This window comes from Eptesicus fuscus, chromosome 9 (assembly GCF_027574615.1).
Source record: "Eptesicus fuscus isolate TK198812 chromosome 9, DD_ASM_mEF_20220401, whole genome shotgun sequence".
In the NCBI taxonomy this organism is placed as follows: domain Eukaryota; kingdom Metazoa; phylum Chordata; class Mammalia; order Chiroptera; family Vespertilionidae; genus Eptesicus; species Eptesicus fuscus.
In genome coordinates, this window is record NC_072481.1 from 77,296,212 (window position 1) to 77,368,300 (window position 72,089).

Consider the following 72,089-nt stretch of genomic DNA (forward strand, 5'->3'; position numbering starts at 1 on the left):
ATATATTTAGCAGAGTGAGTTTTATATGGTAGGTGCTCAATATATTAAATGAGGTCTTTTCCTTCTGCACAATTATTTCCACTTTCTATTTGCCAGTCTAGACTCAGCCTAACTTAGATAAATTAGAATGTTCCAAATAGAACCATCATATAAAATCTTTCTATGCTCATGTCATTGTGTCTTCAATATTTTATATCTGAAAAGAAGAAAAAGAGCTGTTAATAACCCTGTTATTAAAATGTTTTCTTCATCAAAAATGATGTCATGATGATTGGTGTGGTTTAATTTACAACCTGAAATTTGTTAATGCTTTTTGCCACCACCATTAAATCATGTTTGCAAAAGCTATTCATGACTTTTATTTAATCATGGGAGAAGGGAAATACATTTTTTAAATTATGAGAGAAATATAAAATATAAAGCAATCCCAAATAAGTTACTTCAATTCCATGTCACATAACTTGTATGTCATTTTCTTTCATATTTCATTGGCCAAAACAAGTAATACATGCACACATATTCAAAGTAGGCAAAGGAGCTTAATTCTACCATATATGCAAAAGAAGAGAACTAAAATATTTGCAAACAATCCTATTAAATATAACACAGTGGGCCTTGTATTTTAATGTGCTTAAAGTTATCAGAGAAACTTATTAAAAGGCAGGTACTCCAGTTCCACTGCTAAATATTCTGACTCATTAAGTCTGGAGTGGGCCCAATGAATAGGGAGAGATATTTCAGAAGCACAAGGACTTTATAGTGAGGACCACTTATATTCAAACTTGAGTTCCCAAAGGACAGAATTCAAATTATATCTTAAGGATTAAGGGTCACCCTAGTTAATTCATCAAATAATTATTTCCTGTTTATTAGCTAGTATTATAACTGGGATATGAGGCATCATGAATACTGGGCAACCTAGGGAAGCAGATAAGGATTCCATTTCACTAGGTTTTGTAAACTACTGCAAAGGCAGATCCTGAAGAAGTAATCTGTAAAGTGTTCTCAGTCTTCCTTGATCTTTATTATCATACTATCATGGAGGGAAAACTAGCATTATTCTTATATTACCATGTCCATATTTTGCAGATGAAAAGACTGAGGCTCAGGAAGGTGATGCGCTCAGCCAACCTGCCTCAGTGGTTGATCATCCACCTATGAACCAAGAGGTCATGGTTTGATTTCTGGACACGGCACATGCCCAGATTGCAGGCTCAATCCCCAGTGTGGGGCATGCAGGAAGCAGCAGATCAATCAATGATTCTCTCTCATTATTGATGTTTCTATCTCTCTCCCATTCCCTTCCTCTCTGAAATCAATAAAAATATATTTAAAAAAATAAAATAAAATGCTTTCATCTCTTGCCTTTAAAGAAAAAGAAATGTTATGCAATTGCCTGAAGGGGATAGTCCATGGTGGTATGGGGATTTTCTAATTTCAGGACAGTATTGCTTAATGACAAATATGGAGAAGACCAGAAATAAATGTATTCTATATGTTAAAATGTCTGTGAGTTCATCAACAGGGCATGTCTAATTTATTTATTACACTTATTATCACAGGGTCTGGAACACATATGGTGTTTGATAAACATCTCTTGACTAAAGAACTATATCATTATAATAAAAATTAAAGATAATAGGCTTGGTTGACTTTACATAAAAATGGGCAGTGAATAGTAATAAGTTTCTTTATTTCAGTAGAACTGAAACCACAACAAAAAAATATACTATTTTAGTAAAATGTTGATCTCTTTCCATTCTCTTTCCTCCGGGAAGTTCTCTGAAATCTCTCTGTGAATGGAGTTTGTTTACTCCAAATCACATCTTTGTTGCCTTCAAGTATTGGCATGTTTAAATGTTTACCACTCAAATCCAGCATAAAAGTGTTTTCTTTTTTAGGTAAGATCAGGCAAAGAGGTACTGAATGAATAACACTTGATTGAGACTGGTAAATAACCATGTAATTAAACTGTAAACACTGTGTGTGGTGATTTTAATGTAATTTGAAGACTTGTAAATTACATGGTCATAAAATGGCACTTGGGCTTATGCTTTACAAAAATATCCATGTTTGTATGAGATTAATTAGTGCAGTTTGCATAAAGACATTGAGTAAAGCACTTTCGGAATAGTCTTCTTTACAAGTTTTTTTTTTTTTTTAATTTATACGGCTTTCTTGAGTTTTGTGTGTGTTTTTTTTTCTTTTTGTCCTCTCTTGTGTCCAAGAAATTAGTATAATTGTCCACAGATTTTCGTTGCTAAAAATTAATCTGGACACAGTAGTTGATGGCTTAAGTTATGCTTATAAATTCTTCCTTTTTTTTTTTTTTTTAGCTATTAAAGTGGGCTGGCCATTTTTGAAACTGATCATGTGGTTACTTCTTTGGTTCAGTTCATAGATAATGCCCAAATAATGCTTTTTTGCTGTTGGAAGAGTTTGTCAGTATTGTTCTGTGAATAGCAGACACCAAAGTTCCAGGAAAATAACAGTAACAGCATGGTCATTAAGTAAGTGCCCTTATTATGGCCCTCCGTCCACAGAAGGTTCTGCCCAGCAAGTGTCTTCTTTCAGTGTGTGTGATGGCAGCCATAGGAACCAAGATGACCCTGTCATCTGAGATAGCCCTTTATTTTTCCATCTCCAGGAAACTCTTTCACTTTGTGAACTCAGACTCAAGCTACCAGGATACTGTTGGAAATTCTCATTGTTTTGTGTCACTGTGAAACAATGATTATGGTGGTGGTGTTGATGATGACGTATAATTGTTATTGATGACTATTTGCCAGAAGATCTGCTAAAGGCTTTATAAGATTACCTCATTTAATCTTTACAACAATGCTATTAAGTTAATATCATTATTCTCACTTTATACATGAAGAAACCGAAATATAGAGAGGTTAACTAACTTGTCCAAGATCACACAATTATGAAGTAATAGAGTTGAGGATCAGCCCCACTTTGTCTGGTTTCAAAGTCTTTGTTCTTAACCTCTTTGTTATATTGCTTTGTTATATTGGGACTAAGTGCCCCTTGAAACCTTGTGTCCAGGCCATATTCAGGTCTTTTTTGTTGCATTACATTTGTCTCGCATTTTAGGTAAATTACTTTTTTAGCCAGAAATTGAGTTAGCTAAAAGACAAGAAGGCATGGCTACTAAAGTATATATCTCACACACAAAGAAGTTACCATTCCCAATCTGGAGGGCAGTTATACAACTGGTCTATTTGTATCTTGCATAGATGTTGGCTATATCAGAAAAATTCCAGGCTGTTGTAAAAAGTCTAGTTACTTACCTTTGGGAGAGTTGGGGGAGGGTGTACATGTTATCATGAAACAGCCTGGTATACCATCCCCAAGCACCTCCAGAGATCCAGGAGCTATGAAAGATTTTTAATCAGAGGAGGGAGGGGCATGCAAAGGAGCAAGGGGCATGCCATGGAATACCTGCTCAGATCACCTGGGATGTGGTCATGAAATACAAAGCTAGAAAAGATGAGGTAGTATAGGCTGTGGTTTCTGCTTTGGCATTCTGGATATCTGGTCATTTCACCCAAACATTCCATTTTTCATTGTGATGATTACCTATAGGTTTGATCTACAGCAGATATTAATTTCTAAATGCATTATTTTAATGCATTGCAAAAAATATGACATACAGTGCCATCCTATCTAATAAAGAGGGAATATGCTACTTGACCATCATGCTCTCACAAGATGGCAGCACCCACAGCCAATAAAGAGGGAATATGCTAATTGACTGTCATGCCCTTACAAGATGGCAGCATTCACAGCCACAAGATGGTGGCGCCCAGTCCCCTCAGACCTGCCTCATCCAGCCAGAGTCCCCCAGTCCCCTTACCATCCAACCTCATCCAGCCTCAGTCTCCCAGTCCCCTCATCCCTGCAGTTAGAGGTGATCGGGCTGGCAGGGGAGGGCAGTTGGGGATGATCATGCTGGCAAGGGAGCAGTTAGGCATCAATCAGGCTAGCAGGGGAGCGGTTAGGAGGCTATCAGGCTGGCAGGCAGAGTGGTTAGGGGCAATCAGGCAGCCAGGCAGGCGAGTGGTTAGGAGCTAGCAGTCCCGGATTGTGAGAGGCAGTCGAACATCCCCCGAGGGGGTCCCAGATTAGACAGGGTGCAGGCTGGGCTGAGGGACACCCCTCCCATGCACGAATTTTGTGCACCGGGCCTCTAGTATTTCGATAAACCAAAATAATCATTCAACTCATGAAAGCAAACAAATAATTAAACCTAGCTAGATGTGTTTTAAAAGAAAATCAGAGAACTTAAACAGCCACAGGTTTGTCATTTTATCCATTTATTCAGCAATTGGAACATCAACTAGATGTCAAGCATCATGTTAGTTACTAAGAGCAGAAACATGAATAAAATATAAACCCAAGTTTTTCAGTAGAGAGATGCATATTGATTTTGGTTCAATAGTGACCATTACTCACGTAACATATTGCATGGTTATAAATTTCACCCAATTGGGAACAGCATTTGAGCATAAATTTTTTAGCACAGGTGGAGCTGATTAAAGAGGGTTATTTTTATTTGGACAGCAACACTACCCGCCTTTTCTCCGATCATCAAACTTCTGTACAAGATTCAACATACTTTCACCTCCCACATATTGTTAGTTATTAAGTCCAGCTGCTTCCGTCTCTGTAACATACTTTAAAATGTCCTTCCCTTTTTAGGGTTTACTATCATCCTTTTTTCTAGGTCCCATTGATCTTGTTCTATCAAACCATAGCTGAGGAAATATTTATCACAATGTGCAAATTTTCAGAGTTATTTTCCCCAAAAAATTCTTAGTTGTGATTATGCCAAAGAACTCTGTTCTTCCCTTTGGCTTTTAGTCAGTGAACCTGTCACCCTGTTTTACTTTAAATTCTGAAGAAAAGTATCGCTTTTCAATATGGTGCAACACTTAGCTTTTGCTCACTGAAGCAAAATTTTCAAGTATTCGATTCTTTCTCAGATTACTGTACTCCCAGGTAAATTAAATGTCAGCGTGAAGGATAGATTCAGCCACTTTTGTAGCTGGCTTAACTCAATCCACAGAAGTCATCAGGGAACAGCCAGCACAGCAAAATGTGCACGATGAGGTAGGCTTTCCATCACAAGCCAAAGCCTTTCCTCCAGCATGAAGGCTGCAGCCTTGTTCCCTGGTGTGTGTGTGCCCTGTCCAAGCAGAAATTCCAAAGAGGAGCTAAACATTTCAATGGATTCCTGAAACAGGACTGAGCAAAATCCTACCTCCAGGTGTTACCTGAAAAGAACCACCCATTTTAGATGACACTAACTGAAGCAAGCAGCTCATTTTTTAAATTTCATTTACTACGCACTAAAGCTAAGACCCCATTTTCTTCAACTCTTAAAAAGTAGAGAGAAAAGCAAAAAGACCAGAAACCTGGGGACCAGATGGGATGTAAGAAAATATGTCAGAAAGGGAAAGAAAAATGCTCTTCTTCTGAAAATTCTCCCATTGGGATTCTTTTCAGGATTATCTTGCAGTTCCTACTGCTCTCCCTCCACCCTCATCAAAGATCAATGGCCAGCTAGGGGAGACCCGGAGCTGGTTCTCCCTGAGAATCCAGGTAGTACACCTGCACATTCCAGCCAGACTGAAGCCTGAGCGCAGTTTGGACTCGTTAGCACTGGAGCCCACACCACCAGGATCCCTTTGTGTGTGTGGGGGGTGGGGGTGGGGGGGAATCGCAGATCGCCTCCAGGTGTGTGTGAGATCAGCCGGTCCATAAACAGGAATAGAGGTCTCATCACTCCTCCTCCAACCCTCCTGCAGCCTCAGGCTCCTGGGGCTCGCCCATATTAGAGGGAAGGGTCCATCACCTGGGAAGTTTACAGGTTCGCTTTTAAGAAGGTCGGATTTGACGTGGAACCTGATCTGCCTGGAGCAGGGCTCCCGGATTTGTCACCGCCACAGGCAGCGCACAGAGGAGCACATGCCCGGAAGAAGGGCTCCTTGTTCAGAGAGGTGCCAGGGCCCCCCGAGGCTGCAAGTCCTTCTGGGGCCTTTCTCTCTCTTGCTCTGCTTCATGGCTCATTTCTCTGGGCCAGAAAGTTTGGAATAAGCAAAATAGAAACAGGTAATGAGCCTTCAGTTAGAAATACTCTCAAGGGAAAAAAATACTGTGAAATAACAGGCTCTTTTACATATTGCTACTTTCTGAAGAAAGGGGAGGGAATGTAAGAAAATATCAGAGGTTCCCTCACTGAAAACCAAAGCATAAAATCCAAATCTGGGATATTCTTTGACAGTAAAGGCCTAATACCTTTTTATCCACCAGTTTTTAGATCTATCACACACATAGCTTTTTATAAATTGCAGAATAGTAGAGCATCTAAAACACACCACAAAAAGTTTAGAATGTTAAATCCTGAAAGGTCCTTGGGGTTGGCCTACTCAGAGATGAAGAAGCCGACGACAAGAACTGAAGTGACTTATATTTGCAGGATAATTTCTTCATTACAAACAAGCTCTCGGAACTTTGGTATGAAGAGGAATTCCAAGGTTTGGGAGGAAAGCAGTATGTTTTGAAACTGACTTTGTTCAAAACACTTAGCGTAATTCAATGATCCATGAAGGAGAGCTGTATCTGGGAACAGAACCAAGTTCCCCCATCAAACAAACTGGAGATGCAATCTGCTCTGTTGACACTAAAGGAATATACAACTTTTTCCACTGTGAGCAAAATTAGACCATTTTTGAAGCAAAATTAGACTCTCAGGCAGCATGATCTAGTCAGAACAGACCCAGATTCTTACCAGCTGCTGCCTGTGTTATTGCCGTCCCTGGGCCAATAAGAGAGCAGACTGCTGAATGTGAAATGCTCCTTGTCTGTCTCTGGACTGCTATTTTGGCCACTCTGAGGATAGATAGCTGATTTTGAAAATGCTTTACATCAAAACGAATCTCGATTAGTATGCACTTCGCGTTTGGAACTGTTACCCTAAGTAGATTTTTAATATTTTATTATAATTAATATATGTAGCTTTGTGCCCCTCTCAAAACTAAACTTTTCTTTTATTAACCCCAGCTGTTCTCTGATTTGTAGCAAAACTAGCTCATCAGGGAAAGTAATAAACTAACCAACCAACCAATAGGTATTGAGCCCTTATGCTGGTCATGCCAGAGTTGTCCAAGATCAGGCACTCTGGTACCTCAAGGTGGCTTTCTTCCACCCTGCCCGAGAGTCAGGGTGGGTAAAGGAGCTCTGGGAGACCAGACACTGGTCTTCCCAGGAGCATGGCACATTGCAGCTCATCAATGAATGTTTGATCCATGAGTGAAAGACTTGGGATTTGGCTCCAAATTCTTCTCTGTACTACCTTAGCAATGGATCAGTTGGGAAAATGTCTGAGCCTCCAAGGGCATTTTTTTTTCCTTCTAGCTCAAAACTTAGATTGGAAACAAGTCTGAGTATCCAGCTGTGCAGCACATGCCCACCCCCATGCTAGTCCATTGCTTCTTCCATCTTACCATTTGGTGGGTGAAGGAAGATAAAGTGGATTTTCGTTATACCTCTGCAAGAGTATACCTCTCCCCTTAGTACAGAAATCCCATATTGGTCTCTGGCGCCTCATTTTGGAATGTGACCCATATCAACACTGACATATTGTAAGCATAATTATAAAGACCTTGAACTGTCAGCAATTATTAACCCAGAGTCCATAAGTGAGTTTCAGGGAGTGTAAGATCTGAAATTTCCAGTGTACTATTTTTTTCTGCAGTGAGAACCCATAGCTCCCACTAGATTCACAGGCACATAACATTAGCATCTATTGCCCGACAAGTTACAATGTGTGTGACGAAGACCAACTCTGTGCCTGGAAGGCAACTGGAACCTGAGCAAGAACACCCACCATACTGCATCCTAACTCCCTATGCTTACTCTCTAGTTGGAAACATAAGACTAATTTACAAAATTAGTTATACATGTCCCTTTAAAAAATGAGTTTTCCTTTATCAGGAAGAGTCAGCAAGCTTCTCTTACATTGTGATCTTTTATATCTGGCATCTGACACAGATTATAAAAACAGAATATTCCAGTACACTTTTTAGGGAGCTATCTGATAATGGCAAAGACAATGTCAGTCTTGATCTCTGTCTGGTACATAGGAGGCACTCAATACTTCTTTGTTGTCTTGAATGAATAACACAAAAAGGGCAAAAGGTGCACCTGCATGTCTATGATGGTTTCCAACTGGAATGTAAAGATGCCACAGCAAATAAAGTTGTGGGACTCATTTTCATAATTTCTGCAAAGATCTAATATTGAAATAAGAAGATAATCTATTCAATTTTACATTATAGGTGGGAGTTGTTTGCATTCTACATTGATTGTCTAAAAGCAGTGGTGCTGAGTTTCTTCCAGTAATTCATGAAATAAATATACATAAAAGCAACAGACAAAAAAAAATGGGAAGGATCAATAATTGAAAAAATCACTACTGCAGAGAGGAGCTTTGGAAGTCATTCGAATTATATCTATTCTAAACATTGTTGCTCTGGTGTTTAAAAATACATACAGTACATCGTAACTAGGTTATTGCCATTCCACTAAAGACATTTTTTAAAAGTCAACGTGTAGAAAGACATCGGAAACTTTGAGAGCCAATGCAAGGCAAGTCATAAAGATGACTGAATTTTTCAAACTCAATAATGGATAAAGGTCATTGGACCAGAAAAAGCAATGTGAGTAGGGGATTAATAACAAATTTTCACCTATATCATGATTCTCACTTACAGATTGGTACAAACCTACTCTTCACCTCCAATAGTCAGAGAAGAATAGAGGGACTAAGCAGCGGCATGAGGAACTTAGATGAGACTCACTAGTAAATAAGGGATATCAGACTGTTACGTAACTCCTGCAATATCCTGTCATAAGGGGAATTGGGCAAGTTCCCTTCCTCAAGTTCTTTTAAAACCAGACCAATTCTTAGCAGGACTCAATTGGTGATCTTTAGTGTCCTTCATTTCGACAGGTTTTTAATTTAATAAAACCAAGCAAGGAATAAAATTCTCCCCAGTAATGGAAAATTTCCTTTCTTGGGGGGTGGGGGGAGGGTTCTCTGCTGTATTCCTTTAGAATATAAGGTTTACAGTTCAAATAATTTAATACAAAAACCATCTGCTGGTCATTCAAAGAGATATCCCACATGCATCAGCAGTGAAAACCTGATTTCTTATTTCTAAAATGTGGCCTGAATAGCTTATCTGGTTTTCTGTGTGTGATCGTTGTGTCTCCAAGATTAGAGAGGTTCACTGCAGCAAAAGGCAATCAATTGAATTATGAGTCTGGGCTAATGCGCCTGCATGTGTGGACAGCAGTGATAACCTAATATGCATCTACTGTCATTATTAATTTATTTATCATCTCCTCCATTCAATTTTCAGAATACAGTAATTGCTGAGTCAATGGCCAAAGAGTGGAGAAAATATTTTCTAACCATTTTATGAAAGAACAAGTTAGTTGTACTTGAAACTATTGAACCAGTTAAAGCCTATTTATTCAATCTACCACAAGCTTTGTAATATACTTTGTTCACTTAAAGGCTGGATTTAGCATGGTCTATTTATATAAAGTAGTCGTCCATTTAGCATTGCAACAATGCCTTTCCTTTTTCCTTATCCCAAGGGAGAGCATCACAGAAGTTAGCACTTAGAACCCATGGTTAAACCAGCCTCACCATGTAAGTGAAACTCCCACCTTCAAATTCTCAGAAAAGGAAGAGGCACATACGGTATTTGACAAAATTGCAGTGCATGCTTTTCTTTAAGGGACCGTAGAGTTTGATAATCATGTGACCTCAGCAGGCTTTTTGTTTCTCAGACCTACGGGAAATTATTATGATCCATATCTTTATCTTAACGATCAGAAAAGAGAGGCTGTGGGAAAGTCCCATTGCTAAGGGAGGCCAAGCTTAGGATATTTTCTCCTCTTCTAGGCTTATTGCCTCCCTTGCTATTTCTGTCTCAGAATGTTAAAATTATATTGTTTTTCCAACTTGGGTACCAAGAAGTGTGTGTCTGTCCTAACCCAAAAATAAATTTTAAAATGTTTATTTACTTATCCATTTTCTACACTATGACACTAGTCATTTTTTGGTGTAGAGGAAGCAACTCTGGATTTAACACACTGCATTTAACTAATATTGATTGTCTAATAGAGGGCTAGCACTGCCTTACTTGTGCAGGAGATGAAGAAATTATTTTAAAAATTCTAAAAAGGGGGACATCTGTAATACTTTCAACAAGAAAGATACATTTAAAATAAAAGAATAAATAAAATTTTAAAATCCAGGCTATGGGGAATTATTTTTTAAATTGCCTTACTTAGAAGTTTTAGATTTACAGAAAAAATTAAGCACAATTCCAGAGAGTTTCTATATACCCCCTCATAGCCCATCCCATACCCCACCCATTTTCCCTGTTATTAACATCATGGATTCTTGTGGTTCATTTGTTATAATTGGTGAAACAATACTGATGCATTATCCTATCTAATAAAGAGGGTATATGCAAAATGACTGTCATACCATTACAAAGTGGCAGTGCCCATAGCCACAAGATGGCAGCGCCCAGTCCCCTCAGCCCCGCTGGATTCCCTCAGTCTTTTCAGCCCCGCCAGGGTGTGGGGGGGAGGTGGCAGGTGCGCGGTGTGGCTGGACCTGCCCTCAGCCCCCCAGCCACCCAGGGCCGGCCCGAGGCGCAGGCAAGCCTCAGATGTCGGCTGCTCAGCTGCCTAGGGCCAGCCCGAGGCACAGGCAAGCCTCAGATGTCAGCTGCCCAGCCGCCCAGGGCCACCCGAGGCTCAGGTAACCAGGGCCGGCCAAGGCTTGTGCTGCCAGCAGTGGCAGCAGCAGAGGTGTGATTGGGTGTCGCCTTCCCCTGATCGCCGGGTCGCCTCCCACCCCTGAGGGTTCCCAGACTGTGAGAGGGGGCAGGCCGGGCTGAGGAACGCCCCCTCCAGTGCATGAATTTTCATGCACTGGGCCTGTAGTTATTAAATAAAACCCATCACTATATCATCCTATATAATAAAACCCTAATATGCAAATTGACTGAATAACAGAATGACTGGTCACTATGATGCACACTGACCACCAGGGGGAAGATGCTCAACACAGGAGCTGCCCCCTGGTGGTCAGGGTGCTCCCACAGGGGGAGCGCTGCTCAGCCAGAAGCTGGGCTCACAGCTGGCGAGCACAGTGGCAGTGGCGGAAGCCTCACCCACCTTCACCTCAGGTGGGTGGTAAGGAGCGAGGGGTCCCAGACTGCAAGAGCCCTGGAATGCAATCTGGCAATCAGACATCCTCCAAGGGGTCCCAGACTGTGAGAGGGCACAGGCTGGGCTGAGGGGACCCACCCCCCAGTGCATCATTTTTGTGCACCAGGCCTCTAGTACAGAATACTTTCACTGTCCTAATCCCTTGATCTGCTCCTGTTCACCCCTTCTTTTCTGACTCAAATCCCTAGAACCACTGATCTTTTTAATGTCTTCATATTTTTGCTAGTCCTACCTTTTTATCACTTGATTTTTCCATCCCCTTTATCCACTTCTCTTTATGTCTTCATCTTCTTCCTTAGTCTACTTAAATTCCCTAGCCAAATAGTATTACCCCCTTGTATTTTCCCTCCCTGTCCTTAGTTACTCTATTATACTCACTTGGACAAATTACTTTTCTGCCTAGTCAATGCCTACATCCCTGGGCCTGACCATGTTAACTGGTCCCAATGTAAGTTGATGATCATGAACTTCAAGTAAATCTCCATGCAACCAGGCAAACACATTAGTCCATTTGCTTTGTCACTCTCTAATTAGATTAGTTCAGATTATTTATTCTTTCCTCAGTTTTCCAATGATTCCCTGGGGGTCTAGTCTAGAGTATGAATGATACCACAGAGTTGTCCCACCTTGGGCATATCGATACACCCATATCAACTCCTGATTGCTTCAAGCCAGAACCCCCCACATTCACCCTGCAGTAAAGGGATGAGAAACCTTCTGGGCATATCTGGGCAAGGCAGCCTCCCTGGCTGCAAACAATGTCCTTCAGAAGGTTGCAGACCGCACTCAAAGAAGCTGGGGGATGGATGTACTGGCCCAGAATAGAGAACTGGGCAGTGTACCTACCCCACTTTATCGTGCTTTACTTTTCTTCTTGTTACATAGCACTTATCACCCTTCTATTCTGTGCTTGTTAATTGTGCATCATGTTGTATTCCCTATTGCCTGTCTCTTCCCACTAGTGCATAACCTCCAGTGGTCAAAAAACTTTGTTTTGCTCACTGATGGATCCGAAGCTTCTAGAACAGAGCATGGGACATAGTAGGTATTGAACAAATATTTGTCTAATGAAATTTATCTTTTCTCATTGGGATCTTGCTGTATAGCAATTTCACATATTTCAGATAATTCTGATCTTAAAAGAATCAGCTGCAGCTGTGTCTCCTATTCCTGCACTTACAGAGCATTTGGGCTATATTACATGTATTTCAGCCCCGCCAGGGTCGGGGGGGAGGTGGCAGGTGCGCGGTGTGGCCGGACCTGCCCTCAGCCCCCCAGCCACCCAGGGCGCAGGCAAGCCTCAGATGTCATCTCTGCCAGGAGACCAGGGTGCTTCTGAGGCTGTCTACAGCATAATTGAGTAGATTTCAACTAGGCTCAGTTTCATGAGGAGACTACCAGGGCAGGCAGGCAGAGCCCAAACTAAAAGGGTCCACACAGACATTTAATTTAATTCTCTGCAGTCATTATCTTGAAATGCTTAATAATGTTATCTTTGAATTTGTGTTTTGCACATTAAGTTCTATGGAACAATGGTCTTGGAGCCTCAGCTCCGAGCAGACACATCTCATGCTGCCTTCAGAGAACAGATTTCCTGCTACCTTGTCTACTCTCCTGCTTCCTGGTATCCAGGTTCCCACCTGTTCTCCTCCTTACTGTTTCTGCCCAGTGACCAATGCCCTCCCTCATTTTCTGGCATCCAGAAGCCTGCTCAGCCTTTTCTTCCTGGCCCTTACCCAGCCACAGCTATTCCTCTGCAGGCAGCAGGGCCCTTTGCACAGTGACAGTTTCAGAGCAGAACATGGTAGCTGCCATGTGAATTAAGTGGTCAAGTGGCTGGTTGGACCAAGAAGCCTGGCAGCCTGTGGGCCATGTGCTCTCATGGAGTAAGGTCCTGGGTGTCTGCAGTCACCCAGCAGGTAACCCTGTGCCAAAGGAACATGCCATTATTTTAAAAAATAAGACATGTCAAGAGACATACCATGGAAGAAAGAAGCATGTTTCACATTTTAGTACCTTGGAGGGAATCTTTTCTTACTTTTTGAACAAGAAGTCCTGCATTTTCATTTTACACTGGGCCAAGCAACTTATGTACCTGGACCTGGTTTCAAATTCCTTTATCACCTCACATTCCAATCAGGGCTTATTCGGATGATTCCCAAATCACCATGATGGGCACATTGAGTTGTTACATAAACTCTTCCAAACATTTTTACAGCCTCTTGGGTTGTTTCTACAGTTGAGGAATGTAGGCCATTATATTTCTCTCATTTATATTCTCAATGTAACTTTTCTGTCACAGCCGTGTGCCTATCTGGTATTACAATCATTCAAGCATGTGCCTTTGAATCGCCTTGGCCCCTAAGCAGGGCCTTCACACAGAATAGGTCTGCAATTCAGGTGGTGAAATGTTTAATGTATGAATGAGTAATCAAAAGAGGCTGAAGATTGTTTTTGGCCTTATCCAGACAGGAATTAGCTTCACAAGTGTCATTCTTCGGTTCCCATGACAATGGCAGAAGTAGGAAGACACCTCCTGAGGAGTTTCAGTCTGTGGTCCCAGGGTTGCTGCTTTGTCATCAGCTGGGCACAGTGCCCTTGCATCTCTCATCAGCTTCAAATCAATGAGCATTGCATGGGAATATGCACCAAGCCCAAAGAGACTGGGCACTGGCTCTCCTTGATAAAGAGGACTGTTGTTTATTCACCCAAGCACTTTAGTTTTGCATTCAGAAGACAAAGCGGCAAGCAGAAGCTTGTCAGGAGAAGAATAAGAGCTGCCAGAAGTAAGGGGGGCAATCATTCTGTTGTCACTTTCAGCCCATCCCTTGTCTGAAGCATCTTTAGCCTCCTAATCGTCTCCTCCTCTCACTGTGTCTGCCTCTCACACACAACACTCCCAGACAGCTTTACAAATTGGCTCTGGAATTGTTAGGCAGTAAAAATTCCATTGATTCTGAAAAAAAAAAACCACACACACACACACTTCTCTTACCCATGTTTATTAATAAGTTACTATTTTATGCCTCTTCCTAGTCCACCTTATCAAACTCCACGCTGCCCAAGGTTATATTGAGAAGTAGGCAAAGTCAGCCTTTATCCTTTACCCTCTCCATGCCTGCGTCTGTAGTCTTCGCCTTATTTATTTTTATTCTCACCTGAAGAGATTTTTTTTTTATTGATTTGAGAGATAGGAACAGAAAGAGAGAGAAAGAAATATCAATGTGGGAGAGAAACATTGATCGGTTGCCTCCCACAAGCACTCTCACTGGGGATTGAACCTGAAAACCTAGGTGTGTGCCCTAACTAGGAATCAAACCTGCAATATTTTAGTCTATGGGAAGACACTCCAACCAATTGAGTCACCTGGCCAGGGCTCTTTGCCTTACAGTATTTTAATAGCCTCATCCCACTCGCCTTCTCAAGGGCCTTTGTTCTCCTGGGTTCTTAGAAGATGCATATCTTCATTGACACTAGGTTATGATTGACAGAGTGTATTCTTCTTCCTGGAAGTATTTACATTTTAAAATATTTTACTTAGAGAGGGCAATGTTCAACCTAAGGCAGTGGTCGGCAAACTCATTAGTCAACAGAGCCAAATATCAACAGTACAACGATTGAAATTTCTTTAGAGAGCCCAATTTTTTAAACTTAAACTTCTTCTAACTGCCACTTCTTCAAAATAGACTCACCCAGGCCATGGTATTTTGTGGAAGAGCCACACTCAAGGGGCCAAAGAGCCACATGTGGCTTGCGAGCCGCAGTTTGCCGACCAGTGACCTAAGGAATAAAATCACTAGTTGTATAATTTTAGATGCTGCAGAAGGTAGTATTTCAGGACAAAGGGATTCCTGGGAGTCCTCAAATCATACTGAGAAGGAGATGCTCACTACCAGTCTTGGAATGATTAGCCCTGATGATTCTCCTGCTCTTCTTATGGAGCTAAACAACACGGTGCAGTCACTGCCCACACAGTTGGCCCAGGAACTCAAATGGAAATTGAACAGAGAGAATATTCAGGCTATTTTACATGCCCTCCTGGTTTTATAGATCCTAGTTCTGTGAACTTTTGCTTATTTTTGATAGCTTTTCAAATAAAAAGTCAAAGCCTTCCAGGGCTGATGGAATTGCATCTCCCACTTGGCTCCCCACATGGTGAGTTAGCAGGTAAACCTGACCATAGCATTCTTGTGCTGTAAATTGTTCAGTGGCTCCTATGTCCTACAAAATAAAATCTTAATACTGTCATGGAGCACAAGACTTCCATAGCTGCCCAGTTTCCTTTTCTTCTAACCATTCTTTCCTCCCCTCCCTCCGCCTCCTCCCTGGAAGACCTGCACACACATTGGTGCGGCAGTAACACTCAGATACGCAGGAACAGTGTATTTCCTTGGGCCTCTCATACAATTTCTTGGATCGTTTACTTTACAAATGCCCTCTGCTGATAAAATTTTCTTAGTACTTTAAGTCTCAGCAATCTGACATCCTCTTAACATATGGTTTCTTGTGCCATACGTCCAGTATAGCACTAATTATATCATAATGTAGTTATTTGCCTGTCAGGCCAACTACTTGCAGATTGTAACTTGGGTTTTTATGCTTCCATATAACCCTGGCACACAGTAGGTATTAAAAACTTCTCAGGTGCCCTGGCCAGTGTGTCTCAGTGATTAGAGTGTTGGCCCATGCACCGAAGGGTCTCAGGTTTGACTCTTGGTCAAGGGCATGTATCTGGGTTATAGGTTCAATCCCTGGCCCCTGTCTGACCCTTTAAAGAATGTTTGCCAACCTCTGTCCTAGGGGAAAGAGAGAGAAAAAAAAAAAAGAGCGCAAGAGAATTGTACATGAAATGATGGCAGGAAAGAGGGATTCAGGAGAGAAGACAATAATCAAGTATAGTTATGTCCTTAAATTCACAGTGCTCCAAATGGAGGTCGATTTTCAAATGCTGTCTCAGACTGAAAGCACAAGACTCCCAAGCCAAGACAGGGAAAGTGAGAACAAATTCTCTACAGAACCCTGAGACACAAGGGTGTAGTTGTCAACTGTTTTCCAAGGCAAAGAGAAGGGCAAAGCTGATCCCAAGAAGTTAGTTAAAGCACAAATGCCTAATAATAATTGCAGCCAAGAGCTTGTCAGGTGCCCCATTAAAAAGAGTGCTTTGTCCTAGTAAATATCAGAGTAAAAATCTGTTCTCAGAGCCCCATCCTGCACTTTATTCTTAATGAGCCTTCTAATGAGTGTGCTGTATTTATTTCCTTGAGAGACTCATCATCCCCATCTCAGCCTGTTATTTATATAAATGGCATGATGCAGAAAATCTGGAAAGAAGTCCAAGGAATCTTCTTCACCTTTTCTAATGACCTATGTCAACCCTGCAAGACAGAGAGTAGAACTGGATTCATACAATAATGGGTCTGTCTTTTAATAAGGCAAAATCACAAAAGCTGAGAAGTACTGCCAAACTCAGGGTGGTTTTCTAGATATACTGGCTTTTAAAAATGCACTACTCTTAAAAAGACAAGTCCCCTTGGCCCCTCAAAACAGAAGGAATCTGGAGTTGGAAGGTTTACTTTAGAACTAAGGTTTTGCTTACTTCACTACATTTTTGTAACATTTTATCTTTCTGTTATATATAAAAAAAAATCACCACAGAAGGAAGGAAGTTACACAGAACTCTTGGGTTATGAGTCATTCTGGGTTATCAAGTTTTCCAGTTGAATAAAGATTTACTCTTATGCTTTTCTGTGTGTGTTTTTTTTAATTTTTAAATATCTTTATTGTGTGTTTTTTTGTTTGTTTTTTTAGAGAAAGAGGAAGGGAGAGGGAGAGAGAGGAGAAACATCAATGTGAGAGTAAAACTAATCGGTTGCCTCCTGCCTGCCCCATTCTGGGAATTGAACCAGCAACCTTTTGGTGCCAAGAACAATGCCTAACAAACTGAGCTACACTGGCCAGGGCTACTCAGTTTCTTTATGTCAAAGTATTAAAAAAAAATTTCTTCCCATACCATAAAATCATTAGTATTGTCTATAGTTGTTGGTTAGAATCAATGACTGTTTCTTAATTTTTAGGTTATCCCTAATCTTATTTTACCTTTTGCAATTTATTCACTAAAGAAACAATTTTTTATCCTGTACAGTTTCCAACATTCTAAATGTTGCTGTTTATATCCTTGTGGCATCCTTTAATATGCTTTCATATATTTTCTATAGTTAGAACTAGAAGCTTGTGATTTTTAAAAAATTGCCTTTATTCTTTAAATATACATACTGCTGAAATAATACAGTTTTTGGGTTTGCATCAAACTGATATTTAATACTAAATAGTGAGGGGTAGGAGTATAGAGGGAAGGGCTATAGATAAAACAAGATTGAACACATTGATAATTTGTTGAAGCTGGGTGATCGGTACGTAAAATATCTTATTTTTCTACTTTGGCATATATTCAAAAATTCCTATAATTAAAAAGTTAAATACCTATTTTAGTAGTTTTAGATGAAAATTTCTGAAACACATCACATAATTTCTATCTTTCCTAAACATTTAATCTTTCCTTGATAACACTGGGTCCTCAATCTAGACAGAATTGTATATTAAAGTAAATCCATACTAATAATAGAGGAATATGCAAATTGTCTGGGACACCATCACAGTAATGACCGAACAGCAGGCTGTGTGAGGCGACCAGGCCAGCAGGGGAGTTAGTGAGGAACAACCAAATGACTGAACAGCAGGCTGCGTGGGGCGACCAGGCCGGCAGGGGAGTTAGTGAGGGAGACGAAACGACTGAATAGCAGGCTGCGTGGGGTGACCAGGCCGGCAGGGGAGAGAAGTTGGGGGTGACCAGGCCTGCAGGGGAGGGCAGCTAGGAGTCATCAGGCCTGCAGGGGAGGGCAGTTGGGTGCAACCAGGTCAGCAGGGGAGGGCAGTTGGGGCAACCAGGCCTGCAGGGGAGGGCAGTTGGTGATGATTGGGCTGGCAGGGAAGGGCAGTTGGAGGTGACCAGACCAGCAGGGGAGGGCAGTTGGGGGCAATTGGGCCAGCAGGGGAGGGTAGTTGTGGGTGATCTGGCCAACAGGAGAGGGTAGTTGGGGGCAATCGGGCTAGCAGGGGAAAGCAGTTGGGGGCCATCAGGCCAGCAGGGGAGGGCATTTGGGGGCCATAGGGCCAGCAGGGGAGGGAAGTTGGAGGCAATCGGGCCGGCGGGAGAGGGCAGTTGGGGGTGATCAGGCCTACAGGGGAGTGGTTAGGGGCAATCAGGTTGGCAGGCAGAAGTGATTAGGGGCAGGCGAGTGGTTAGGAGCCAGCAGTCCCAGATTGTGAGAGGGATGTCCGACTGCAGGTTTAGGCCCCAGGGATCGGGCCTAAACCAGCAGTCAGACATCTCCCAAGGAGTCCCAGATTGGAGAGGGTGCAGGCCAGGCTGAGGGACACTCCTCCCATGCACTAATTTTGTGTGCCAGGCCTCTAGTATATCAATAAACTAGATGAACCTTACATGTGTTTCAGTATATGGAAGAAAGCAGGCTAAAATCTTGGGTTTTATTTGAAATTCAGATTTCTATATACTAGTATTGAAGAGAATTTCATGTCTACATTTTTGACTAGTTAAGAATAAAAACTAGTCTGGCCAGTGTTGTTCAGTGGTTGAGCATTCACCCAGGTCATAGTTAGATTCCTGGTCAGGGTATATGCCTGGGTTGCAGGTTCAATTCCCAATAGGGGGCATGCAGGAGGCAGCCAATTGATGATGTTTGTCTCTCATCATCATTGTTTCTATCTCTCTACCCCTCTCCCTTCCTCTCTTTAAAAATCAATTGAAAAAACACAGAGAATAAAATCTAAACCCACTAAACTATAAAAGCATTTCTCAAATAGGAATCATAACTCCTAGGAGGTGTGTGAGATTTGTATGAAAATATATTTCCTCTACCTCCAACTTTACTCTTGAGATTACCTAGATCTGCTTTTCTTTCTCTCCTCCTCCTCTTCCTCTCCTTCTTCTTCTTCTTCTTCTTCTTCTTCTTCTTCTTCTTCTTCTTCTTTTTCTTTAAATCAGAAATGTAAATGCTGGACTAACAGAAGGTGGTGGAAAAAGTCTGAGACGTACTGGTCAGCAGACTTGGAGTTACAGTTGAGCATTCTTTCCTCTCAGTCCTTAACTGGAATTATCGAGGTTCAGAATTGTCTGGGTGTAGAACCTTCTGGCTCTATTCTGGCTCAGAAAAGGGAAGGAAGGTATCAGCATCTGAGCTAGACATAGAGATTATGTTGATTTAGGGTATAAATCACAATTCTAGCCACAATTCCTACCTGTCCTTGTAGGAATCCATTAACAAAGGTTCCAATAGAGTGGAATTTTTATAAGCCTGAGTGAGGTTTAGTTAGAGGTAGAGTTAGTGTTTTTTTTTTTTTTTTTTTTCCTTTCCACCACTTCAGGTCTAAGAAAGCCACAGAATAACCCATTTGGTTTGAGGCATGTGAGTGTTGCCTGCTGCCAGGCTCAGGACAGTCCTATGCCTCAGAGACTGAGTCTTACACTCACTAGCTACTTCTCAGGATGATGCTCTTCCTGATTCTCTTCTTGACTACCAATGCCCAGGCACCCTCCATTCAGATCTCGCTGATTGCAGTTCAATGTACTTGCAGGTGCTTCCACAGAAGGGGCACTTAGCACTCAGTACATATATCCGATTTTGGCAGTTAACCAGTCCTCCCAGGGCAAATGAATCCCACATTTATTAACGGTGTTAGAGAATGTCTTAAAATCAATTTTAGTTCCTTTGATATAACCTTAGAACGTTGATTTTGTCTTAATTGATTTAAAATCATTATTGAATGCCCATGTCGCTCATACTTTTACTTTTAAATTCTGACTATACTGTTATTTCTCTGTTATCAGTAAGTATTCTTAAGTTCACATAAAATTATTCAAACCATTATAAAGGCGACTAAAGGTATTATGAAAAGTTATCCCTAATTCAATTTGCAACTGCACAATATCTTGCTTTCTCTCACAATTTCTTCTTCAGGTTAGGTCTGTCTTTCTGGGACTCTGGATTATCTTATGTATCTATATCAGCTTCCCACAGTCTGCTTTCCCTTCCAACTTTCTTAAGCTCGTGTCCTTCTCAGTCTCCTTTGTCACTAGCGGTGGACCTGCTGACCCCCCCTTCCCCATTGGCCCTGCCCAATAGCATCCCCAACATCAGTATTAAGCATCCATGTGGATTTAAAAAATAAACAGTTGGGGCTCTTTTGGAATAGAGGTATAAATATGCTAGTTATCAGCATATTTGTTATATCTAGAAGTCTGGGACTAAATTAGTTCCTCTCCTAAAAAGAAGCAATAGCTAACATGAAGAAATAAGATAATAATATTGGACACTCCTACATTTAGAAATTGAGTAGGGAAAGAAAAGACACCAAAGGAGACTGAAAAAGAAAAGCTAAGAGAATGTTGTGTGATGTGGAGTCAAGAGAATGTTTCAAAAAGGAGCGAATGACTTGTACGTATGCATATAAGCATAACCAATGGACACAGACACTAGGGGGGTAAGGGCACGAGCAGGGAGGGTGGGGGGCAATGGGGGTTAAGGACACATATGTAATACCTTAATCAATAAAGAAAAAAAGGAGCGTTTGGGCAGCCATGTGCAATGAAGCTGTGGTTTTCAGGAATATGGAGCCTAAGTAGAACCTACTGGATCTAAAACATAGAGACTATTCAAGGCCTCGACATGTTTCCAAGAAGTAAGTGAAACAGATTACCTGTTTTTAATGGGTTACAAGATAAATAGAAGATAATAGATCCAAAATAATAGAAAAATCAAACACTTTTCAACTGATATGAAAATGGTTTTTACACTGCATTAAGAAAATATTCACCCTAGCTGGTTTGCTAAGTGGTTAGAGCATTGGCTTGCAGACCAAAGTGTCTCAGGTTTGATTACCAATCAAGGGCACATACCTCAGTTGCAGGCTCTACCCCCTGCCTGAGACAGGGTGCGTGTGGGAGGCAACCAGTGGATGTGCCTCTCTCACATTGATATTTCTCTTTCTCTCCCCCTTCTTCCTCCCTTCCACTCTCTCTAAAAATCAATGGGAAAATATCCTCAGGTGAGAATTTTTAAAAAAAGCAAAAAGAAAATACTCCAACATCATTTTACAGTGAACCTCCATGTATCATCACCATTTCTGCCACCAGCATCTAAATATGCTTGATTTATCACATATCCATTCATATCCACTCCTGTGTCCACCTTTTTTGTTATCGTCAAACATTTTTCTGCATTGTTCTTCTTGGAAGACTAATGAACTAAAGTGGGACTTAGTCAATTGGTCTATAAATAAACTCATGAACTACCAAAGAAAAGTTAAGTGCAACATGTTGCTTTCACTGCTGACTACTAATATTTCTAAAAGAACAAGAACATATTCTTTTTGGAACACAGAAAAGCATTCCCAAGTATAATCTTGAAATTCTATTTTGTCAAGAATAGATTTTGCTACAAAATCAAGAAGCATGATTCTGTCCCAACTTTAAAATACACAACTAACAATAAATTATGGGAAACTGATATGAAAATGTACACTTAAAATTTGAGCATTTCTTTGAATGGACATTTTATATCAAAATATAAACCACGAAATATTTAAATTGTTATGCATATTGGGGTATTAAAGATAAAGTGAAATAAAATCTTCATTTTATCTTTAATGCATTTAAAAGTAGATGGGTTAGATGAGTAGAGTAGCAAATTATTGAGTTTTGACAAAGGCATGTACCAAAATACTTATCAAGTTTAGAACATTATCTTCATTCTAAAAAAAAAAAAATGCTCTTCGTGTCCTTTTACAGCATATTCCTCCACTGCTCCTAAGAAGCAACCACTTTTCTTTTTTTTCACACTGTAAATTAGTTTTGGCTGTTCTACAATCCTATCTAATAAAAGAGCAATATGCAAATTGACCGTACCTCGGCTACACCCACAAGCAATGCCCACCAGACAATCGGGAGCGAGTATGCAAATTAACCTAACCAAGATGGGTGTGGCCACAGAGCTGCAGCAAGCAGAAGGCTTGGGTTTCCCCGGCAATGGAGGAAGCCAAGCTTCCCTGCCGCCCTGCCAGCCCAGGCCTGCATTCAAGGCTACAAAGTCTCAATTATAGAAGATAAATAAATCCCAACAAAAATAGCTGCGGCCACGGAGTGAGCAGGAAGCTTGGCTCTGCTCAAGGCTAAAAAGTTTCAATTATAGAAGATAAATAAACCCCAGATACCAGGGCCTCCACTTGGGTTGCCAGGGGCATGGTCGGCCTGCAAACCACCACAGGCCCCTTGCCCAGGCTGCCCCATACCCCAAGGGAACCCCTACCCTGATCCGGGACCCTGATTCAGGGCAAACCAGCTGGCCCCCACCCATGCACCAGGCCTCTATCCTATCTAATAAAAGAGTAATATGCAAATTGACCATTACTCCAACACACAAGATGGCTGCCTCCATGTGGTCAAACATGGCTGCCCCAATGTGGACACAAGATGGCCATGACAAGATGGCCAGCAGGGGAGGGTAGTTGGTAGGGACCAGGTCTGCAAAGGAGGGCAGTTGTGGGTGATCAGGCCAGCAGGGGAAGGCAGTTGGGAGGGACCAGGCCTACAAGGGAGGGCAAATGGGGGTGATCAAGCCTGCAGGGGAAGGCAGTTAGGGGTGACCAGGCCTGCAGGGGAGGGCAGTTAGGGGTAATCAGGCTGGCAGGGGAGCAGTTAGGCATCAATCAGGCTGGCAGGGGAGTGGTTAGGGGGTGATCAGGCTGGCAGGCAGAAACAGTTAGTGGCAATCAGGAAGGCAAGCAGGCAAGCAGTTGGGAGTCAGCATTGTGAGAGGGATGTCCGACTGCCCGTTTAGACCCGAACCAGGTAGGATTGTGCCTAAACGGGCAGTCGGACATCCCTTGAGGGGTCTCAGATTGGAGAGGGTGCAGGCTGGGCTGAGGAACACACACTCCCATGCATGATTTTCGTGCACTGGGCCTCTAGTCTAATCTAATAATAGACAAATATGCAAATTGACCGCACCTTCGCTACACCTAAGCCATGCTCACCAGCCAAACCACGCCCACCAACCAATCAGGATGAGTATGCAAATTACCCCAACAAAGATGGTGGCTAATTTGCATATCAAGACAGCATTGAAAGAAGCCAAGAGCTGCAGAAGGGAGTAAAGCTTCGAAGAAGCAAGCAAGCCGGGTGGGCGGGGGGAGGAGAAGGGAGGAGCGAAGTCAGGGCCGGGGGCGAAGGGAAAAGCAGGCGGGCTGGTGGAGAAGGCGGGGCGGGCGACAAGGGCGGAGCAGAGGCGGGGTAGAGTGCAGCAGGAAATCCTATTGCAGGATTTTTCCTGCAACGGGAAAGCTAGTTTTATATAAATTCAATCAAATAGTTTAACTCATTTGTGTCAGACTTCCTTTCCTTAGCATAGTTGTTTTGAGATCATATTTGTTGTTGTATGTAATAATAATTTGTTCCCTTTTGGAGGTCAATAGCACTCCATTGTATAAATATACCACAGTTTGTTGATCCTACAAATGGGATGTTTACAGCTTCTTAGCTATTATGAATAAAGTTACTAAAAACATTCAGGTATGTCTCTCGTGAGTGAGCTTTTATTTCCCTTAGCTTGGAATCTAGAAGTGAAATTACTTGGTCAAGGAGTAGGTAAATTTATTTTTATAAAAAACTGACAAAATGCCTGTCTGGTGTGGCTCAGTGGTTGAGCATTAGACCTATGAAACAGGAGGTCACAGTTCTATTATGGTCAGGGTACATGCATGGGTTTTGGGCTTGACCCCTCCCCCCCTCTAGTGGGGGATGTGCAGGAGTCCACCTATCTATCAATGATTCTCTCTAATCATTGATGATTCTCTCTCTCTCTCTCCCTCTCTCTTCTTCTCTGAAGTCAATAAAAATATATTCTAAAAACAACAACAAAAATCCTGCAAGACGTATCTTCAGTGGTTCTACCATTTCCAGTGTTTCTACATCCTCAACAGCATTTGGTGTTGTCAATCTTTAAAATTTTAACAGGTGTATAAAGATACATTATTATAGTTCTAATTTTTATTTACCTGATAATTAACGTATCGAGCACTTTTATGTGCTTATTGACCATTCATATATCTTCTTTTGTGAAGTATATGAACAAATATTTTGTGCGTTTTAATTAATCATCATTTTTCAACTGAATTTTAGTTCTTTATATACCCAGATATCAGTTCCTTGACAGATGTATGTATTGTAAATATTTTCTCCCAGAATGTAGTTTGCCTATTCATTTTTAGTGGTTGTTTTTATTGGAACCTTAAAAATGTTATGAAGTCAATGTAACATATTTTACCTTATGTTGTTGAGTTCAGTGTCCTATCTAAGTTACTTAGCCTACCTTCAAGTCAGGAAAAAATGTTTGTATAATTTCTTCTTAAAGGTTTATATTTAACCTATGAACCACCTCAAGTTAAATTTTGTGTAAGATGTGAGGTAAAGGATGAGGTTTATTTTTCCATGTTGTTCCAGCACTATTTTTAAAAAAGACTTTCCTTTCCCACTTTCTATTACATCAACACTCATCTCATACTCACACATGCACAAACACAAACACACACACACACACACACACACACGAAGTCAAATGACTATTAAAATGTTAGTTTATCCTCAGGCTCCATTCTTTTTAATTGATTTGTCAATTCTTCTGCCAACACTACAATCTGTTTATTATATTAAGTCTTGAATTCAGGTGGTGTGAATCTTCTCTTTTACATAAAGATCCTTTATCAGATTGAGGAAGTTTTCTTTCCTTACCAGTTTTATGAGAGAATTTGTGATCAATGAGTATAAAATATTATCAAATGTTATTTCTATAGCTATTGAAATTTTTATATGTCTTTTCTTCTTTATTCTATTACTAAAATAAAAGTCTTTGATTGAGTCAAATGTTAAAACAATCTTGCATTTATTAGATAAACTAGAGGCCTGGTGCACAAAACTCATGCATGGGGGGGAGGAGGTGTCCCTCAGCACAGCCTGCACCCTCTCCAATCTGGGACAGCCCTCTCACAATCCAGGACTGCTGGCTCCCAACTGCTCTCCTGCCTGCCTTCCTTATTGCCCCTAATTGCTTCTGCCTGCCAGCCTAATCACCCCATAACCACTCCCCTGCCAGCCTGATTGATGTCTAACTGCTCCCATGCCAGCCTGTTTGCCCCCAACTTCCCTCCTCTGCCAGCCTGGTCACCCCTAACTGCCCTCCCCTGCAGGCTTGATCGCCCACAACTGCCCTCCCTTGCAGGCCTGGTCCCTCCAAACTTCCCTCCCCTGCTGGCCATCTTGTCATGGCCATCTTGTGTCCACATTGGGGCAGCCATGTTTGACCACATGGAGGCAGCCATCTTATGTGTTGGAGTGATGGTCAATTTGCATATTACTCTTTTATTAGATAGGATAGAGGCCTGGTGCATGGGTGGGGGCCAGCTTATTTGCCCTGAAGGGTGTCCTGGATCAGGGTGGTGGTTCCCTTGGGGTATGGGGCAGCCTGGGCGAAGGGCCTATGGGGGTTTGCAGGCTGGCCACGCCCCCCGGCAACCCAAGCAGAGGCCCTGGTATCTGGAGTTTATTTATCTTCTATAATTGAAACTTTTTAGCCTTGAGCAGAGCCAAGCTTCCTGCTCACTCTGTGGCCGCAGCCATTTTTGTTGGGATTTATTTATCTTCTATATTTGAAACTTTGTAGACTTAAGCAGAGGCCAAAGCAGGCCTGGGCTGCAGAAGCTTGGCTTTCTCCATCGCCGGGGGCAACCCTAGCCTCCTGCTCTCTCCAGCTCCATGGCTGCTGCCATTTTTGTTGGGATTTATTTATCTTCTATAATTGAAACTTTGTAGCCTTAATTGGAAGCCTGGGCCAGCCAGGGTATGCAGAAAGCTTGGCTTCCTCCATCGCTGGGGAAACCCAAGCCTCCCTCCTGCTCTCTCTGTGGCCATAGCCATCTTGTTTGGGTTAATTTGCATACTTGCTCCTGATTGGCTGGTGGGCATGGCTTGTGGTGTAGTGGAGTGATGGTCAATTTGCATATTACTCTTTTATTAGATAGGATTCTACTTGACCATAATGTAGTATTTTTATATATTGCCAGATTTTATTTGCTAATACATTGTAAAGAAAAAGTGTATTTATGTATATGAGAAATATTGGTTCATAATTTAGAATATTATGTTATTATATTTATTTCTGTAATATCTGTAAGGATCACCCCTCTTTTATTTTTGATATGGGTAACTTGTATTCTTTGTCTTTTATTTTCTTCGTCAATCTTATAAGGGTTTTTTTTAATCAATATTTTTGTCATGTTATTTAACCTATTGTTTCTCCATTTTCTCTTTCATTAATTTTTGCTCTATAAAATTACTTCCTTCATTTCACTTGAGCTTACTCTTTTCTTAACTTGACAGGTCATTAATTTTAGAGGTCTCTTCTTTTATAGTATTACCACTTAAAGCCATAAATTTTTGTTCAATCACTGCATTAACTATCTCACGTTTTTCAATGTTTTTTCATTTTTTCAGAATATTTTCAAACATGCCTATGATTTCTTCTTTGATTCATTATTCACTTCAAAGTATACTTTTTAATTTCTAAATATTTGAGGGTTTCCTAGATAATTTATTTTTATTGATTTTTAAACTTAAATTACTATAAGAAAGCATGGTCTATATAATTTCAATTCTTCAAAAGGAATTACATTTTATTTCATGGCCCCATGTATTGTGTATCTTGAACAGTGTATCATGTGCACTTGAAAAGAATTTATGTTTTTTAGTTCATTGTCAAGTTAGTTGATAGTGTTGTACAGATTATATATGTCTTCATCATTTATTTCATTTGCTTGTTCCATCAAGACCGGATAATTAGGAGTTAAAAATCTCTCATTGTGGTTGTGTGAAACTCTCTATTTCTCTCTGCATTTCTGTCAATTTATGCTGGAGGTATTTTGAAGATATTTTACTAAGTGCATTCACACTTATGGCTATTATGTCTTCTGAATAATTAACCCTTCTTAATTACTAAAATGTTTCTCTTTACCTTTTGACAATCTCATTGTTTTGAAATTTAATTTAATTTATAATAAATATAGACACTCCAGAATTCTTTTTCCCCCTATTTTATATTGACTTTGTTGGGGTGACACTGGTTAGCAAAATTATACAGGTTTTAGATGCACAATTCTACAACAAATCATCTGTACACTGCATTCTGTGTTAACCACCCCAAGTCAGGTCTTGCTTAGACTTTGCATGATATAACTTTTGAGGTGCTTTTATTTTCAATGTATGACTTATTAAGTTGTAACTCTTGTATACACTTGAGTCTTACTTTTTATCCATTGTGAATATATCTGCCTTTTAATTGGCATGTGTTATCTATTAACACTTTATATAACTACTAATCTGGTTGGACTTAGGTCTATCCTTTTATTTGTTTTCTATTCATCTCTCTTTTTTTGGTCCCTCTAATCTTAATTTTTTGCATTCTTTTGTATTGCCTTAATAATTTTAGCAGTTCAATTAGGAATTTGTTTTAGTGGTTGTTCTGGGGATTAATATAGATCCTTCACAATCTACTTGGAGTTAATATTGCACCACTTTTTATAAAATGTAGGATACTTACAACCATGTAGGTCTATTTACTTTATATCCTATCCTATATAATAATCCTATAAAATAAATAGGTAATATGCAAATTGACCATCATGCCCTCGTACAAGATGGCCACCCCCATGTGGTCACAAGATGGCCACCACTAGATGGCCAGCAGGGAAGGGCAGTTGTGGTGGGCAATCATGCCAGCAGGGAGGATAGTTAGGGGTGGCCAGGCCAGCAGGGGAGGGCAGTTGGGGGTGACCAGTCCTGCAGGGGAGGGAGGGCAGTTGGGGGGGACCAGGCCTGCAGGGGAGGGAGGGCAGTTGGGGGGGACCAGGCTTGCAGGGGAGGGCAGTTAGGGGTGACCAGGCCAGCAGGGGAGGGCAGTTGGGGGCAACCAGGCCAGCAGCGGAGGGTAGTTGGGAGCAATTGAGCCAGCAGGGGAGCAGTTAAGTATCGATCAGGCTGGCAGGGGAGTGGTTAGGGGGTGATAAGGCTAGCAGACAGAACTGGTTGGGGACAATCAGGCAGGCAGGCAGGCAGGCAAGCGGTTGGGAGCCAGCAGTCCCTGATAGTGAGAGGGATGTCCTACTGCCGGTTTAGGCCAGATCCCACCAGGATCGGGCCTAAACCTGCAGTCAGACATCCCCCTAGGGGTCTCAGATTGAAGAGGGTGCAGGCTGGGCTGAGGGACACCCCCGCCCAGTGCACAAATTTGGTGCACCGGGCCTCTAGTATTCTATAATTATCATATGTATTACAAAAAAGTACAATAAAATTATCATAAAACAGTGTTACAAATTTATCTTTAGTCATATATATATATCAGAGGCCCAGTGCATGAAATTCGTGCACGAGGGAAGGGGGTGTCCCTCAGCCCAGCCTGCACCCTCTCCAATCTGGGACCCCTCAAGGGATGTCCAACTGCCCGTTTAGGCCCGATCGGCAGTCGGACATCCCTCTCACAATCCAGGACTGCTGGCTCCCAACTGTTTGCCTGCCAAGTAGCCTGATCACCCCCTAACCACTCCCATGCCAGCCTGATTGATGTCTAACTGCTCCCATGCCAGCCTGTTTGCCCCCAACTTCCCTCCTCTGCTAGCCTGGTCACCCCTAACTGCCCTCCCCTGCAGGGTTGATCGCCTCACAACTGCCCTCCCTTGCAGGCCTGGTGCCTCCCAACTGCCCTCCCCTGCTGGCCATCTTGTGGTGGCCATCTTGTGTCCACATGGGGGCAGGATCTTTGACCACATGGAGGCAGCTATATTGTGTGTCGGAGTGATGGTCAATCTGCATATTACTCTTTTATTAGATAGGATAGAGGCCTGGTGCATGGGTAGGGGCCAGCTTGTTTGCCCTGGTGTCCCGGATCAGGGTGGGGGTTCCCTTGGGGCGTGGGGTGGCCTGAGTGAGGGGCCTGTGGTGGTTTGCAGGCCAGCCATGCTCCCTGGCGACCCAAGCAGAGGCCCTGGTATCTGGAATTTATTTACCTTCTACAATTGAAACTTTGTGTCCTGGAGCAGAGCCAAGCCTCCTGCTCGCTCCGTGGCCAGCAGCCATTTCTGTTTGGATTTGTTTACCTTCTATAATTGAAACTTTGTAGCCTTGAGTGGAGGCTTAGGCCGGCCAGGGCAGGGGAAAGCTTGGCTTCTTCTATCCCCTTGGAAACCCAAGCCTCCCTCCTACTTTCTCCGTGGCTGTAGCCATCTTGGTTGGGTTAATTTGCATACTCGCTCTGATTGGCTGGTGGGCGTGGCTGATGGGCATGGCTTGTGGGTGTAGCGGAGTTAGGGTCAATTTGCATATTACTCTTTTATTAGGTAGGATGACTAAACACACACACACTAGAGGCCTGGTGCATGAAATTCATGCATTGGTAGGGTCCCTAGGCCTGGCTGGCGATCAGGGACGATCAGGGCCTTCTGGCTGCCAGCCAGGGCCTTCCTTCCCCTGGCTGCCAGCTACTGGCTGGGGCCTTCCCTCATTCCGCACCACCCCCTGGTGGTCAGTGCACATCACAGCGAATGGTCAAACTCCTGGTAGGTCTAACTCCTGAGGGGACAATTTTCATATTAGCCTTTTATTATATAGGATTTTTTGAGAAATAAAAAAACAAAATAATTATATCTTAAATTTACCCATATATTTACAATATCCAATGCTCTTCGTTCTTTTTTAAAGATCTGAATTTCTAACTGGTATTGTTTTCCTTCTGCCTTAGATAACTTCTCTTAGCATTTCTTGGAACACATGTCTGACTGTGATCAATGCTTTTGGTTTTCTTGTATCTGAAAATGCCTTTATTTTTCCTTTATTACTAAAGATATTTTTAGTGGGTAAAGAATTCTGGGGTTCACAGTGGTCTTAAATGACAGACTAAATGAGATAAATTTAAGTGATATCTTCACATCATTTCATCCCAAAGCAGCAGAATATACATTCTTTTTCAAGTGTACATGGAACATTTTCTAAGATAGACCACATGTTAGGACACAAAACAAGTCTCAAAAATTTAAAAAAATTGAAAGCATCTTCTCTGATCATAATGACATGAAACTGAAAATCAATAACAAGAAAAAAAACTGAAAAGCACACAAAGATAAGGAGATAAAATAACATGTCACTTAAAAATAAATGGATTAACAATAAGATCAAAGAAGAAATCAAAAGATATCTTGAAACTGAAAATGAGAGCACAACAACCCCAAATCTATGAGACACATGAAAGCAGTCTAAGGGGGAAAGTAATGTCATACAGGCCTATTTCAAGAAACAAGTAAAATCTCTAATAAACAATCTAACTTTACACTTAAAGGTACTAAAAAAAGAACAATAAACAAAGCCCAAAGTGAGTATACAAAGGGAAATAATAAACATCAGAGCAGAAATAAATGAAATAGAGTCTAAAAAAAAAATACAAAAGATCAATGAAACCACAAGCTAGTTCCATGAAAAGATAAATAAGTTTGATAGACTTGTAACAAAACTCATCAAGAAAAAGAGAGGACCCAAATAAATAAAATCAGAAATTAAAGAGAAGTAACAACTGACCCCACAGAAATATAAAAGATTGTAATAAAATATTATAAACAACTATATGCCAACAAATTGTACAATCTGGATGAAATGGACAAATTCCTAGAAACATATAATCTTCCAAAACTGAATCAGGAAGAATCAAGAATCTTAATAGACAGATTACAGCTAATAAAATTGAAGCAGTAATCAAACAACTCCCCAAAAACAAAAATCCTGGATGGGATGGTGAATTATACCAAACATTCATTCAAAGAAGAGCTAATACCTATCCCCTCAAATTCAAGAGAGGACTCCCAAACTCATTTTATGAGGCCAACATTATCCTAATTCCAAAACCAGATAAAGACACTACAAAGAAAGAAAATTATAGGTCAATATCCCTGATGAACACAGATGCTAAAATCCTCAACAAAATATTAGCAGAACAGATCCAGCAATACATTAAGAAGATCATAAACCATGATCAAGTGGGATTTATTCTGAGGATTCAAGGTTGGTACAATATCTGCAAATCAATAATAAACATAATAAAGGCCATATGTGACAAACCCACAGCCAACATCATACTCAATGGGTGAAAAGTAAAAGCATTTCCCTTAAGATCAAATTTTAGAAATTTGAGATAGTTTATTCTTCAAATATTTTTCCTGCCCTATTTTCTCTTCTCCCCCTGAAATGACAATTGTATGCTAAATGATTTAATGTTGTCCTACAAGTTGTTGAGGATCTATTCATGTTTATTTTCCATCCTTTTTTCCTGTGTTATTCACAGGGAAAATTTTTATTTATCTTCATTCTAATGGACTCTTTCTTCTGGCATTTCCATTCTTCTATTAAGCCCATCAAATAAATTTTATTTTTATTTTAGATATTGTATTTTTTATAGTTTTTGTTCCATTTTGCTTGTTTTAGCAGACAATTAACCTATTTGTTGAACAAAAGCTTAACACTCCATTCATTTCTATATCCTTAGCTCCTTTGAGTCTACCCTATGCTTGCATGTTTTAAGAGTTAGTCAGATATTTGGACAAACTTCACACATGGATATTGGTCTTCCCTTCTCTGACTCTGTCTTCTTTTCAGAATATCCCATCACCTTCACTTCAGAATTTGGGTTTGCCCTGACTGCTATTCTTCAGACCAGAAAGATGGCTGGTTTTCTTTAGGCATTTGAGCCAGTTTGCATAGTGGTGATTTCAATCTATCCTCAGACTAAAAGTCATAAAACACAAAAATGGGAAACTCACTCTGTGTTTTCTTGTTTCAAGTTTTGACCTTTCGCCACAATCTGCCCACTCTTGTTCACTTTCTAGTAACTTCAGATAGACACTTTTTTGTATGTTTTCCCATGTATATAATTGTCATCTGTGGGAGGGTCCATATAGTTGTACTTTATTCAGCACTACCAGAAATGGAACTCTTACACTTTATTTTTGCATATTGATCATGTGTCCTGCAACCTTGCTAAATTCACTTATTAGTTCTAGTAGTTTTAATTAATAGCTTAGGATTTTTCTAAGTACATGATTATGTCATCTGTGAATAAAATAAAGAGAATTCTGATTCTCTTCTAGTCTATATGCCTTTTATTTATTTTATTCATATTGATTTTTACCATTACGTATACTGTCCATTGCAGGTTTTCCTAATGCCTTTATCAGGGTGAGAGAGTTCTTTCACATTCCCAGTTTTTTAAAGAGTATTATGAATGTGTGTTCATATCTGTCAAATAATGTTAAATATGCCTGCATGTATTGAGGTTTTTATGGGCTTTGGCCTTTATTCTGTTAATATGGTAAATGATATGACTGATTTTAAAATGTTAAATCAAGATTGCATTCCTGAGATAAAGTCATCATGTGTTATCTGTTTTCATATAAAGTGCAAGATTTCTACAGTGATAGAGATAATTAACCCATCATTTTTCTTTGAAATATCTTTTTACTGACTTTGGTCTCAGCATAATGCTAGGTTAATAATGAGTTCAGAATCATCCCTTCTTTCTCTGTTATCCAAACATATTTGTTTAGGATTGACATTATATCTTTCTTAGAATCTTAATAGAATTCACCAGTGAAGCTGTTGTTGGTAGTAATCAGACTCTTCCATGGGAATGCAAGAAACGTATTTCACGGATCCATACACAGGAGATTGTGGTGTAGCAAGATGATTTATTCAGGTGGAAATAGACCCCTGGGTTTCCAATGTCCCACCTCTGTGTCCCGCCATGGAAAAGGTCCAACTGTGTCTTCATCCAGGCCAAAACAAAGGCCAGTGTCCAAAGTTTCTCTTTAGTATTAAAGCTTAGTCCTCTGGAGCCTACTCTGTCTGCCTTGGGCCCCAGTAGGTGCTTTTTCAAAATAACCAATCAACTTCCCAAGCTTTCACAGGCTTCTGATGGTCCAACTCCTGACCAATGATCCCTTTCCTAGGTTAGACTGACAGGCCTCTATGGTCAAGCACCTCCCCCTGCACCATTTTGACTTCTGTTGGGTGTCTGCTTACCTCCCCCATCTCCTCCCCAACAATCCAGTATGGAGAGGTAATGGCGTTACTCCCCTTGGAGAACAATGCTACGATCGCCAGCGGTGTGGGGTGTGTGTGAAGCTGTAGCTTCCTGGTGAAGCAAATAGGCTCAGTGTCCAATTCTCTTTGCTTTCTTCCTAATATCTAATTGCCTACAGTAATAAAGCCAGATGGTCCTGGAACTTTCTTTGTGGGAAGGTTTTACAATATGGCTTCAATTACTTTAATAGACATATGGATACTCTTTCTTCATGTGTCAGTTTGGTAATTTTTGAGTTTCAAGAAATTGTCTATTTCTTCAAAGTTGTCAGAAAACTTGGCATAAATATGCTTACAATATTATGATTATGCTAATGTTTGTAGGAAGAGTCGTGTTTTTCTCCTTTTAAATTGCTAATATGAATAAAGTGTATCTTCTGTATTTTGTTCTTGATCAGTCTAGGTAGAGTTTTATCAATTTTAATAAGCTTTTCAAGAAACCAACTTTGGATCACATTTCTCCTGTGTTTCTCTTTGACCTGTGGATTATTTAAAGAGTATTATTTAATATAATATATTTGGAATTTGTTTATATATCTTTCAGTTATTAATTTAACTTGTGACAAAAGAAGATGCTTTTATTATTTTGATTATTTAAAATGTCCTGAACCACTATATCTATCTACATACCCTTGAACAAAAATGTATATTATTCTTGTTTTGGTTGCACTGTTCTATATTTGTCAACTAGGTCATGTTAGTTGGTAGTGTTGTATGAGTCTTGTATATACTTTTTGATGATCTATCCAGCTGTTATATACAAAGTGAGGAAGGAATATTGATATTTCTAACTCTAATTATGAATTTGTCTATTTCTCCTTTAAGTTTTATTGATTCGCTTCATGTTCTTTTAAACTCATATATAAGATGCATAATCATTTAGGAATATTATGTCTTTCTGATGAATTGATCCCTTTTTTATTATAAAATTCCCCTCTTTATTTCTAGTAATATTTCTTTCAGATGTCTACTTTACCTGGCATATTAATAGCCACTCCAACCTCCAGCATTCTAATGCTTAGAGATTGCATGATATATTTTCCCATCATTCTACTTTGAACTTATGTGTATTTATATTTAGTGTGATTTTATAGGTAGTATAGAGTTGGATTTTACTTTTTATCCATTATTACAACTTCTGCCTTTACATTATTTTTTCACACTTTAAGGTATACTTGCTGATTGCTGTGGAACCAAAAAAGAAGACTGAATTATGATGAATTATGATGAATAATTTATCTTAAAACATTTGGTAGCATAAAGGTATTTATAGGGCATGAGCTTCAAAACTAACCAATCTGCTGAGTCATTCTGACCAACATTCTAAATTATTATGAACTGTGTAAATTCCACAAAAATTATGCCCATTTTCTAGACTTTGTATATGAATATAGTAATGGTAACGAAAACAATTAAATTACAGAATTGTAAGGCAACATTAGAGTTCCTCTAGTCCAAGCCTCTTAGTTTTATAGATATGGGAAATAAGATCAGAGAGGTTAAGCAACTTACCTAAGAGCACATAGGAAGTAACATTTCTGAGCAAAGATGAGATTGCTGACTATACCACCATCTCTATATTTCTTGGGTAAACATTTGTCATTTTCAGTCTATTCATCACTGAAGACCCATCCTCATTGTGTAAATTTTGGTGAGAAGCTAGACTTTACCTCCCACTCTGGAATTAGCTGTTCCCTTGATAGCACATATGTGAGCATTTTACCAGAAGTCTGCTAGCTGGGTTCTCCGTTCTGAGACTCAAAGTATTGAGTGAAGGATGCATCATAGAGGGAGGTCAAGACTCCAGCATTAGCAGTTAGGAGACAACTGCAGCTCCAACAAGATTTCAGCAGAAGTGACTTTCTGTGGTGTGACCTCAGCTGTATTCTGGTCTGTGTAATCTCCTTTGTTCTTTGGGTGATTTTCCATGTCTTATTCTCCAGACTTCCCATAGATTCTCTACATTTCTGGATATACCTCCTAAAATGAACTTAGATTTTGTTTCTGTTGCTTGTAACCGAAAGACGAGGGTGAAAAGTGGGATCCCTTTCTTTGAATCTAATGAACAAAATAAACTGATGAGTAAAATAAATTCAGGGACATAGAAGCATGGAACAGATTGATGAATCTCAGAAGGAAGGCAGGGGTGGGGAGAAATTAACCAAAGAACTTATATGCATATATGGATAACCCACGGACACAGACAATAGTGCGGTGAGGCCTGGGGTCGGGGGGAGTGTTGGGGATCAATGAGGGGGAAAATGGGACATCTGTAATACTTTCAACAATCAATATTTTATAAAAGAAACTTATTTGGACATTTGCACCTCTGCCTCATTTACTTCTGTACCTTATTATCCTTCATATTTGTGACCAAGTGTCTTATGCACTTTGAAGCTTTTCCTGGTTTCCCCAGGTAGGGGAAATCATTGCCTCCCTTAAATCAGGGCTGTGTCTATATGTATCTTCTATTTCATCACAATGATTTCTGCATATACATGCCTCTTTCTATTTGGTGGCCTCAGAGAAGTCAGGACCCACTGTGTGTGTTTGTTTTCACACATGCATACTTTCATCCAGGAATTTCAAGCACCAACAAAAAAAATGAATCTGTGAACTTGATAAATCCCTCATCTAATAACTTCCTTTATAAAATACAAGTAGCAATATTCACCTGCCTCACAGGGATATCTTAAGATTTTGTTCACATTTACAAAGCACTTGGAAATTCTTTGATTTGAAATGCTGTAGAAGTGAACACATTATTATTATTATCAACTTGAGGCAGATAAATTGTAAAAAGAATGCACAGGACTGGGATCACTTGATATTTACAATAATATAAGTCTCTTTGCTAAGAATTCTATCTCTCCAGAAATGCATATTATGAATTACATTTTATTTCTCTAGAAAATAGTTCTTAAAATCAAGCCAGATCTCTGTGCTGGTTACATTTTGCTCTACCTTTAAATGTATCTAGAGCTCAACAATACTATACAGCCTGCTATGAAACACTTCGGATAACTTCAAGGTATATACAAGCATAGACAAAAAGAAAAGGTAATTTTATATTTTTATGAACTAGCTCAATGAAATGTCATCTTTTACTAAATCATATAAAGTGAGCTTTCTGGATATTTAAAGTGAGAAATCAGAATTTGTTAAATAGGTGATTTTTTTTTTTTAATCACAGCCAAGTTTTAGTGGGAAATGTGTCTGTGTCTTCAGCACGTTATTAACTCTTTTTTTATGTTATAGCTTAAAAGGATATGAGCACCTCACCCCCACATATCCGTTTCTGGCAATGTCCTGAAATGTTTTCCTCTCCCATCAGCAGTTTTTTGATGCATAACCACTGCTTCTTGCTCCATTTCACTGTTGGGAAGGATTGCATTCTCATATACCCACTCACATAAAGGTCTCCCTTTCCAGTTGCCAATCAACCCCTTCCTTGCACTCTTTTCATGCACAGTCCTCTCTTCTCCTCACTCATTTGTTGTTCCAATCTAATCAAGTCTCTTTTCCCTCAACTGCACTGAATCTGCTTTGGCAAAAGTTGTCAGTGACCTCTGGATAAGCCAGGTTTCATGAATATCTCAGAATTCTGAGCCTTTAATCATTCGGTTTTGCTATCTAAAATGTTCTTCCTTGATAAATCCTGGCTCTCTCTCAACACTCAATGGAAGGGCCATCTATATATACATAAAAGCCTAAGCAACCATTACAAGCAGTCAGCCGAACGACCTGTCAACCGGTTGCTATGATGCGCACTGACCACCAGGGGGTAGATGCTCAATGCAGGAGCTGCCCCCTGGTGGTCAGTGTGCTCCCACAGCCAACATCCCACAGCCAGCCAACCTTCCACAGTCTCTACCTGATTGGGGTCCCTGGCTAGCCCAAGGGACCCCAACTGTGCACGAATTCGTGCACCAGGCCTCTAGTCTTTTTATAACAATGCTAGTCACAGCTTTTGCGCCCACACCCTTCCCATACTTGGTCTCTATTATACTTCATATATGATTCCTTCAGAATACTTTATTTTTCTTATTTTTATATTTCTGTGTCTTCCTTCTATACCATAAAATCCTTTAGGTAAAATACTACTAACTACATCTTTATATCTATACTGGTATGTTCTAGTATAATATGTATTGAATAACTGCCTTCATATGGGAAAAATAAATGCAAGACTGATAGTTGGCATCAGGTTAATATGTTACCTCAGCAGGTATATTTTTATTTTAACAGTCATATATTGATGTATATTGCACAGTAATAATAATCTTGGAAGGTTTGTGATTGGAAGGGATTTTTGCAGATTGAGTGTTCTTAACTTTCTACCTTGGTACCTAGTGTTTTAAGATACTAACACATTTCTTAAAAGAGGGTCTCATAGTTTAAAATTATGGGGAAATAATGTAAAAAAAGCTAATCATTGCATTATTTTTTACTTCAGGATTTCTGTGAGCCTTTCTCATATGTCACTGATGTCTCAGAGAGATATATGATCATTTCCCAATTTTTTTGAGAGAAGAATTGTTTTATTTGCAGAGAATTCCACAGAACTACTGTTCTGTAGCACACACTTTGGACATGCATAGTGAAGCCAATTAACTACATTTAACAGATGAAAACAATGGTGATCTGAGAGACCCAATGAAATATCCATATCTTATTGGCATTAGAACTGAGTCTTCCAATTTCCTGCCCAGCATTTTTTCCATTAAAAGATGGTGTGAGACGTCTCTTTGGGAGGCCATTTGTTCTTGAGATTTGATATAAAAAGGAGAATCTAACAGAATTCAAGACCTACTGGGGAAAGATATAACTAATGAGTACAATGTGATAAGTGTTATAATACAGAAAGAAAGAAGATCATTATTAAGGCGATGGACGTGGAAGGGAAACAACACAGGTAACACATTTTGCACAGCATTGTGAGGCACTGCTATGGAAGTGGGAGACGCCTGAGAACATAACTTGAGAATGGGAAGACTTCCTCACCACACCAAGTCAACCATTTTTTGCTCTACTTCTGAGTAAGGCTAATTCATTATCCATGTAATGAGAAACCATTGCCCACGGAGCATAAGTAGATTTAGGTATTCCCAGGGGGTTGTTTTAAATAAAGATGGAAAACAGACACAGAGAGAGTCTATGCGTAACACTAAAGCATATATACAGGTGAACCCAAAAGCCCCTACTCAGCATAGTTTTCTATTGCTCACTGATTTAAGAGTTTTGATCAGTATTGCTTTGAAGTATCCATTCTGGATAGTGGGTTCTAACTATTTTAAAACATGATGGGTTGTAAGCTTGATTGTTCCCAAAGCTGGCCTATAAATATGTTTAGTTTTCTTGTTCCTTTCATAATCGTCTTGGACTCACCTTAGAATCTTTCAGATAAAATTTCTGCTTCCTACACCAGCTGTTAGCTTGCCTTCCTTGGGTATAATTCAGAAGGAATCAGAGGGCAGAGTCCAGGTGAAACTAATTTAGGTATTAGCTAGAGGGAACTACTTGTAGATCAATTTTACTCTGACAGATAAATTTGCCTTAGAGAACCAATTATATACAATATTAAGACTAGCATGAATCACCTATCACACTTGAAAACAGCTGCTAATTAAAGCACAGAGATACTAGAACATTCAGAGAACACATTGAAATAGAACTTTTAAGGATTTTAAAATGATAAAAGAGAAAGATCATTATTTCTAGAAGATGTATCCTAGCGGTGATGTTTGTAGGAAACGTGAACCACTGTGAACTTTATTTTTACATTTTCATTTCCCTTTGAGTTTTTCCATTCACAATCATCCCATACAGTATGGATATTGCAATCTAACCAAGAGTCCATGAAAGTGTTCTTTTCCTAATACAAAGAGAGTAGCATACATGTTGTAGAGCATAGTGACTAAAGGCATGGGTCAGATTTCTTATTTTAACATCAGCTCTACCACTAACCAGTTATATGATTTTGTGTAAGTTCCTTAATCTAAATTTCAGTTTTCTACTAAAAACTAGAAAACAGAAAGAAGGATAGTGTTGTAGAGAGGATTAAATGAGTTAATATCTGTAGAAAACTCAAAGGAGTATTTGAAAGAGAGTGCCTACATACAAGCACACCTAAAAATACACACACGATTAGTTTTTGTGTCTTCACTTTTCATTTAGCTCCTTGAAAAGAAATGAGGGATTCTCACTGTATTATGTACATGCTTTCTGATCCATTAAGAATTACTCTTCACTGTTTGTTTAGATGTATCTGCAAATCATGGATTTCTATGGCATTTAAAATCACATGAATAATATGATGGCAATATTTTATTTTTTAGGAAGAACAATCTATAATAATAAAAGCATAATATGCTAATTAGACCAGACAGCCGAACCACCTTCTGGACATCCTTCCGGATGACCTTCCAGACAAAGCTGGGGCTGTGAGGGAAGCCCGGGTCCTGGGTGCCAGAGGGAAGCTGGTGCTGGCAGCCAGGGGAAGGAAGGCCTACTCTTGCATGAATTTTGTGCCTCAGGTCTCTAGTAAAAATATAAGAGTCTAAAATAATGTAAACATATCTGTACTGATTATAACTAGCTTGGTCATCAATCCTCTGGTCATCAATGCCCTGCATATGAATTTTAGGGGCATTTCTTTATTTGTTCTAGCAACAGGTATTGAGTGTTTTTCAAGGTGTCTGGCACTTTTCTAGACACTGAGTTTCAAAAATAAATAAGATATGATACCTTCCTTGAGAATTTACACCTTGTGATTCTTACATGCCCTCCCCACATTTTTCCCACTTTCAAATTATACTATTGGTTTTGTGACTTCTCGGCTGAAAGCAATGTTTGTTCTTTTCTGTTTTCTAATAGAAATTTAATGAACATATTTTCTCTCTTCAGTTTACTAGGAGCACTAAGGCTCTGCAGCATCCTGTATCTTTGCAAACCAGAGGTTTCAATGATATGTAAATTTTGAGGAAATGGGATGACAAGAGCCTTGCTTCATAGAAAGGAACAAAATTCCAAGTGAATAATTTAAATGAGACATTCTGTTTTTTTAAAATATATTTTTATTGATTTTAGAGAGAGGAAGGGAGAAGAACAGAGAGAAAAACAATGTTTATGAGAGAGAAACATCAGGCTGCCTCCTGCATGCCCCCCACTGAGAATGGAGCCTGCAACCCAGGCAGGTATACTGACCAGGAATTGAACCAGTGACCTCTTGGTGCATAGGATGATGCTCAGTCTACTGAGCCACACCAGCAGGGCTAAAGGAGACATTCTTGATGTTTTTGGATCAGAAGAGAATGTGAGGGAGACAAAGATATTTTCTTTCTGGGGAAGCTCTCAAAAATTTTGTCAATATTTTTACATATTTCATGAATATAAATTCATGTCTGAATTAAATTCTCTAGGCATTTGAATTTAGAACTATGTAAATCTGTGACATGTTTTAAGGCTCAGTGTCCTCCTCATTGTTCAAATAAACCATCTTATGACTGGACTTAAATAAAATATCAAGTCTGAACCTCCATTTTAGCACTCAAGTTAGAAATCCTTAGCTATCTTGAAGTAAGGTATATGACTCAGGTGGTTTAAATCTTCATTAAAAATGGGATCAACTAGAAATTGGTATTTACATTGCTTTTCATTAAAATAAGTGAACCTTACTTAAGGGTTACAACATTATAAAGCCTGGTTCTTAAACATTAGTGAAAGCTTTCATCACAGATGAATTTGAGAGTCTGCTGAAAGAAGCACATATATGCAAAATTTACACAGGAGCTTCTTGGAATCTTATAGACGGTCACAATCCAAGAAACTAAATGAATATTTACATAAGGAGAGATATTCATACATTTTGTTTATGTATGTTTGCAATTAGCTAGCTTACAGTCCATTTTTTGTGTTGAAAAATTAAATTTTGGTATGTGTGTTAAAATCAAGGATTATTCAAAAAGCTTGGTTTAAGACACAGAAAGATAAATACTGTATGACCTCACTTATATGTAGAATCTAATAAAGTCAAACTTAAAACAACAGAGAATAGAACAGTAGTTGCCAGGAGCTGAGGAGTAGGGAAATAGGGAGTTTTTCAAAGTGTACAAATTTTCAGTTATAAGATGAATATGTTCTAAGGATCCAATGAACAACATGGTGATTATAGTTAATAGCAATGAGTTATATATTTAAAATTTGTTTAAGTGTTCTCAACATATACATACACAAATGGTTACTAAGGGAGGTGATGAATGTGCTCATTATCTTGATTGTGTTAATTTCACATATATACTGTATATTATGTTGTACACCTTAAAAATCATGTTGCACAACTAAATATATACAATCGTACCTCAAATAAAGCTGGGAAACTTAATTATCTATATATACAAAAGCCTAAGCAACCGTTATGAGCAGTCAACTGAATGACCAGTCAACTGGTCGCTATGACGACACACAGACCATCAGGGGGCAGATGTTCAATGCAGGAGCTGCCCCCTGGTGGTCAGTGTGCTCCCACAACCAACCACCTGTGACTGGCCAACCTCCTGCGGTCCCTCCCCCGGGCTGGCCCTGATCGGCTCCTGATCGCCAGCCAGGCAGAGGGACCCCACCCATGCACAAATTCGTGCACTGGGCCTCTAGTTTAATATAAATCAAAAAACAAAATGAAACAAAAAGTTTGGGTTAGCCCCCTAATTCTCCTATTGTCACCATCTTGCACTAATGCACCTCCTGTCCAATCTTAGTTCTTCCCTCAATCAGTTGAGTCAATCACTGTATATCTGTTCGGCAAGTTCTCTTAGCAATGTGGCCTCAGGGTTAGAGTTGTGGTTGGGTCCATGAAAAGGGTAAAAGCAGAACTTGTACTCTCCTACACCACGTTCACTATATACCTGAGCTTTTTGAAATCCACAAAGACCTCCATAACAAGTGACTCTGGAAAGCTCAGGAAGGTTGGCGAGATGCTTCCCAAAACCTAGTTACATTCACCTTCAACCCCTCTGTCAGCTCAATAATGAATTTCTACAAGGATAAATGTTTGACATTGGGGTTGAAGTGAGGGAGGAGAGAGCATTGTTGACACAGAGTAGGTGGCAATAGAAAGTGGCTATTGTTTTTATTCTTTTAAAAAATTGCATTATAATAGAGCAATTCATAGTCTTCCTAAAATTACCTTAAGTTGCATAATATTTCATATAGTGGATCATTTTTTATTTTGTCTTTGATGATTTTTATATATAGGTGGTACTTAAATTTTATTTAAAATAAATAGTGCTGAAATAAATCTATGATGAACTTTAGGCAAATTGCCTTTTGCACCCAAATTACAAAATAGTAACTTTTACAAACTATTGCTTAAGGAGAAACAAAAATGTAAAGCTGATATTTTTTCTACAAATAGAGTGTTCAAACTAGTCTAAAAAACAACAGACAAAAAGAGCAGATCCTTTTTGCTCCTTAAGTAATAGATTATGGGCATACCATGACAAAAAGTCTATATATATCATCTATACTCTCAATATATGGATGAAAGACCAGATCTAGAAATTTGTGCCAATATGGAGCATGAATATTTTTTTTTTAAACTTTTTTTTTTTTAATATATTTTACCGATTTTTTACAGAGAGGAAGAGAGAGGGATAGAGAGTTAGAAACATCGATGAGAGAGAAACATCGATCAGCTGCCTCCTGCACACCCCCCACTGGGGATGTGCCCACAACCAAGGTACATGCCCCCGACCGGAATCGAACCTGGGACCCCTGAGTCCACAGGCCGACGCTCTATCCACTGAGCCAAACCTGCCTCGGCTGGAGCATGAATATTTTTAAGGTCACTTGGTTATGTAAGCATTTTGCCAACACTTAAGATATAAAACACACAAGAATGCAACTGAAGAAAATATTAGATTTTCAGGTAGTGAGTGTTTATTTGGATACTTGAGAGAAATACAACCTGTAGAACAGAAAACTGCTCATGAATCTGCCAGAGGTGCTCATCAAGTCAACAGTGATCTTGCAGAAAAATGAAAGAACTAGGATTTTATGTCAAATAACCTAGTTTTAGGTAAATAGATGCTTAATAGAATACTTACTTAATTTTGAGAACAATCTATATAATGCATATTTTCTTTATTCCTATCCCATTAATTTTAACTAAATCATGACCTTCTCAAAGTAGTTTTATTGGGAGGCAGCCAGCCACACTGCCTGTCATAAATTTTACCTGAGATTGGTTAATAAGGGATTGCTGTGTTGTTTTTTTTTAGTTAGATTTCCAAAGGTGGATTAGTGACATTATAAGCCTTTTTATGACTCTTGACACATTGGTAGCAATAGAGCACTTGCAAAGTTTTTGATACATTTTGCTGGATTATTTTCCCAAAGGAATGTATTAATTTATAATTCCACCAGGCAAGTGATTTCCTTTCACCTTCAAATGTTTTGATGTTTTTCCATATTTAAAGTAGACACATATATACATTAAAAAAAACTTAAGAAGTACCCCTCTCAGTCTGAAGCAGCAAAAGAAGTCCCCAAAAATTCTGTTTCAAATTCTATCACATTAAGTTTTTAAATGTCTAGAGCCCTAATATCAAAGACATGTGTAATTCATGCCACTTTGGCTTGTCCTGACTACCCAGGAAATTCTAGAGCCGATCCTGCTTCAATATTAATGTGTGCATAGAGGATGCAAGGTTGTTTTATTTGAGAAAATGACCATTACTAGTAAAAGGTGACTGTCATGTAGAAATGTTAGTTATGTATATAAAATAATTAGCATTTTAATTAAAGGCAAATATAAGTATTTTGATTATAGGATTGTTCTTATTACATGTATTTCTGTTCTTCTTGAATGAAGGAGGAGGCTGCACACGATAAAAATCCCCATCTCTGCAAACATCTGGTAGAGCTGGTGAAAAGCTCTGTGTTCATCAAATTTTATTTTCTATTGTACCTTTCTGGCTTATGGAAAACTATACTTCCCAATCCCTTTGCAGGGAGTCAAGGCTATGTGATCAGTTTTGGTCAATGAAATCTGGGTCAGAATAATAGATGTCATTTCTGAGCTATGGTAATGGAAATTCCCTTTGTAATTCTCCAGGTTTTTTCTTTTCTTGCTCCAGCAAACCTCATGTGGCAATGTTGGTGCCTCTGTCAGCCTGGACCTGAGTAACCATGTGGGGGAGAGTGTCCCTGTCCTCCCCTCATTCTCTACCCCTACCTCCTGCATTGGAATGTGTGAGCCAGAAATAAACCTTGGGTGTATTATGAGACCTAGCAGTGAATTTATTTTTGCAGCATGACCTTCCCTGAACAATACCTCAGGTGTGGTCACAGATTATTATCAAATCTGTTGCCCCAGCTGACTGCTTGAATAGGTAGAGCGAGGACTTCTGGAGAACCCGACGAGGAAAGTTTATGCTGCCCTGAGATGCCCGGTTCTAAGGGGAACTGTCCTTGCATTTCATAAGCACCAAATACACATGGAGATATTAAAATGTATACAGAAGAAAAGAATCCTCAGAACAACAGCTGAGATTTATAATAACAACTTCAGAAACTCATAAAAGCCCATCTGTTCTGTGAAGCATTCCAACAAAAATGACCACTTGGCGCTCACTCTTCTGTGCCACCGCTTGTCACGCGTTTGTGTGTGGCTCTCAGAATCCCAGGTGTGCCTCAAATTCAGGGCCCTGCCGGGTAGAGGAGTTTATTGTGTTTTCTGCATGGCAGTTCACCTAAGAAAAATGAATAGAGGGGGGAGGAAGCAAATAGAACAAAAAACTATCCCTTTCTACAGATGTGTCCTGGAATTTAAAATTTACAAACACATGAAAAACAGCAGAGTGAATTTTCTCTATCCTACCAAATTGTCATTTCTTAGGACTTTCACCCTCTATTTCTACAGAGAAATGATCTCTGACAGCAGACACAGGGAAATAGAGAAATATTCAGGTAAGTGACCTCCTCTCCCATCTATTCCAAAAATGTATGGCTCACCCAACTGCTCAGTACTAGAGATTATGGTTTGATGTAGAAAGAGTTTGTTCTTTGGGTAAGAAGATTTTTAACTGAGACTGGACATGATACCTAAGGAAAGACAAACAAAATCCAGGGCCACCAACCACATTCTAGGCTCTTGCTAAGGTACTTCACATAAATTACTTTATTTAGCCCTCTCCAGATCCCTAAGTTTTTCTCATCTATAATGTGATGATAATAATATCTGTGAAGATCAAATAAGATTAGGTATGTAAGAGTTCTTTGTAAATTGTTCAGGAGTACCACACACAAAAATCATTATTTTCAAAAAGTTGGCTGTTTCCAAAAGATCAGCTGTTTTCTCCTGGGCACAGGAAAAGTAGAGTTTGTCTTGTGATGCTTAGTCAGTAACAACTACAGTTAAAAAAGATACTCCTTTTCTTATGTTGTCTGAGAGAAGTTCCCTTTTAAGTGGCATCATTATGTGCAAGAAAAGATGAGGAAGGGAAAAGAGTTAGAGAAAGAGATAAAGAGAGAAACCAGCCCAGCAACCAGACAGAAATACAGACACAGAGGAACAGAGAAAGGAATATATATATTTTTTTTCTGCATTTTTATTTATTTGTTTGTTTGTTTATTATTGATGTCAGAGAGGAAGGGAGAGGGAGAGAGAAATAGAAACATCAATAATGAGAGAGAATCATTGATTAGCTGCCTCCTGCATGCCCCACACTGGTGATTGAGCCTGCAACCCGGGCTTGTGCCCTGACCAGGAATTGAACTGGGACCTGCTGGTTCATAGGTCAACGCTCAACCACTGAGCCATGCTGGCTGAGCAATCTGTCTGCATTATTTTGAAGATACTGGGTATCACCTTCCATTAAACCTCAGAAATGTTGAGATGACCTACTTAAGAAAGTGACAAATAATCTTCCTTCATGCATTTTTGGGAGGAAGAAGTCTGGGCCCTCTAACGGGTCTTGGAGTTGTCTGATCTTAACCTTTATGTCCAAGCAGCTGCTTTCAGTTTTTGTAGCGCAAGAACATTTTAATATGCAGAGGCCTGGCAGCAGGTGGTGGAATGGATGGACAGATACCTGAGTTATGGGGCCACAGTCAGTGCACCAGCAACTCCAAGTACATCTAAGGGCTGCAGTTCGCCCTCACAGGTTATGATGGATTCACACCATAACTCTTGTGTCTGAGAACTATGCTCTGTCTAGGGACATTACACATCTGCAAAAGGCCTTGCCCACAAAGAAACCTTGGAGCATGCAGCTAGAAATCAAATTGGCTTTATTCCTAGGATCCAATCACATTGATCTCCTAACTGAAACCTATGGAATCCTTCCAAGCTAAGTACCTGAGGCTTCATTGCACCCAGTCATTTGCAAGGTCAAAAATGGAGGCAACAACAATAATGAGAGGCAAAGACCCCACCTGCTGTGTTGCAGGCCTTCTCGGCCATGCTTTCCAGGTTTATTCTGTACTCATCTTCCCAATTACCCTAGGACAGTGGTCGGCAAACTCATTAGTCAACAGAGCCAAATATCAACAGTACAACGATTGAAATTTCTTTTAAGAGCCAAATTTTTTAAACTTAAACTATACAGGTAGGTACATTGTTATTAACTTAATTAGGGTATGTGGTATTTTGTGGAAGAGCCACACTCAAGGGGCCAAAGAGCCGCATGTGGCTCGCGAGCCGCAGTTTGCCGACCACTGCCCTAGGAGGTAAGCATAACTATCCTTACTTTTCAGATGAAGAAGCTAAGCTCAGCGAGGATACTTTCCACTAGGCTATAGGCCTAGTTAGGGGCAGAATCCTGAATCAAACCAGACACTGCCTTTTTATTTATTTATTTTTAAAACATATTTTTATTTATTTCAGAGAGGGAGGGAGAGGCAGAGAGAGATAGAAACATCAATAATGAGAGAGAACCATTGATCAGCTGCCTTTTGCACGCCCCTACTGGGAACCAAGCCCGCAACACAGGCATGAACCATGACCTTGTGGTTCATAGGTCGACACTCAATCACTGAGTCACACCTGCCAGGCCAGACACTGCCTTTTTAAATCCATAGTTTTGGGGTTGGGGGGCAGGGAGGAGAGCTTAGTTTGCTGCACATTCATAACTGGTATGTATGGGCTCATATTTGTTGCTCTGTATTTCATTAAAAGAAGTGGGAGGAAACTTTCAAAAATATGTTTATTGCAAAACAAAACAAAAAATCTTACCAATCATATACAACTGTGTCTTGTTTTCTGAAATCAGATAAGGGTTTTTAATGCTTTCTTTTTTATTTTCCTTTTTTAAAAAAAAATCATTAAAAATGTCTCTGACGAGAAGATTTCTGGGGACCAAGTTGAAAATGGGAGAGGAAATGCCAAAACACTGTCATAGGGACGTGACACTGGAGAAGGCAGAATGCATGATGCTTTCCTTTCAGAGGACTGAGGTAAGCTCACACAGAAAGCTGGTATTCTGAGAAAATACCATGGAGAGGAAAAGTCATGGAAAGGAAAAAAGAAGCTTCTACTTTCCATGTCAACAGAGACTCAAGGGAGGCAGCAGAAGGTGTCAATGAGGCAGTTGCAGGCTCCACAGATGAGAGGTTTGTCCACTGACAAACCCTTAGAGCTTTCCGGATCCTTCTTCCCACGCCTGCCTCCTCACCTAAAGCAGGAAATTTGGCAGTTGTTAAGGCAGCATTGTCAAAACTCTTTTCTCCTCAATATTTTACACTTTTACAATATTTAAGAGATGTTAAGCAGAGAGGGGGGTCCTGGTCCGATCCATTTAGAAGACCACGCCCTTTGTATTCCCCACTAGGATGTTCACAATGAGAATTAGCATTTTGATGACTCTGAGGAGACCTAACATAGATTCACCTTTCAACTTTATTCAATACAGTATTTTGCAATTTTTAAAAATTTGTAAATTCTCTCTTTAAAATGTAATCTTCCCCAGAACAGAGTTTGTCCAAGGAAAATGTGGTTTTATGGAAAGTTCGTGGAATTTTCCTTTCTCCCACTGGTACAAGGCTCCTGGGACCAACTGGCACCGCTGCCCCTTTGCCATCATGGGCTCCACATGGAGCTTTTCACCGGGAGCCAGAAGACCGGAGGTGCCTTTATAAAGGAGAGGAAGTTCATCTGAAAGTTTTCTGAATCACTATTGAAGAAGGATCTTTGTTTCACTGATTATTGTTCTATACCTGTTTTACTTTTATATAATCAGAAGAGAAAGGAAATGTTTCAGAGCATTTCTATTAGTTTAATAGGGCAGTGTTATGTAAAAACAAAACAAAACAAAAAAAACAGTAATGACAGGATGGCATGTAAATCTCATTTATCTTATCCTGTAGGAAAAAAAAAATGTATCTGCAGAAAAACAGCTGTGAGGCCACAGAAGATTGCATGGGTCCTGAACCTCATTAACTATAAGCAGTTACCTGGTGAAGATTACCAGATTTTTAAATACTGTAACCTCGATGCATAAATCATTCTAAATAGAGTTTGTTCTATCACCTCAAACATTTTAGGTGATCGGGTCCATCACATTTTACATATTTTCAGATGTGTTTCTTACATCTCTGACACTAAGAAGAATGAGGCACTAGAAATTAGTTTCACTGTGTTTAAGTAAATTTAAGAAATAAGAGATTCAAAGAATCAGAAGCCCTGTAACCACAGTTGTCATTTCATCCAAGCTACTTGGGAAACATAATGCCTTTCATGCTGATAGGACAAAGAGTTTTACTCTCCAGCAATAGTCTTTGAACGTTGGATAAGGTTCAAATATTAATCTATATTGACTAGTTAAAAAATTATACCTCTGGTTTCTCATCATTGTTCACACCGTAGCCTTAATTGGAATATCAATGTCAAAAGTACCAGTACCCTAATAATCTGACTTAAAATTGGACTAGAACAACTAAAATGCTGTAGGGTGAAAATATTTTACATGATAGGGCATCATGCAAGCCAAATAATTAAAATTTCTTAAGAAGTAAATTGGTCTATTATAATTTGTCCTATATATTTCAACTTAGGAAAATTAAGTTAGCCCTTTCCTATCAAATGAAAGAGTAGTTCTAACATGCAAGTATTTTTCATTGGTCACTTCGTATTCTATCCATCAGGCATGAACTAGATTCAGTTTCTGAGAATAACTAGTCATTGCCTGTCACATAATTTAATATCACTTAAGAATAAAAACCCAAATATTGTCATGGTTTAGTTCTAGGTCTCTATGAATTTTTACCATATAAATGGTATAATAATTTTAGCATTTATTTTACAAAAACAAAGTAACAGTTGTTATTCAATATTAATTAATAAATGCTTATGATGAACTGAGTTTCCCTCACTAGATTTTCTTTCTTTCTTTTTCTTTCTTTCTTCCTTGATATAAAGGACCATCTTTGTATTTCCCATAGAGCCTAGAACAATGTCTTGCATATCGTAGCAAGTAATCAGTGCTTTAGAGTGAAAACAGTTGTTGATATATATAATAAATTGTCCCCTCGACCAGGAGGTCATCTGGGAGTTTGACCAGGGGGTGGGGCTCTGGTCAACAGCTGGCAGCCACTAGGGACCCTACCAGTGCATGAATTTTTGTGCACTGGGCCTCTAGTATATATATAAATTTAAGCCAAAAATGAATGGGAAGGATGCTACAAGATGGTTCCCCATAAGACTTCAGATGAAAGGTCCTGAGTCAGCCTGACAACCATACCTCCCTAGCATTACACAACAAAGCTCCAAAATCAACAAAGGGTTATAATCACCTATTAATTTTTCTGCCATTATACTAGTAAAGTAAATTCAGATAATAGAAATACTAGTGGAAACAAAATTCCTCTGAGGCAGCCAATAACTGCAAAAAAAGATGGCTTTATCTTGGAACAGGTTTTGTTACCCACATGACAAATATGACCTTACATAAATCATCTCCTCCCATCTGTGGTCAATATGACTCAACTTCAAAATCCAGGCAACTCTGCCAAACTCTATATAAGTCTCACAATTGTATGATGAAGAGCTGTGTCCTGGTAATCAACTTGAATTAGGCTTTGTAGGAATCAAATGATGAAATGTTCCTAATAATAGATTTTTTGAAAATCTCATTTCTGAAACTATGATCACTTTGGTTTATTCACAGAATACCTAGAATCATAAGATATGAAATATGGAATATGTAAATCACTAGTTTAACTCATTCTATCAAACAAAGGAGGACAACAAAGGCTCCCAAAATGAAGTGATTCATCTGAGGTCTTGGAAGTAATTCGAGGCACAGGTAAGGAACCAGGGCTCCATCCAAACACTTTTAGAACACTAGAATCTTACCTCCCTATATAACCTTCCTAAAAAGCTTTCACTATTGTGCATGAGAAAAATTATTCTGATATTTAGAAGGAAGAATTGATAAAATTGTAACTAATGCTTTCCTATATATTAACAATGAAACTACAGAAAAAGAAATGAAAACAATTCATTTTGCAATTGCAAAAAAAGAATAAAATATCTAGAAATAAACTTAACAAATAATGTGAAGAACCTATGCACTGAAAACTACATAATATTATTAAAAGAGATTTAAAAAGACACAATTAAATGGAAAGGTATTTCATATTCATGGATTGGAAGAATCAAGATAGTTAATATGGCCGTATTTCCCAAAGAAATATACAGACTTAATGCAATCCCCATCAAAATCCCATTGCCACTTTTTTAATAGAACAAAATATTATTAGATTTATATGAAACCACAAAAAACCCTGAATAGCCATAGCAAAAATGAATGAAGCTGGAGGTATCATACTACCTGATTTCAAATAACACTACAGAGCTCTAATAATCAAAACAGCATGGTATTGGCAGAATAGCAGACACACACAGCAATGAAATAGAATTGAGAGCACAGAAATAAAATAATATGTATATGGACAAATAATTTTTTACAAAGGAGCCAAATTCAAAATATAAACTACAATTTCCTCCTTTAATTTATGTTTAAAGGAAATTAACTTACAATTTCTCCTTCTTATAAAGTACCATAATGTTGTTGCCTGCTATATAAGTTTCACAAGGAGCTATATTGTAGTGGAGAATAAGCTAGTTCTATACATATGTCTACGTAGTATGTTACTGTTTAAGAAAAAAACAAACACACACACAAACCCACAATAACAAAGCACTATGTAAATGGAGCCCTAGCCAAGGTGGCTTATTTGGTTAGGCATCATCCTGTGCACAGAAAGGGTACTGGTTAGACTCCTGGTCAGGGTACATGTCCAGGTTTCAGCTCCACCTCTGGTAGGGGACATGCAAAAAGCAGCTGATTGATGTTTCACTCTCATATCTCTCTCTCTCTCTCTCTCTCTCTCTCTCTCTCTCTCTCTCTCCCTAAAAATTAAAAACAAAAACCACACAAACAACCACTGTGTAAAATGGAAACCAAATGTCAATCACAAGTCTTGTGTGGACTGAGTTAGCCTTATCTTTCCCATCTACAGACACATCAAGAAAGTTATAACATTCTGTTACCCCAAATCTCCTAAAAGAAGGAGCTAAAGTAGTTAGCATAGTTCAGGTTAAACAACTCTTTCACCTTTAACTACACTACAAATGTAACTCAAATCCCATTTCCATTTGTCTCTCCTTTATGTTATCTTCCCTTCCTATTTCAAACAGAAGTTAATTTTTCTTATCTAAGGTCTTAATAAGTAGATGTTTGGTTTCCTTATTATTTTTATTTACCAAATATTGCCTTGCAATTTTGTGTGATTCCCACCCCCCCAACATTTTCCTCTTCTTTGAAGCCTCTTTTAACCTCCCCAGTAAGGAATTTGACTCACTCCTAACAGTTAATACTTGTACTTGTCTGAATATCAATCTGACTCTCTGAGAATCCCTTGAAGGTAAAGACAATACCTAAACATTTCTAGATCTTAAAATCTTCTAATACTTCCAAGCACAAAATAAATATTTGTTTAATTAATTAAAATAATAAATTCACTAATTATAGGCTTTTTTCCATTTTGTTGCTTTGTGACTCTTGCACTAATTATAACTGTCCCTTTCCTATCTGCCATCATCCTGTATCGGCAGCAGTCAAAGAAAACAAGAAGTCTCAATTCACTTTATTGGCACTTGAGTGTCAACATTGTTGGGACTGCAGTTGAATTTGGGGATGCCAGTCTTATGCACAGGAAGCAGTAATGTTAAGCTAATGTATGGAACGATCACTTTAATAATCTAGGAGAGAATATAGGAAGTTTATGTTTTCTCTCCTGTCACACACACACACACAACACACACACACACACACACACAAACAACCCTGGGCTGGTCACGTATGCAGAACAAAATGATACAGTGCTTGTTCAGCTGTCTTGGTTGATGGGACATTTCAGCAGCCCAATGGTCAGACATCTGAGGATTGAGCAGGAGCCCTAAAGCATCCTTTTTTACTGGGCACTCTGGCTTGTTCAAGAGAGATTTGTTAGATAGTCAATTCCCCAAACAGCCTGATTTGTTTTGTTTTGCTTCCTTTGTATGTAGGCAGATTGTCTTAAGCTGCCAAAGTAGGAAATAAATGGCATTAAAAATTTGTTTCTGTGAAGAAGCAAATTATCTCTTTTATCCTAATATTCATCAGAGATTTCCTAAAATTTTGAAAACAACACAAAATTACCAGCAACTTCCTGTGATTCTTCCCTTGTACTGCATCTAATTTCAGGGTTTTCTTTCTCACTTGAAAGTTGCTAATGTCTGTAGCAGTATGCAATATCACACCAGCTTTAATTCAGGTAAAGCTAAAATTAGAGGTAAACTTGCTGGTTAAGTGGTCTCGTGTCACATATCACACTGAAGCTCAAAGTAGACACTGAGGGCTACATTTTTAAAAGGGCTCTCCAAATTTGCATTGACAAAACCCTCATTGGTATGCATGAGCAGCTGTCTGGTTACCCACCCCACCTAACTGCAAGCTGGTGACTTCCTTATGAAAGGCTGTGCGAATTCTGGGTTAAGCCTATAATCACAAATTGACAAAGCATTGAAACATTGACCACAAAACTGCAACCAGCATGCCCTCATTCAGTGTGCTAGAATGAGATAATCTATAAAGACTATAAACCGTGCACTCAATATTTGAACTTTTTTGTAATGTCTGCCTGTGCTCTAACTCAATGCTGATATGGGATTTTCATTCTATCAAGTATCACTGGACCATTGCAGAAGCAACTTGTCTAATTCAGAACTCAATAGCCAAGTGTGGGGGGGAGTCACATACAATCTAAACAAACCTCCAGAGGCTGATTGGTAAACCCATCCATATAACAATATAGATCTAATTCTCTCATCTCATTCACTCACTCCCTGTATGAAGCTTGTTATGGATTGAATGCTTGTGTCTCCTCCCCTCCACCCTACCCCCAATTCATATGTTGAAGGCATAATCTCCAAGATGGGGGTGTAGGGAGGTAGGGTCTTTGGGAAGTAGTTAGGGTTAGATGAGGTCATGAGGGTGGGGACCTCATGATGGGATTGGTGCCCTTATAAGATGACACACTAGAGTGCTTGCTTGCTCCCTCTCCCTGCCTTGTGAGTACTCATGAGAAGACAGCCATGTGCAAACCAGGAAGAGAGCTCTCACCAGAAATCAAATTGGCTGGCCTCTTGATCTTGTACTTCCCAACTTCCAGAACTGTGAGAAAATAAATTCCTGTTGTTTAAGCCATTCACTATGGTATTTTCTTATGACTGAGACAAAGAAATAGTTATAGAAATAATCATGTATACAAATACAGAAATAAATATTAATATAACAGTTGCAGTGACATAATTCTCATTGTATGGTTCCATGTAAATTTAGATACAACTCCATATCATTAAGTACAGTTGTAGTTTAAGTCTTCAGCTGGTAAAAGTTCATCTCTGTTTAGCCCATTTGGCAAAGGTATTCTCTGTGGGGGACTGTTTACTAAGTCAAAGACATAATGGAAACAGTGTTGACTTCATTAATGTAAGTTCCCTTCGCCTGTTTAGCACGTGGTCATAAACCTTCATAACTGCTCAGTAAGAAACTATCTGGATGATAATAGTACTCAGAGGGGAGGGCTTGTTCACATATCAGTGAAGCCAGGCAATGTGTCCCTCCACCAAAGAGCTTTAAAAGTGCTAAACTCAGTGAAAACAAAACTACATTAAAAATTATTAACACATCAAGACCTCTATGTAGAAGAGAATGTGAGTATACAGAATATAGAATAAAGAGATATGTTTTTATCCATCTTAAATTGCATAAAATAGGTTTACTCACATATTCCCTTTATTCTAAAATGTAATCAATTGTAAGCCTTACTGTTGATTCAAATTAACTCTTGGAAATACACGCGCGCGCGCGCGCACACACACACACACACACACACACACATACAAATGAAGAAGAGGGAAACTTTTAATCTTTGAATTTGCTCTTGTGATTTCTAAAGTGTTGTCAAAGTAGGCTACACATACACAGCTGCACAGGGAATATGGTTAGAAAGAAAAATAGAAGGTCACTGAAGGGGAAAACGAATTGAAAGGTAGTAGACTAGATGTGGCCATTTCTTCTTTAATTAACAATGTCTCATTAACAATAATAGTAACTTCAGTTTAATTTCAAAGATATATTGAATATATACTCCAAAGCACCATATAAATTTTCATATTGATTAAATACCTACACTCAATACTCTGTGAACTCTATAAGCAATGTCTTAATGAAATAACCTCTAAAATCTGATGAGTATATGTGTATTAGAGTCCAGAATTAATTGAAATGAATTATGAAGTATGAAAACTACTGCAAAAAAAATGCAGTGCTTTAGAAGTAAATGAGGATCACTTTCACATAGTAATTAATATCTGTGTCACAAAAGTCCACTAGACTTGGCCCCAAATGCCTCACCTTGAAACAGTCTTTTTAAAAATGCCTAAATTGAAATTGTATATCTTAAGCAGTTAACAAGAACAGCAGCCATTAGAGGAACAAGTAAGGAAGCCTCTAGATGGTGGAGCTTTCCACAGCATCACCAGCTGGGTCTGCTCAAGAGTTTCATGGCATAGGGGAAATAGGGGGGAGTAAGGGGAGGGAGGAGCTGGGGTGCATCAGTTTCCATGAAAAGATGTTAAGAGACAACAACCAAGTGCAACATGTGGACCTGAATTGGACCCTACTTTGAACACATTAATATTAAAGGGTATGTAAAGGCTAATGGGGGCCCCAGCTGGTTTGGTTCAAGTGGATAAAGCATTGACCTGCAGACTGAAGGATCCTGGGTTCGATTCCAGTCAAGCGTTCATGCCTGGGTTGTAGGCTCGATCCCCAGTGTGGGGCATGCAGAAGGCAGCCAATCAATAATTACTAGTATCTCTCATCATTGATGTTTCTGTCTCTCTCTCCCTCTCCCTTTCTGAACTCAATAAAAATAAGTGAAAAAAATGTTAAAGGCTAATGGGGTAAATTTTAATGTGGGTTTGATATTAGTTAATATTAAGGACATAAGGGTGATAATGGTTAAGTAGGTAGTTACACAGGAAAATTTCTTTATTTTTGGAGAATGCCTCCTAAAGTATTTAGGCATGAAATATGGCAAAGTTTATATTTTAGATATTTCAGCAAAACAGTATAAAACAAATATGGTGAAATGTACACAATTATTGAATTTAGCTGATGAATGCATGGGTGTTCATTATGCTGTTCTCTTTAGTTTCCTATAGACTTGAAAGTTTCCTTATAAAAGTCAAAGTAAATGAATCTGAATTAACAACTAAGTTATATTATAGAAGTGACATTATTTCAACACTTTTAAAGCATTAAATAAAATAATGTACATAAATGCACCTAAAGATCTATTACTACTATTATTTAACACTATTATCTGTATTATCTAATATATCTATTATTGATTTGCTAAATAATCATCATAAATTATTTAGATGATTCCAGTGTTAATTCCCAGCTGATTTACTTTGTGAAAGCAACTTAACAGCTGGGTTCTCTAGTAAATTAGTAAAAGCATAACTCTTCCCCCAAAGGTTACTGTGAAAATCAAATGAAGTAATGCTCTATAAGCTGTATGTTGTGATACAAATGCTACTTTCAATCATAGCACTAGTTCTGAATATACTCTTGCCTTGTAGTTAATTTTCTAATTGCAAGGAATAAGTTCCTTCTTAGTTGAGAAGTAGAAATGTGTCCCTAGATACACAACTAAATCTTCATGGCTTCAAATGCATTTCCTATTTTTCTGTCATCTGGCAAGGAAAGAAATAATTGTACCTTACTTCTAATACAAACTAACATATAGATTAATGCACACATATAAATTAATTTATTATGATTGAAGATGTTCTCTCAGTATATGCTTTATTTTCTCCCCAATTCACCTTACATCTTCCCTCAATACTGTTAAGAAAAGAGACCAGCTTTATTAAATCTAAAGAGATAGTTGTTTCTGCAGTTTACTGAGGCATCTGACAAGAGATGACAGAGTGCAGTTATAAAACCCTATACTTTGCAGGCTTTGAGAATGTCAAGCAGATGTTTAATTCTAAAAATTTGAAATCTCCTTACCAATCTCTGCTATGGTTATTTAAACCACAACTTCTTTTGTTATATCACCACCAATGATTTAAAGTGAATTATTTTTATAAATGATCATGTGGGAACTGATTTAATACAAGTGAGCAAGTTTATCAGAAATTAATTTTTCTTCCAGACTTAAGTACCAGTTCTTAAATGTTATTTCCATTATTTAAAAAAATAAATTACTAAATCATAGACAATTAAGACACATTACAATGGAAAATTGAGTATTTAAGGTTACAATGAACCACCAGGGCTATTAGGAACTTAGAATTCTTAAATGTAAGGACTGATGTAGGTCTGGAGTACAGAAAATATGTGAAACAGGAATTTTAGGGGAATATAGGCAGGCTTAGGAAATTTTTAGAATTGGGGTCCATGGAAAAACACAGGAGAAGATATATTCCATAACACAAGGAAGCCAGGTGCACTTCCATTTCCATAAGACAAGGGAGCAGCAATAGATACATTTCCATAAGACAAGGGAACTGGAAGTAGTCAAAAAAGATCTATATTTACAAAATAAAGAAGGAGGAAGAAAGCCCAGAGGGAATAGGAGGATAATGAGGGAGGAGGGCCTCTGGAGTTACTATAGTAACCAATTTGAAAGGGAATATTGACTAATCAGAGGGGATATCAGGGCACAGAAACTGCAGCCTTTATAAACTGTGGAAACAGGAAGTCGGTGGGACCCTTTCCCCCTCCCCACATGGAAGTCCATTTTGTGGAAATCTTTCCCTCTCACCACATGGGAGACTGTACTTATTCTTCAATAAATCTCCACCTTTGCTATACTACCCTCTGTCCGTGGATTCATTCTTCAACTCCAACAGACAAAGAATCCAGGTTCCAGTCCAAAAATTCCTTTTCAAAATGGTGCATTGGCTGGGAATTTCTCTGTAAGTCAGTCAACCCTCTTCACATCGAACAGTGAGTAGCCACGGAGTCTGTCCCTCTGTCCCTTTTCTGTCTCTTGTATGATTTTGGAGGCTGACTGACGCCCTGCCAGCCATTTAAACTTGGCTGCTGTCCTAAAAGCGGGCATCTCTCTCTCTCTCTCTCTCTCTCTCACTCACTGCTCCTTCCATCTGCCTTTTCCTTCTGCTTTCTATCTCAGTCAGGTCTAGCCAGTAGAACCGCTCCCTCCGCGGTCCAGATCCCACTAAGCTTAAACTCCTCAGTCTCTATTTGTGCAGGCCTTTATAATAAGGGTCCTAAGGAAAAACTTCTTCTAATGCCACTTCTTCAAAATAGACTCGCCCAGGCCCGTGGTATTTTGTGGAAGAGCCATACTCAAGGGGCCAAAGAGCCGCATGTGGCTCGCGAGCCACAGTTTGCCGACCACGGAGCTAAGGGAACTGGAAGTAGCCAAAAAAGGTCTATACTTACAAAATAAAGAAGGAGGAAGAAAGCCTAGAAGGAATGGAAGGACAATGAGGGAGGAGGACCTTGGGAATCACCATAGTAACCAATTCAAAAGGGAATATTGACCCATCAGAGGGGATATCAGGACACAGGCACTGCACCCTTTATAAACTGTGGAAACAGGAAGTCTGTCGGACTCTTTCCCTCTCCCGACGTGGGAGTCTGTACTTGTTCTTCAACAAATCTCCACCTTTGCTATACTACTCTTTGTCCATGGATTCATTCTTCGACTCTGGCGGACAAGAATCCGGGTTCCAGTCCAAAAGTTCCGTTTCACCATGATTGGGATTTCAAGTTGGTTTAGCAAGTGGAGTCCAATTTTGGAGAAATACAGCTACTTTTCTGCCTATTTGAGTTTTTCCTATAAGTTTTAATCCCACTACAACCATTTATAACATGCTGCCTAATACTCTGCTCCAGACTCACCAATGGAGATGGAGAACTCCAAGATGGAGAATTCATAGCTACTAATAAGGAGCTGAATTCTCTCATCTCTTCTTCAGCTTGATTTTCACAGGGTCTACCTCCCCTTGATGCAGCTTCCCTCGCTTTGGGGATGAAAAATTGTCAGCAGCTGCCAATGTAATGTGTTTTAGCACAGCAGGCTCATGAAACGTGGCAGCTGGAAGCAGGCATGAGAAGGGAGCAGGATCAGTCAGCTTCTGAGAGAAACCAAGGCTTTCTAGTGAGTAATTTAAAGTCAAATGTGCTTTGTCACCTCTAGACTAGAGCAAAACCAGGAAACCATTTTGGCCCCAGTCCTCAGTGGAGAGTTAGGTCAAAGACAATCACAAACACAAATAACACAAGTGGCACCCCTGTCTTTGCATCAGTGGGGTGAAGAGAAGGAGCTTAACAACAGGGAAAAGCTCAGAGGTAACCAATACAGGAAAGGAATATAGTAGTTAATATTCAATCCTACACAGCAACAGAGAAGATGGCACTAAAAACAATGCAGCACTTAAACAATTTCCTGGACAGAGAGCACAGGCAGGGAGGGAGGACATTCTTTTAAATGGCTCTACACTTAATAAACCTAATTTTTTTTCTTTGTGGCCAGACAAAATTTTAGTTTATTGCCCTCAAAGAATTTGCTTTGAGTTTCTGCATGTGACAATATAACTTCCTAGACCTCACCTCTCCTTAAGTATTTGTGTGTATGTGTATATGTGTGTATGTGTGTGTGTATTTTTGTATGTGTGTGGGTCTGCTTAAGTTTATGTACTAGTATGCGTGTGTGTGTGTGTGTGTGTGTGTGTGTGTGTGTGTGGTTTAAACAGTGGATAGAATAGTCTACATATCCCCAGTGGTTAAAAGATATTTTAAACATTATTGCTAATCCAAAAAAATATTCCTGACAAAGTACTCAGAGCAGGATGTCAGAATTTCAGAATTAGGATGTGATTCTAACAAGCAAAGAGTCAGATCATAGGGTTTTACTAACATCTGGTGTTGACCACCTACACACAAATTGATATTTAGAATAATGACATTAAGAATACTTTTTACTAAATATAAATGCAGTTTGCAGAGTAAATTATCACGGTATCACTGTACATTCACCAAGTTATCTAATCTGACACTGTAGTTGAAGCAGGAGACCTGTCTGCACATCAGGTACCTTTATTTTGGTTAAGTTTGCTTCTCTCTAAGAGCCCTAGACCTTTTTCTCTCACATCAACTTGTGCTTCAATGACTGATAAGGTTCTGATCTCTACTGGGCCTGACTTCTTGCCTTTCATTCAAGCCTTGACTCAAAGTCCTGAAATATTGCTACGAACTTGGCTGCTAGGCCCCTATCACACCATTTCTGACTGCTCTGGGTCAGAATTACACTCCAGCCCAGTCATCAAAATTTAGCAAGAATGTCTAACTCCTTGCAAAAGGGACTGAGATTTCTACCAGTACTAACCATCAGGTTGACTTCTCAATTTATCTCTATGACCAACAAAGCTTTAGAGTCTAGGCTCTCAAATTAATATCTTCCAGCAACATCTTTGATTTGGTTCCAGGATACCTATACATGCCTAAAAATTATCCAGGCCCAAAAGAGTTTTGTTTATATGAGTTATATTTGTCACTATTTACTGTATTAGACATTAAAACTAAAAAATTCAAACATATTCATTTATTCACTCAAAATGAGTGACAACACATCCATTATTTTAAAAGAAAGTGATATATTTTATAAAAAAAATAATTATATTTCCCAAAGAAAAATATTTTGTCAGAAGAGTGACAATGTTTTCTGTTTTTGTAAATCTCTTTACTATCTGGCTTAATAGAAAGAGCTGGGTTCTCACATAGGGTCTGTATTCAATATGTTGAGAAGTAGCTTTTGCTGAAGTATATGAAAAATATCTAACCTCACACAGATATATATTTGAGGAAAAGAGAAATATTTTAATAGCTCCTTTTCAGGTCATTATGGATATTATTACTATTTTTTAAACTAAACCAAAAGTCAGTAAGTGGAAGTTTTTTTAAATTTAGTTACAATGTGAAATCTTAAATCATCTATTACATTAAAATCCATTGGTCATGGCTGGTGTGGCTCAGTGGTTGAGCATTGACCTATGAATCAGGAGGTCACAGTTTAATTCCTAGTCAGGGCACAACCTTGGGTTGTGGGCTCGATCCCCAGTGTGGGGTGTGCAGGAGGCAGCCAATCAATGATTCTCTCTCATGATTAATCTATCTCTCTCTCCCTCTCCTTTTCTCTCTGAAATCAATAAAAATATATTTTTAACCACAAAAAAAATCCATTGGTCTATTTCATACTGAATGTAGTTTTACCACACATCATTTTGTGACATCAAATATTGATAGTTACATATTGGTTTACTGAGTCATTCACATCTTCCAAATCTTCACACATTTCACTGTATAATATAAAAAAAAATAAACAACACATTTGTTAATATCACCATTGAGGTCCTTAGAAAAATCTTAAGAACTGAGAAGTTTTCAAGCTCATGAGGGTAGACACAAATTTTCAAAATTTTAAATTTTCACCAGAAATTTTCAATTTTCTCCTCCGCAACTTGTACGGTAGTTTGTGTTCTTGAATGAACATTTTTGTTATAGAAGACTGGAGAAAAACCAAGCACCACTTAGAAAAACGGAGTTACACAGCTTTATTATGCCGGTGGACTCAGAAGAGTTTGCCTCTCAAAGTCTGAGCAAACCAATATGGTGGAAGCCCCTCTTTTATCCCCTTTTGGTGTCTTTGTCCCCAAATATGGATTATACTTCCAGACCTTTCATGGGCTTTGCAAAAAGCCCCAGATGTTGGGGGTCTTAAGACCATACCTAAGAGCCTGACCTGGCGCCAGTGCTGATAACCCCCCTCCAGGGGCTGTGTCATGGTTTATGGCCTCTGTAAGATGTGAGCATTTAGGTAACAGGTGTTGCAAGACCAGGTTTTGGGAAAGGGGCAGTGACTTAATTATAGGTTATCAAGAATGTACACTGGGCTTGCTGGCACAGATTCAGATTGCCAGCCCCCCAAACATCAGGGTTACATTGGAATTAGCCTTTTAGCCTTCTCATTTTCAAGGAAATATCTGTCAAATACACAAATCTAAACAACCATAGTTTGTATAAGTGACTCTAACAAGAAAAATTGGTATTCCATACAAAAAGCCTGTAGTTCAGCTCAGGACTCAACCTCATGATAGACTTCATACTTCAATATAAGGCAAAAATATTTCACATGTACTCTCCCTTTGGTGATACAAACTATTAAAAAGATGTTTACTCAAGGGTTAATATTTAATAAAATTACTAAATTATCTTGCTTCAGTAAAGATATTTTTAAGAGAAAGTGGGGTTTTTTTGTTTGATTTTTCCACTCTGAAGACTGCAGTGAACTGCTCCTCAGTTTGGTGCCACAGCCTTAATTAATATTGAGATGCCAGAAGTTGTACCCACCATTGCTTTTACATACCATTGCAAATGTCAATACTGTGTAAAAGGGAAATAATGTCTTAATTTTTATGCAAATAGTTTTGGTCTTGCAGACCTCTGAATGTAAGGATCTGAGGACAATGGCAACCTTCAACCTTCAGGAAGGATACCCTGGGTCTAAGACACTGGCTTCTGTGTTTAAATTAAAAAATGATTCGCTCACAGAACTACTTATCTGATTTATAAAGATAAAAAACTTTCACATCTGCCTGGAATAATACCTCTGCCCAAGGTTGGCAAAATGCCTTAGAAGTCCAGAGAGCCAAGACTTTCTTGAATTCAAAATATGTCTTTGCTATTTTTTTAATGCTTATTTCTTGCCCACCCACTAATAAAAGTTTGTATGTGAGGCAGAATTCAGTCTGAGATGCCTTCGTAACATCCCATGCAATAGCGAGGATGTCAAGAGGGAGACCCAAATCCTCATTTGTCTGAAACTGAAATAGCTTCTTCTGGTTACAAAAAAAAAAATTCTAACATCTGGGAAAAACCAAAACCACTTCATAGCAGAGGCTAGAATAAATGAGTGTGAAAAAGAGGAAACAAAATAAGTGGCAGATAACAGCTAAGTTAGAGAGGCAGTGAGATAACTAGAAAACTGGAGGCATAAAGTACCTATGCAGGGAAGGATTAATCTTGCCCAAAGACAGGTTTGTCTTTTACCTTTGGCTCCTGGGAGGTAATCTCTAAGCTTTAGGAATGTCCTGCCTGATAAGAGTGTCTGTTTACAGCCCTGGCCTGTTTTTCTAAGTGGTTAGAGAATCAGCCCTAACACAGAAGGGTGGAAGGTTTGATTCCTGGTCAAGGACACCTGCCTGGGTTACAGGTTCCATCCCCGGCCCAGGTCAGGGCGAGTGCAGGAGGCAGCCAATCGATGTTTCTACCTCTCTCTTCCTTCCTCTCTCTCTCTACCCCCTCCCACTCTCTAAACATCAATGGAAAAAAATAACCTTGGGTGAAGATTAACAAAAAAAAAGAGTCTGTTTACAAACCTGGGGCATGCCAGATAGTCTGTACTAAAAATGTGGTTAGAGTCTAAGGTAAGATCAGACACATTGGTGGTCAACCATGTCCATATACTGAGCCCAATAAAAATCTGGACACCAAGGTTGGGGTGAGCTTCTCTGGTTGTCAATACTCTGCATTATCATCACACATTGTTGCTGAGACAAGCAAACACTGTCCACACAACTCCGCTGAGAGAGAACAACTGGACACTTTTGGCTTGCAACTCTCCTGGGCCTGCCCTATGCATCTCCTCCCTCTGCTGATTTTAATCAAAGTCCTTTTACTGTAATAAACCATAACCATGAGTATAACAGTTTTCAGTGAGTTCTGTTAGTCTATTTAGCAAACTATTGAACCTGAAGGTAGTCTTGATTATCCCTTAACTTGCAACTGGTGTCAGAATTGAGGGTGATCTTAAGGACTTCCAAAGTGTGTAGTACCCAAATAAGAAATTACTTTATGTCTCCAGAAACTAAAATGGGATTAAAGGTTGCTCAGCCTTAGAGTAGGGACAGAGAGAGAAAATACACTAAACTGACCAGATTGTCCCCAAAAGAAACTGGAATGAGAGAAGGCTCTATAAAGTAAATAAATAAATTTTAAAAAATTAAGAAAGCCACTGAAAATAGAACAAATTTAAAACTTTAAACCCAAACTAAAATTATGGGATAATACTATGAAATACTATGTTCAAATCACCTCAATTATGTATGTATGGAATTCTGAATTTCCTTCACACGTTTTGAATGAGAGTTACTTGTGGGAAAACTGAAAGATGAAACAGAGGGCCAGAGACCATGGGATACCAGGATACAGGCTTTATTGGAGATCACCCTGCTGGCCGCCTTCCAGAGGGGAAAGGGAATAGAGAGGGAGTGCCGGGGTGAACACGCCTTTTGAGGGGAGGAAAGGAGGGGACAGGGCTTAGGGCACTCAGCACATGCTGATTGGTGGTTTCATGTAAGGTACATGATTAGGGACCTAGGGACTTAGGAATCAGGGGTTTAGGGTATTTGGCAGGTGCTGATTGGTGGTTCAATGTACAGTCCATATAAGGTGTTCAGGAATGTCCGGCTGCAGGTGGAGTTTATGTCATACTCCGTCCATCAGTTGGGGGAAGGGAGGATCTATCAAAAACAAGTATAAAGGGTGGCCAGAGCAGATAAAGCTGCCAGATGGTAAAGAAAAGGAGTCCCAGAGTCATGGTCCTCAATGAGGACAGCTCCCCCTTTTAACCCTAGGATATGGGGGCACACAGTTAAGTTCAGCGCCTCAGTGGAGGCTGGGAAAGGAACTAGCTTTCAGCCCATCTGATGTCTAAGACAACCAAGCTCCAGAATTCAGTCTTTATGTAATGGCAAAAGAGAAGGACAAGTCAAAAAGGAAAGGGGGAGCCTCAGGTGCCTCAGCATGGCCAGGGTATATATTTCAAAGCGAGAAGTGTTTGGGAAACATTATGTTTCTAACATCTTGAAGGTGAGAGTTCTATAACATCCCAAAGAACAAAGCATCAATTGCTTTCCCCTTCAGACTATTCTGTTTTTCTCTCAACAGCTTATGTATGCTGTATACACCAGCTGATGAAGGACAGGTAGGTGGGTTTCAGTAGCCTGTTTTTCTGAAAGTTGAGAAGGCAGCCATATGCAGAGCAGCATCTGTTGCAGGCTGTAGCTGTCTATTGCCAACTATGTTGCTCTGCATGGTTTGCAGAGCAGTCCTCGGAGCTGGAGGCATGCCCCAGCCATCTGAGGACTCAAGCTCCAATTCCCTTGTATTTTAGTACCCACTCCGTTTTCTACAAAGGCAAGACCCTGATACACTGGGAATACTTAAGATGTCACAACAGACTGTTTTCAGGAACCATGTGTCCCAGAGCCAAATAAAAATTTAGGTTTGGCCTAGATGAGATTTTGCTCTGTGGTGATTTCAGGAGACCCATGGAGGTGAATGTGTCCCTGCTTGGTCCTCATATCTATTTTATCTTCAACCTTTTCACCTCAATCAACTCATTCAAGGAGCTTTTTCAAAGTCATGAATAAGCCCCTCATGAAAATCCATTTTGCAAATTTCTAAATTTGCAAATCAAAGAAAACAGATTTTTGTTTCATTAAAGAAGCAGGGCTCTGCAATTTATAGATTTGAACATTTTCCCAAACCAGGTGATTCCTTGTCCTTTGACAAGCTCTGAGTGTTCTGAGTGCTTTTCACACATCAAGAACACAGACAAATAAGATCACACCTGGGCTTAGGTTGGAATCACCATACTGTACAAATCTGTCAAATGACCGTTGATTTTAAGTAGCTTCATTTAAGTTAGTAGCAATTCATTACCAAGAACATTTATAGAAAATATATTTCCTATTAAGTAAGGTAAAACGTTTCTTAAGTTCCTGACACCCACTTCTCTCTCTCTCTCTTTTCAAAACCTGTTCTTCATTACAGCTGAATTCTGTAATATCTTAGGAATCCAAAATGTAATCAGAGGAGATCTAAGTAGGAGACATCGATCTATCAGTCCTTTCATATATTCATTCTCATTTAAAAGGCTACTGATCATTGTGGATCAAATGGTTCAGAAGACTGTTGTGGTCTCTTAGCATCTGATGGGGAAATGAAATCTAAAAAGGTATTCAGGCACACTTTCTGAACCATATAACCTCTCCGAGGGCAGTGTGACTTACATATTCTTTAGTGATATCTCTAGAAAATGCTCTAGCTTCATGTCTGTCAAGATCCACTCTCAAATGTCTAGCAATGACTAGTATTGAATTAAAAATCACCGGTATGCTTTATTGATAGGTCTTCCTCAATTATTCCTCCATTCATTATCTTCAGTTGGCTCTACCACAGAGTGACCAATTCTCACCCTCTATTCCCATAGGATAGTCTCAATGTTATTACTGATTCTGTCTTGACATTTAAGAAGCATATAAGTCCTGTTTTATCAGCATCCTTTTACTTTCTCATGAATATTTCCTGAGCCAGTCTTCTCCCCTTAGCATGCAGACAGAGACACATAAGCATTTTTATCCAATATATCTCAGCATTTAGTATTTATTATTTTATATGCACAAATTTCAAGACAAATCTACAAATAGTAGAAGCCAGACATTTTGCAAAAAAGAATCTACAGTAGGGACAGCATTTCTATATTTCGGAACACTGTCAGTAGATATTTTTAAAGAATCATTAAGAACTCCAGGAGAAGAAAATTTATGATATAATTTTGAGGATAAAGTACAAAGAGGATAAAATTTAATGAACTTCCATTTTGTGTAAATACAACAAAATTTTGGATTTATGGAACTGATAACATCAGGGAACTCATTTAATTTTATATAACCCAAGGTCTCAAACTTAAGGAATTAATCTGCTAAGTTATTACTCTGTTAGATTTAGGGCCAGGAACTTCATAAAATATGAATGCCAAGACACCAACCCTAAGTGGCAGGGTGTAGATTGAAGTTCCAGCTGATGCAATAATAGGAAGGAATGGGTTTCTCATAAATGGAAAAATGTGTGCTCACAACAATTTTCCTATTGTAAATAGAAAAATGGACATATGAGTTGCCCATTCTTAATGCATTTTTCACTTGTCAGAAAGCTGTCTTTAGGGCTGGTCCCATGAATGAAGCAGGCCCTGGGAGTTCTGGGAATGTCCTCCAGGAACACAAGGAAGGAAAGTGTCCAAACATGTCTGAAGCCAGGTGAAGAAGATAACTTCCCACAAGACCTTGGAGTTGAGGGTAACATGAAAAAATCTGTAAACCAGGATGCAACGGCTGAAAATGAGGTCAAAAGTGAGAGGAGTCAGAAAACCATGCTAGATGGTTGCTAAAGAGAGAAACAAACTAGGACAGATGTGCAGGGCAGGGATTCCAGCTGTTTCATACCTTTTACTTATTTTTTAGTGTGGTGTTAATCAGTCAGGTCCAAGATGAGACAGCTGGCACACTCAAACTAGGGTAATTTGAGGAGGGCATAATAGGGGAACTATTTACAAAGATGTGGGCAGGATGTAGGAAAACTAGAAGGAGTAGCTCAACACCTGTTAGAGATAATAGCTGAGCCACTATTACTCCTGGGCCCAATGGAGTGAAATGAGGGAGCAGTCATTGGTACTTAGAAGAAAGTAATAAACAGAAAGCCACCTGGAGACCCTAAGACCTCAGGTTGAGGGACACAGACAACCTTGAAGCAACTCTTCAGAGAGGAAGCTAGAGAAATAAATAACCAGTCCTCTATCTCCTCTCTCTGGTCCCCTGCTGACTGAACCCAACCAGAAGCCAGAGGACACCAGAGCATGTTTGTGCCATTCATAAGAGTCAGCCTCCCATTGCCCAGAGCAGAGTGGAGAAGGGTAGAGAGTGAAAGCAGAGAATCCAGCTGATACTATCCACCTGTAAGTAGCTGAGTCCCATTAGAAAACCTGCAACAAAACAAGAAAAATCATCCCCAAACACATCAACCCCTGAAAGAAGTTTGGAGTCTCCACAATCCTCCAGGAGCAATGTTGGATTCAGTCAGTTCAAAGTACTTCCTCAAACAGTTAATAAAATTGATTTTGCACTCAATGCTGGAAGCTGAAGGTATTGACATAGTTCCTACTTCCACACATCTTTCAATCCAGTTTGTTCATATGATTAAACAAATATTTGTTGAATTACTAATATATGGTAAGACAGAGGTATATTACATCTATGCCTTCAAAGTAAAGGATTCATTTCAAAACTTTAAAGAGTAATATAAGAGAGAATGTTATTGATTTTTAAATGATGTGGTAGTACCTCTGAAGAGCATCATGAGTTCACAGAAGAGAAATAATACATGCACGGAAAGAAAACATCAACAATTCCCAGATATTTGTCTTGATTTCTTACCAATTACTGGGTGTTACCACTGCAGTGGCAGCACTTTGAACTTCACAGTCAGTCCTTGCTCCTTTCATCATAGGTTTCATACATTCATTTGAGGCCACAAGTAGCCTGAATAGTACATTTGTGTAAATTAAGGAAAATGGGTAGACCAACTAGGAAATTGCACCTCTTCAAGGGTGGAAGCAGCCACATTCCAGGGCACTTGGCTTGGTAACCAGAGGGCAAGCTGGGTTTCAACCCCCATCTGTGCCCCTTGGCTGGGCCTCTTGTATAGGACACAACCTGCATAACTATAAAAGGGAGCTCTGCATTCATTAATTCATTCAAGAAACAGTTATTGTGTACTTATTATATACTAAGATCAGCATATGCTTTGCAATATTTTAGTTTTCGACTTGAGCTAAGAATTATAATAAACAGTTATGGTTTGAGTAGGCCATAATATTAAACTCTGAGTTAATTCTAATTAAATCTTTTCATTATAATACTATTAGCTGTCAGGAACCAAAATATTAAAGAAGCAAGAAACTCAATAGGTCATCCTAGCCGGTTTGGCTCAGTGGATAGAGCATAGGCCTGTAGACTGAAAGATTGCAGGTTTGATTCTGGTCAAGGGCACATGCCCAGGTTGTGGGCTCAATCCCCTGTAGGCAATCAGCGATTTTCATCATTGATGTTTCTATCTCTCTCTCCCTGTCTCTTCCTCTCTGAAATCAATAAAAAATATATTTAAAAAAATTAACAAGTCAAAAAGTTTAACAGTGAACTACAGTACTGCTCCCTAGCAAAACCAACTTCACTTTCCCACAAAGATATTTCCAAATTCTGGAACCATGAACAGCTTTGGGACCTTATTCTGTGTTCTCTCTCTCTCTCTCTCTCTCTCTCTCTCTCTCTCTCTCTCTCTTTCTCTCTCTCTCTCTCTCTCTCTCTCTCTCTCTCATCATAAACTATTTTTAAAGCACACTTTGAACCTCTCCCCCATATAAATGCAGGTTAGTGAAACACCCTAATGCAATTCATCAAGAGACCAACTGAGAACATCATCTTGGAGGCAAGAAATGCTACCATATGGGCTTCTTAAAAATTCAATGGAATAAGACAGAGCCAATTTGGATTTTACATCTGTCCATGGAACTAACTTAAACTGCATTAAGGCAAAACTTCTCTGTTCCCCGGTTCTCTTGTTTATATAATACACTTTAATTATATCAGTAGTCTTCTTTAGCTCTAACTTTCTGTGGTTCTTGTATGATTAGACAAAGAAAATGTGATTTATTTTTTTACACAGAGGATGCCAGACTCTATTTTGAGTATTCTCTTAGGATATCTATACAATGTTATCATTACTGCTTTAAGTTGTGTCCCCAGTCTCCAAAATCAAACATCCCAATGTCATTTCCTCTATTTTTCCCATAGCTGAGCTTCACCTTCTGCAACATCTATAATCCCCTTGGTAAGGGAGTTCTCCCTCTTGCCCTCTAAGCCACCTGCTAATTGGCATGTGATGGAGCATCCCACCTGTACAATACCTCTTTCCTGCTAATAAATGACACAAATTAAAATGATCACACTTACCATATATTCCACTTGAGATTAAATAAGGGAATATTTTATTCTGGTAAGTATATTCCAGCTGTAGGAAGAAAATGTTAATCAGACATTAAAGATGCCAAGAAAAATAAATTCAATATGTAAATAGCTACTTTGAGTAATTAGCTATTTACTATTTAATAAATGCTAAATAAGATCTCCCAGTTCGCTGCAACACTGGAGAAATAGTACTTAGGAGGGCACAATAACAGGTTAGTGTTGACAAGAGTCTATAGCCCCAAATAAATGTCTAAAAGTTTAATCAGTAAAAGACCTAGCATCAGAGCTTGAAGCAAATAGAAATGGGTTGGGTGTGAGGGAAAAAGATGATGGGACAGCTCTCATAACAGACAGAGTGAACACAGAGTGATCAGTTACACATAATTCTTGAAGAAGCAATGAATGAATCTGAACCCTGACAATAAATTATTACTTGGGTGTAAAAGGCAAGCTGTTAGGTCCCCGATATTTCCTGGGTGCAATGGTTAATTTTGTGTCAACTTGGCTGACCTAAGAAATGCCCAGATAGCCAGTAAAACATTATTTCTAGGTGTGCTTGTGAGGGTGTCTCAGCTCAAATTAGCCTTTGAGTCTGAAAATTAAGTAACAAAGATCACCCTCACAAATGTGTAAAAAAATCACATTTTCTTTGTCTAATCATGTAAGAACGACAAAAAGTTAGAGCTAAAGAAGACTTACTGATATAATTAAAGTGTATTACATAAACAAGAGAACCGAGAGCACAGAGAAGTTTTCATTCAATCTATTGAGGACGCTAGTAGAACAAAAGACAGAGGAAGTGAAAATTTGCTCTTTCTCTTTCTCTGATTGAGCTTAAGAAATTCACCTTTTCTGACATTGAGCATTACTCCTTGTTCCCAAGCTTTTGAATTCAGATGGAGACTCAACCCCACAATTCTCAGGCCTTCATCCTGGGACTGAATTACACCATTGGCTTTCCTGGTTCTTCAGCCTGAAGACATGGGGCTTCTTGGCTTTCGTAAGTACTGTGTAAGCCAATTCCTACAATCTCTCTCTCTCTCTCTCTCTCTCTCTCTCTCTCTCTCTCTCACACACACACACACACACACACACACACACACACACACACTGGGGTCTCACATCACAAAATTGAAAATAAGTGAACCAAAAACATGAGCAGCTTATCAGAGACTCATGTGTGGAGGTAGGCTAGAAGGCTGGGAGGCATATTCTTACTGATCCATCTTGATACCACGATCTCACTGGAGATGAAGACCCGGTGCCTGAGAGTCCTACAAGGGTGAAGAGCTATGTATTCTGTGACTTCTCCAAAGTAGGACCCCCACTAGAACTCCCTTCAGAAGTCATTATCAGTGTCTAACAAAACATACAGCTTTGTTGATGCTTCTGTGGTTAACCATGGAGCAATACAAGTCTCTTGTTTCTCATATTCACTTCTCAGAAGAAACACATAAAACAAAACAAAACTAAGCTAGTTACTTTCTCCCTTAAAACAACTACGTATATACATGTTACTTGACTAGAACTAAGGACACTATTTTGTAAAGGGTTTTCTACTTTTCAGGCTCTTGCTTACCCTTTCTTCCATTATTTTTCTCCCTGATTTCAAAGCTTTTATAGAAGCACATTTTACAATAGCTAAGATTTGGAAACAACCTAAGTGCCCATCAGCAGATGAGTGAATTAAAAAACTGTGGTACATCTACATAATGGAATACTACGCTGCTGTAAAAAGGAAGGAACTCCTACCATTCGCAACAGCATGGATGGACCTGGAGAGCATTATGCTAAGCAAAATAAGTCAGCTGGAGAAAGATAAATATCACATGATCTCACTCATTTGTGGAATATAATGAACAATATAAACTGATGAACAAAAACAGATCCAGAGATAGAGAAGCATCGATCAGAACATCAAACCTCAGAGGGAAGGCAGGGGAAGGTGGGGAG